This window comes from Malania oleifera, chromosome 1 (assembly GCF_029873635.1).
Source record: "Malania oleifera isolate guangnan ecotype guangnan chromosome 1, ASM2987363v1, whole genome shotgun sequence".
NCBI classification, from domain to species: domain Eukaryota; kingdom Viridiplantae; phylum Streptophyta; class Magnoliopsida; order Santalales; family Ximeniaceae; genus Malania; species Malania oleifera.
The window spans coordinates 115,953,009-116,025,097 of record NC_080417.1 but is presented as its reverse complement, the minus strand read 5'-3'; the positions used below and the strand labels follow the sequence as shown (position 1 = coordinate 116,025,097).

The window sequence follows — 72,089 nt, the reverse complement described above, 5'->3', positions numbered from 1 at the left end:
ACCTTCTTTAGAAACTACGTACCCCAGAAATGCAATCTATTCCAGCTAGAACTCACACTTCTTTAGCTTAGCATACAACCTCTTATCCCTAAGAATTTGCAATACTAGCCTCAATTAAACTTCATACTCTGCAGCACTCCTAGAATACACTAGGACATCATCAATAAATACCATGATGAACCGGTCTAGATACTCATGGAACACCCTATTCATCAAATCCATAAAGGCTACAGGTGCATTAGTCAAACCAAAAGGTATAACCATAAATTCAAAATGGTCATACAGGGTTCGAAATGCAGTTTTTGAAACGTCCTCTACTTTCACCTTCAGTTGGTGGTACACAGACCGTATGTCAATTTTGGAGAAGATTTGCGTACCCTAGAGTTGGTCAAACAAATCATCAATCCTAGGTAGCGGATATTTATTCTTTATCGTCGCCTTATTCAGTTCTCGGCAGTCGATGCACATCCTCATCGACCCATCCTTCTTTTTCACAAATAACACCGGTGCTCCCCAAGGGGAAACACTAGGTCGAATGTATCCCTTGTCCAACAATTCCTGAAGTTGTCCTTTCAACTCCCTCAATTCGGCTGGAGTCATACGATATAGAGCTTTTGATATCGGCGTCGTACCTGAAACTAACTCAATAGAAAATTCCACTTCACGGCTTGGAGGTAAACCTAGCAAGTCCTCCAGAAATACGTCAGGGAACTCGTACACTACAGCAATCATCTCCAATTCTCGTTCCTTTATTGGCGTGTCTTTCACAAATTCCAGATATCCTTGGAACCCCCTAAGAAGTAACCTCCTAGTTTGCATAGCAGAAAGGATTCGTGGTGTAGAACACACACATGATCCAAGGAACTGGAATTCCTATTTTCCTAGTGGTCTGAACAACACCTCTCTCATGTGGCAAACAATGCTAGCATAACTAGCAGACAACCAGTCCATCCCTAAAATGATATCAAAGCCAAACATATCATACACCACAAAGTCGACTGGTAATATTCTCCCCTGAATTTCTATCGGGAAGTTACAGATCACACTGCTACACCCGACAGCAGATCCAGACGGTGTAGCAACTACCAGTTCATAATCTAACAATTGCACCTCTATTCCACACAGTTTCACAAATCCACGGGAAATAAAAGAATGTGTTGCCCCAGAATCAACTAATATAACAACTTTATGAGAAAGCATGTAAATAATACCTGTGACAACATCACTCGCATTCTCAACATCGTCTGGAGTCAGAGAATACACCCTCGCCTGGGCCGTACCCCTTTGCTGACCACCACGCTGTGCCTGAGTGTTACCCTTGTATAGCTGCTGCGAGGTTCCACTATTCCTCTGCATCTAACAGTCTCTCATTTGATGTTCTTCTCTACTACACCACATACAGGCCCCCGTAGACAACCAACATTGCCCATGGTGTTTCTTACCACACAAAGAGCAACGTTGAACACGTGCAATGTTCTGGGATGTACCACCACTGTTCATCTTCCACTTACCTTGTCCTAGCCCAGACGAAGAATTGGGAGGCGATGGCCTCTTCTTCATGACCCGAACTTTTGTGTCCTCCATCAAACACTCTTATGCTACCGTGGCTTTATCCACCAACGTAGCAAAGTCCTGCAACTACAAGATCGTTGTTTGCTTATGGATCTCGCTCCTTAGACCCCTTTGAAACTTCTAGGCCTTCTTTGCTTCATCCGGTATCACGAATGGAGAAAATCGGGACAACTCTTTTAATTTGGCAGCATACTATTGCACTGTCAACGATTTCTGTGTCAGATTCATGAATTCTTCCATTTTCATGTTTCTATCTATGGCCGAAAAATAAAGTTCAAAGAAGAGCTCTTTGAATCGGACGCATGTCAAAGGTATTGGTATAGGTCGGTGCTCTTCCATTTGCTTTACAGACACCCACCACCTCTTAGCCTCCCCTACCAATTTGAATGTGGCAAAGGTGACTTTCTGCCTCTCAATGCAGTTCAACACGTTTAGGATCTTCCTGATCTCCTGGATCTAATTCTCAGCACAAACACTGCCCACAAAAGTCGAGGGCTTCAACCTGGTAAACTACTCGATGGAGCAACCCAACTCAGTCGTAGGACGATCCTGCCGCCTATTCATCTGCACTACCTCAACCATAAGCTATTGTGTGAAGTCACGCAACACATTGGTGGAATCATTACCGGCCTCAGGGCCAGCACCCTTACTACTATTGCCTCCCACGTTGGCAGTAATATCCCTAGATTCCATCTTAAAAATAATTATGAGAATCCATTAGAAATGTAATAGCCTAAAAATCGACTGATACTATCATGTCATAGACTCAGTTCCCTTACATCCACATCCTGAATATCGATGTACTCCATTAATTTAACATCATCATTCTAACTTAAGTTCTGCCCTTCCACTTGGAAACAACACCATCAATAGATTGCCATGATTTTCTGAACCCTTTGAATGATCCAAAAAAACATAGAAGTCTGCCAATGGATTTCATCTCCAGGTATACAAAACAAAACCCGAGGTCATATAAATGTCCTATACTCTGGTATATTCTAGACTATCAAAACTAGCCAATCCTAAGTTCTGTTCATATCCCTAACCAGGCAGTATGAATCAAATCATACTTCCGACTGGTTAAGGGCTCTGATACAAACTATAATGACTTGGCCCTTTATACGGACCCAGGTATCACTCACTCATACTACATACATGTACCTGTTCAAGATACGTAAACAACCCACCCTAACCAAGGACATACGGGTATAAATCATACATAATTTCGATGTAAATGTCGTAAAAAACCTTAAACATCCATTGGGATTTCTATTAGTCTTATACCAGAGCTTACTAATACATCCACAATTACATAAATCCAGACATATAATAAATCTTGTTATTACAATCCTCCATAAAAAAAAAAACTTTATGTAAGTTTAATACATTATTCATATGCTTACATAAGCTAAACCAAAAAATAGTCTCCCCAGGCCCTTTGGCTACTAGGACCGACGTACTAATGGATCTGAAAACAAAGGTTGTATAATAGGATGAGACACCTCTCAGTAAGGAAGAAAGTGTTACAACAGTGTGTGACTGCATATATGTATATTTTCATACAAACTCATACGTTTGAAACATTTGTTTATAATACTGTAACATATAACATTTATCTACACATCAAGTATTTCAATCATGCATATGATTATTAGAACACCTCCAGCTTGGTATGACAATTTGTCTGTTTACCTATGGCACGGGTTGTGCACTGATTGCCTCGACAGTGTCCTATTTGTGCAGAAAAAGCCAAGCATCTTTTATGATCCGACCGCCCCCTAATTTATTTTTACTAGCAACTTACTAACTCCTTGCAGTTCGACCATCTAACGTACCCACACTAATTTCTCATGTATGGTTGCATTGTACTGCCAGCATCGGTACCTAACCTTAGGAGTTTATTTCAACCCCCGAACTGGAGTATTTTTCAACCCCTTTTTCTGAAGTTTCTTTCAACTTCTTTTGGTCACAAGTTGTGGTTCCAGTATCATATATATAATTTATACCAAAATATAGTAACCTGTGCAATTCCAGTATTTTCACAAATTCAAATAATCACATTGGGTTCAAACCAGTGTCTATCCACTCAGTTTACCTCTTTTTGTTTACTAATATAGCTCGGTGTATCACCGGCCTCTATTTTTCATATACTCAGTATAACAAATTAGAACTCCGTTCCCATAATCTATATCAATAGTATAAAAAATTCATACATTTCCATTTCAACATATATCACACAAGTTTAGTCCAAAAATTCGCAAAATGACATAAATCTAGTAAACATCATTTAAAAGGAAGAGTAAAGGATTCGAGCATCTCCTATTACAATATAAATGCAAATAAGTGTTTTTCGTAAGATTTGGAGATCATACGCCAAAATCCTCATTTTTACTGAAACCGAAAAATCGTAAAATCGACATTTCTACTCGGTAGAATTTAGCAAATAAACAGTTAAATCATACATAATAATATAAACTAGTTTTTTAGCAGTTTAGTTTTCCAAAAATGTTGTTGTAATCAATTTCCCCTTACCTTAAACTCGAAACGAAACTTCATATGAAAACGATTCAAATCGACAACCCGAGATCTTGAAAACCTAAAAACCACAGAACATAACCGTACTATAACTTCGATTACTATCCAAATATCCAATGGAATTTAAGATTAGATCCTTACCTTGATTTTTGGGAAAACCCAAAAATCCTCAAATTAACGATCCAATTCACTAAAGTTGTAGAACTTTTTCCTCTGATCCCCACAAGGACTTCCGTTTTTTAAAAACAGGCGTCGAACGACGAAGAACCTTAGAAAGCGAGAGAGAGAGAGAGAGAGAGAGAGAGAGAGAGAGAGAGAGAGAGAGAGAGAGAGAAGTTTCGTTGGTAGAGAGAGAGAGTTTGGAAGCAAACTTAGCCCTTAAGAAAACAAAATGGAAATTTATAAGGCCTTTGACTAAGTCCAACTCGTCGACAAGGCGGCGTCTTCGTCGACGAATCCGCCACACAGCTCGTCAACGAGGCCATCCCTTTGTCGCTGAGTCCAAGTTTCCGATATTTCTCTGACTCACTCTATATTTGCTCGTCAATGAGGCTCTGAATGACTTCGTCGACGAACGTGATCCTTCGTCGATGAACCCAGCTTATTCAGGTTTGGGTCTCTACATTGATTAATAAAGGTTTAGAGAGAATTTTAGAGTTAATCAAAGTTGCTAATCAAAGCAAATGAAAAGGTATTTATAAATTTTTTGAAAATTATGACCGCTAGGGACACGCTGGGTATTTTTCAAATTATTTAATTAAAAGCTAATTACATTTAAACCCTAAAAAAATTTGGAACCCAAGAGGTTTCGGTCGAATATGTTTTAAGTTCGATCGACCCAATTGCCAAGTTCGGTTGACCGAGACCTTTTTGAACTAAAGGTTTGGTCGACTGAAACAAAACGATTTTGAACCGTTCGAGGTTCGGTCGACTAAGGCAGACTCACTTAACTATTTTCTAAGGTTTGATCGACCATGACCAGAATGAACTATAAGTTCGGTCGACCAAGTAACTCGGGTGTCAAACACGTGTTGGTTCGGTCAACCGAGGGAGGTGTGTTCAAAACAAAATGGTCGACCGAGCAAAGTCAACATATTGACTTTTGACCTATTCAGTCGATCGAGGCATTTATACTGCCAACTGTTCGGTCGATCGGGCTTGGTTCAGTCAACCGAGACATTTATACTACCAAGGATTCAGTCGATCGGACTTTTAAATTAAGCCCAAAAATCCAACGTCGGTTGACCTCTGCTTTTTTTTAAAAAAAAATTTGATCCTAAATTATTTCTAAACCTTTTGTATGATTTTAGTCTTTTAGGAAAAAGGTTTTTGGTGAAATGTGCTAGTCCCTAGGATCTATCTACAGTTGATTTGAGCATTCATCAATATTATGCAAATGCATGCATTATTACAGACTAAAGATAAAAAAAAAAAAAAAATTTAATGCAATACAATTACAAAACAAATGTCTTCATCTTTTCCTCTTTCTTCATGGGATACGCCAAACTATGAGTACGCTTTAAGTCCCGTCTTGACTTCCATTTTTCGATATCTTATGTTGTATTGAAATAAAAATATGTTCACACACTAAATGTACACATAAGATACTGGTGGTTTGTCAACATCAAAACAAGAATTGGACTAAAAAAGTCAACACTATCTAAGTTCAAATTCAACCGTCAAAATTTCATGCTTCTAAACGTATGTGTTAAATATGTGATAAATTGATTCCATATTTATTAATATTATATATATATATATATATATATATATATATATATATATATATATAAAGAGAGGAACTTATTTTCAATATATTTAAAATTATAAACATACGAACACATGGGAAGACAAATTCCTTGTATAATTTTTCGTTCTTTTGGGACAAATAATTTTGTGAATTAATTTCCTCCTATGAATGTTACAACTTTGCTCATATAATTTTCTCTCTTATCAATTTTCTTTAATGTCATTGGTTATAAAAAATATTCAATGATTAAAGTTTGAATTTTTTTTTTCGTTATATAAGTTTCATTGTGAACTTCTAACCGATTGAAAAAAAAAAACTACGAAAGTCTCTAAGAGTATAGATTTGGTACTTTGACTTTCGATTTTGATAGATTTGGATAAATTTCAATACAATTTTATAATACATATTACTCAAATCTAATATAAGTTAAAAACATAAGGTGCATGTGTTTTATATTTGAATCACACTTGAAGAGTTCAATGACATGTACATAGACAACAAGCAGAAAAGATTAATAACTTAATCAATTAAAATTTTAGCGGGGTACAAACATAAGTGGACTCAATTAAGTTTATAAAATTTTAAGAACATGATATTTATTTTGAGACTCGTGCACAATAGAATTGGTAATTGACATATATTAAATATTGAAATATACAAGTGGTATAAAAATATAAAGTGAATTTTACAAAATAAAATATGACATATGCAATAAACTAGACGAAAATAATAATTTACATGTATTTCTTTCCTTTCTATATACAAATTTCTCTCTATATATATTTCTCACTATAATCACAAATTCATATAATGTCATATGCTATGCATTTTTTAAAATAAATAAATCCTATATACCCCAAATCCCAATCTTATTTACTTTATCCTTATATATATAAACAGAACCTTAAGGTAACACTTCCCTTATCCTCAATTTTAGGGTAATTATTACTAAATTAAATTTGTCAATGCTTTAGTCTGTTTGGATCCAAGATTTTATTTAAGAAAATAAAAGTAAAAGAAAATAGGGAGAAATTTCATTTTCCATTATATATTCTTCTTTTTTTCAATTTCTTTGATAACCTAAAATGGAAATGTGGATTTCTTAGTATTTTTATTTCCTTTTCTTAATATTTTTCAAGTTTCAAATCAGGCCTTAGGGTGAAAATAAGAAGAGGATAGGCAAGGGCCTTGGCTCCCAATTTCCTTCTCTTGACACTCCAATTTTAACCAGGTTACCCCAAAGAAATCTAGCCAAATAAAACTTGGCTTCGAACCCTAAGCGAAACCTTTTGTTTTGAAATTTAGGCTCTGAGTACCCCGTAATTGAGTCCTTTGGTTTTAATTAGATAAATTCTCCAAACATTTTTAAAGAAATTTTGGGTCAAAACTGAGATTTGTTTGATGAGTCCTTGATTTTCCTTTTTAAGTCTTCAAGTCATAGTTGTTCATTCATCAAGTCCCTTTGATTCTAGTATAGTTTTGTTCATTTGCAAGATTAATTTCTAATTTCTGGAATAAAAAATAATAAAATAAAATAAAATATGAGAGTTAAGTCCTATAATATTCAACCCCTATTAGGTTAGTTTTCATTAATCATTAGTAAGATTCGAGATGAGTACTGCAATTGAACATTCTTAGAACTTGGAGTTTTATCAACATAAAAAAAAAAAAAAATAATTCAAACTTTTAAAATGAGTCTTAGGGTTGAAGTTGAGTTCATTTAATTTGAAGTTTTAAATCTAAGCCCAGGTACAGTTCATCGTCTTGTTCCGTAAATTCACCTCTCTTTATCAAATTTCCTACATAGGTCTGGAAGTCACCCAAATTTTTGAGTTTAGAATTTTAAATTTGAAATTTGGATTCTGTGCCTAGTAATTTTAAAGTCGGGGTTTTGTTTGGAATAAAGTTCATGTTTTATTGATCTTGGGCTCCCTGGGCCAAAATTGAAAAGTCAAAATTGTCAAGGGGGTGGGGGGGCACGTGCAATAGATGTGCACGCCAGAATAAAAGTAAAAGGCAGACTTACATTCCAAAAAAAGTACAAAAAACAGAAAATAACATTGCAAAGTACAGAATATACATAAGGAAATGTAAGTTACAGGGGAATAAAAAATGGTACAAAGTGATATTGCAGGAAAGAAAACCTGTGGGTACATACAGGTTGAGGTAACCAAAAGTATAGATAAAAATACTTAAGAAATTACAAACAAAGAACAAAAGACAATTCCATGCTTGCCATTTCTGCGCTGCCACCTGGATTACCCAATCCACCTAGGCAAAAAGGAAAGAATAAAATCAGTTTGTAGTAGAAAAGAAAATACAAAAACAAAATGAAAGATACCAAGCCCTCCTATCCTTGAAGGCCACATGGAAGAACCCTGAAAGCTCGCCACTCCTGTAATGCCACCTGGATCTTCTGAACCACCTGCGCACCAAAAGGAAATAGTTGGTTAGAAGGAATTTCAAAAATGGGAATGGAAATCCATGTGTGCAAGGAGGGGAGGACACCTGTAAAGTGATATTCCCTCTCTGACATTCCGTTATGGGGAAATTAGCACCAAACGGGCAGCCTAGTCTCCCTATAAATAGGGAGGTTCCCAGCACTATAGCGGGACACCAAGGGGAGAGCACAAAATTAATATGTGAAAATAGAGAGAGAAAGAGAGAGAGAGAGAGAGAGAGAGAGAGAGAGAGAGAGGGAGAGAGAGAGAGAGAGAGAGAGAGAGAGAGAGAGAGAGAGAGAACATATAGAAACCCTGCGGGAATTGGGAGAGAGAGAAAGTTAAAGAGCAAAAAGAGACTCTGCCAAAGCAAAGGACAGAAGTGAAGGGTGAGAATAGGTGAAAGCTCTGCATTACACGATGCGGAGAGAGAGAACACTCTGAAGAATTCAAAGCACAAAGAGCAAAGGAGGAGAAGCTGAGTGGAATTGCTGGGAACCAGACCTCGGAGTAGACAACTAGATTACGCAGACAGACACGGGGGAAAGGAGTAAAGAAGGAGGAGATAAAGTTTGAGGTAAAAACCTACTTCCCATTTCCTATTTGGGTTACATACCTAATTGAGATGTGCAGTGTATAAGTGTGAGCACAGGTGCCCCTAGTTTTGAATTCGGGTTCAGAATTAGGCTAAGCCGATTTTTTTAAAATCAAAAGAGGCCCTATTTTAAAATTTGAATTGGGCTGGCCCTGTTTTTAAAGTTATTTGGGCCCTATTTTTTAAAAGAGAGTAGATTGACCCAGAGCTTGTTTAAAACCAAGGCCTAACTCAATCTAAACATACCCCCCGGCCCACTTGAGTTTCAAACCTGAGCCCATTATAATTTGAAAACCCAAAGGCCCAAATTGAGTTTCAAAACCCAAAAGCCTACACGTGACTCGAGCACGTGACAAAGCCTACGTGGCTCACTCGAGGTTCCAGAGTCCACTTATCTCACCTGGGATGACTCGCACGAGTCAACCCCAATTTGACTCACACACTCATTGGGTTGACTTGCATGAGTCAACCTCAATTTTCACTCACCCACTAACTCACCCAGACCAAGACGAGGATAACTCGTCTTCACCCTCACAAATACAACCGAAACCCTAAAATAGAGCCATCATCAACACACAGATCAATACATCACACACATCACCAGTATTTTTCACAGTAAAAAACAAACGAAAAAGGAAGAAGAGAGAAGAGAAAACTGAATAAAAAAAAAAAACTTATCTTTCTGAGGATCCCTTTCTATTTCCATTGAACACGAGATCAATTTGGGAAGTCTTGGAGCTTCCCTGTTTGCTGATTACCAAGATCTTGGGCCTCATTTGGGCCTGCAAAAGAGAGAGTGGGAGAAACAAAAAGCAGGGAGAGTTGCAGAAAAGAGAGGAAGAGCAGGGAGAACGAGAGAGTGAGAGAATAGGGAGAGTAAGGAGATAGAAAAGGCTTCTGTTTGAGAGATAAGAGAAAGGGGAACAGAGAGGGTGAGAGAAGAGAGGAAGATGAGAGAAGAGAAAAGAGAGAAGAGAGAAGAGAGAGGGAGGGTATGCGAGAGAATGAGAAAGGCGAAAATGGGCAGAACGAAAAATTTGGGTTTAAATATCAAAAGCCTCGAGGCAATAAGATTCAACCACGTGGCTTTCCTTCACCCGTCCGATCAAATAAAACACATGACTCTTTCGTGTTCGTCCGTTTCCATTTCCCATCAACGGTCTAGATTTCGCCATATCAGTACTCAGGGTAGCCGTACGATCCTTGCAGATCAACAATGGCTTACATTGTCTCGTTTGAAGGAGCCATTATGAGTGCATGCACGTTTCTCCAATCATCAGGTGACATTTGGCAAATGCATCGCCATCACCATTAATGCGCTCACAAAGCCCGTGAGCTTCCTCCATAAGTCATCGGATCGTCTCCCCATCGAACGGACTAGATCATGCCACGATAGGAGATCTGCGTGGGTCAAGTCCTCAACCTCCCCTCCATGCATCAAAGATTGAAATCTTCCTTGTGTTAGATGGCATTAAATGGCGACCTACTCCTCCGCTCGCTCAGCGCCACGTGGCGATCCGCTTTCCCACACACGCAGGCATGACACATTTCCTCGAGGTCTGTTAGAAGCATTAAATGATAGTTCGCCCGCTCGTTGCCATGTGGCGATCCTGCTCCCTTGACCAAATCCTAACCTTTGATTGTTGCCCGCATCCATGTTCCAAGTCATGGCCGGCCATGTAGGTCTTCCCCAGCCCTCAGATCTTCTTCTCTGACGAACAGCTACGATCCACCCACGTCCTCAATCCGGGCCAATCCTCTAGCTTTCACTTATTGGACAACGCGTGGCGCCCCAGAACCAGCTTCAAACTGGTCTCCCCCACTCGTTGACCAGTTCCCAAAGACCGTTGACTCCTATGGCCCTGACCGGCCTTAAACCGTCTCTCCTAGATCGGTCAACGTTTGACCAAACTTGCCCCCTCCCCAAATTGGTTCTTACCGGTTTTTCTTTTATTTTATTTTAAATAATTTCTTTTAAGATTCAAATAAATCATAAAAAACTCATAAAATTCAAAAAAAAAAAAGCCAAAAAAAAATAGAAAAATAAGAGAAAAATCCCAAAAATATTTTTAGTCATTTTAGAAATAATTCCATCACACATAAATACTCTCACATGTACATCTACACTCACATGCACGTACATTCATACACACACACTTCAACACCCATACACGTACACCTTCATGCATGCATGTCCACACTCATGCATTCCAACACTCACACCACCACCTTCATGCATGCACATGCGTACACACCCGCACATGTGCATGCACATGCATACACACCCACACACGTGCATGCTTATGCATGTGCACACCCATGCACTCTACGCTCATGCACATGCATGCACACCCACACACGTACACATTCATGTATGAACACACCCATGCATTCAACACTCATTCACATGCACGTACATTCATGCATGTAGACAACACGTGCACATGCACACACACCCTAACCCTTTGGTCTTGACGAGACCCTAAACAAATTGACCTTTCTAGTTTTCTCCCCGAACCGGTTGGATCCTTTGAACCGCACTAAACCGAATCAATTTGTATTATCCTTACTTTAATAATTCTAAAATTCACCAAAATCCAAAAAAAATCATAAAATGTCTTAAAAATCACAAAAATTTAGAAAATTCCCAAAACATTTTCAAACTTTGACTTTCATGGTTTTTGTCTTAATTTTGTTTGTGCTATTTTGAAGTTTGGGAAAAAATATTTAAAAAATCTCAAAAATGCCTTCATACTTAGAAAAATCACAAAAGTGTTTTGAGGCCCCGAAAATTTCTTCCATCCGGAACAAACTCCAAAACCTCCCGGAATATTATTTTTTCACTTAGAAAATTCTATAAAAATTTCAAAACCCCCTGGGAGTGTACTTTGTACCCTACCTTCTCGATTTTCCAATCCCGATGATTTTAAAGGGAGGCATGAACTCTTCGAAGTACGATATGTCCCGATTATGAGGGAATACCTATATAGTATTTTCATTTTTTTGATTTTTGGAAAGGAGTGATCTTAAATGCTTGTTAAATTTGGTTTAAGGGATAATTTTCGATTAATCTGGTATCGTTCGTAAGAACGGGTGGGTAGGGGATGCAAATACCTTCCTCTCACTTAACCATATTCCCAAGCTCGACTCTAATGAAGCAGACCTATTCTACCCTTAATTTGGTAGTAATCAAGTCTTCTAACCACATTTCAAAAGGTTAGTGGCGACTCCATCACACCTTATTTTTCCAAAAAAATATCATTTCAAAAGTTACACACATTTTCCAGTTCACGTACCCCGGGGCAATACACACATGGTTGTGTTTCTGCCCCGCGCAAGAGGACGTCGCAACACCCTCTAATGTTTTATATTTTCAAAATATTCTAAAAAAGTAGAAAACATCATGTGGTGATCTTCTTAAATCCTAATACGTATTTTGTTTATACACATTGTTCCGATGTTGTCATCAGCTTACTTAATTTATTGCATTTTTATTCATTCTTTGTTTTTCATGTACGATAATTTAACCCACTCTATAATCAACCCACTCATATATTTAATCTTACTTTAAATATTTAAAAATTGTACTTCAACTTTATCTTTCTTTTATATTTGTCGCTATTAACATGAGTATCATACTTTAGCTTATGTTTTTTTTGACTATTTTTTACAACGATCATTCCAATCATATAGAACCTAACTTCATTCTTAAATGCATAGCTAGTAGCTATATGACTTAAAATACATTAAATATGATTATACTAAAACCACTAAGGTACACTTTAGCTTGAATATAAAACTATATCCTCAAATATGAAAACTATTATAAATTATCCTACATTTGTACATCTTGGATGTTGTACACATGAGTCAGCCTAAATAGCATATCATTTTTTGTTTAAAGAGCCTATAGCTAGCTAGTCAAGTATTATTATACTTGAAAATGTAGAGAGAGAGAGAGAGAGAGAGAGTGAGAGATTGCATATCTTCATCATAATGTTGTTGTATTCTCAAACATGCCTCTAGAGTTTTCATTTAGAATTGTAATGCAATATGTGTCAATATCATGGTATTACGCCGGTAAATTATCAAGGTTATGGATTCGATTCCTCCTTAAGACATTACGCCGGTGAATTATCAGGGGGCGTCAATATTGGGCGGGTGACTTTTACCCCTCGGGATTGGTGCCACACCATAGTATTTAAAGTGGCGCGATGATGGCTAAAGTTTCCGAATTATCAAATATATATATATGCATGGATGGTATATTGATGAAAAAATTAAAAAATTTAAACTTTTAATTACTAAATTTTATGTTCTATGAACTATGGTATATTTGAGTCTGGATATATATTTATTTCTACTTAAATGTAAGAACATGACTTTAATAATCACATGCAATGCTCATGTGTCTGCACAGTCATTGTATAACATCCTACACATATGCATTAATAGGAGGGAAGAGTTGGGAGATTAATTAAGAGAATTAATTGATTGGAAGATACATATATAATTAAGTGCACATGGGGTTGTTAGAATGAGAGAAATTAATTGAAAATAAAAATTTATATAACATGAGCAACGGTCAAATGAAAAATATCACATGGAGTGACGTCGTTTTGAATTTAAATTCTATTTCGATAGCGACTCGCAAATTTTTTAAAATGCTTTACTCCTAATTCATTTATATATAAACTATAGCATATTTGAGTCAATATTTTCTTACTTCAGACTTTTTGCATTTGCACATGTAATAAAATGCATGCGTGTTCTATGTACATAGGTAAAATAAGAAAGAGATTGAAAATTCTAAATCTCTAGCAAATTTCTTTTGCCTTCATTATGCATGCTTTAGCGATTTAATTTTAGAATATTGAAGTTAAATTAATATTTTAAACCTCGCTATAGCGTTTTCTCATCAATAAAGGAAATTTGTCGTATCAATTCCGTAATTATGATTTGCCCAGTGAATTACTAAGAATGCGTTAATAAGCAGACAGTAATGTTTTTATCGTCTGATTTCGTGTTGCCTAGATGAATAGAAGAGGCTTGCTCTAGTTGGAGTTTCGGATCATCAAATAAATAAATAAATAAATTTGTCATAAAGTGAGACTCCAAAACTAATCAAGCAAATAAATTTTGTACATCTTCATAATGTAGTTGCAATTTCCAAAATCGTCTCTAGTAATTATCACCATACAAACTTTTAAGTACTTCAAATTTCGCATTTGGACCCATATAAATGAATATCATGGGACTTAAGAAGATCTAATCAATTATTTTTCTAAAAATAATAAGAGGGATAACACATGTGAATTCATTAAAATTATGTTTAAAAACTTTCGCTAGTAATTTTTATGTTGTATTAATTAATCACAAATATCTTTCTGCTTCAATCTAATAACATGATATTATGCACGCAATACTAATGTGTTTATATGCATATGCAAACAATAGGAGGGAAGAGTAGGGAGAAAATATTTGAAAGACACGTATATATAATTAAGTGCGCATAATAGAGGTGTGCAAACAGTCGATTCTGCTAATTAACCAAATTTTTCAGTTAACACTAATCCTAACTGAACTGACAGAATTAGTTATTGTAACCGAATCGTATCCGACCGAGCAAACTTTTCAAGTAATTTGGTTAACCGAATTTGACCAAAGAAATTTAAAATTAATTACAAAAATAAAATATGATTGCAAATTTTGTTTCTAATTTAACAATTCCAGCTTAATTAATAAAAGAGTTTATTGATAAAAGAGATATTTTAAGATTAAACATTTAAGATTTAACATATATCATATATTAATATTACTAATTTATATTTAATTATTAATTAATTAGTAATTCGGTTAACCGAATTAAAGATTCCCCATACTCGAATCGCAAGCTAAATACCCAAAATTATCCAAATCCGAAATCGAACTAAACCGAACCAACCGAACTCGGTCGGTTAATTCGGTTAAACCTGAATTATGCTCACTCCTAGCACATAGGGTTGTTTGAATAAAATTTAAATAACATCACAACCTAATGTGAATATATATATATATATATATATATATATATATATATTTATGGAGGGATCTCTTTTGAATTTAAATTCCATTGTGATAGTGACATGCAAAATTTTGAAACTTTATACTAATATTTTAGATTTTCTATCAACTTTTTGCTAGTAATTTATATTTGAGTCAAGATTTTTTTCACTTTGAACTTTATGCACAAGCAATAAAATGTCTAAGCATGTATGCATAATCATGCAATATACATGTAATATGCATGTGTAAACAGGTGCACATGGGTCAAATGAAAGGGGAGAAAAAGAAAAAAGGTTAGAAAATTGAGGGACCCAAAAAAATTATGAAAGGATGTTTATTTTTGAATTCCGAACTACATATTTAGCCCGGCATTACGACTATTTTGTGTAAAAAATAATTTTCTAATGAGATATTTTAGGGCAAGTGGCTGAAAATTAAAACCTATCTATAAGTGGTACTAAAACATTAAATGATGAAATAGCTTTGATGATGGTGACTATGATATTTAAGTAGATTGTTATGCATGAAACTAGACGAGATTGTGATGTGAATCAAGAATGTTAATTGCATGAATTCATAAATTTAGCTTTCAAGTTTTCTTTTTCTTTTTTTTTTTTAGGAAGTCGCTCAAATAAATTTTAAAGTTATTGAGATATTATATATAAATTAAATCTATGAGCTATTTGGGGTTTGGTGGAGTTAATTTTTAGAAATTATATTTGCATTGTGTCTAAAATTTTTTGACATTTTATCCTAGATTGGATTAGTTGGTTGATGTGTTTACGAGAGGATGGGGGTGTGGGAGAAATTTGTACATAGAACCATGCGATTCTTCGAGAGTTGGGTTGTCAGGAGTTCACGAGAAAATACAAGAAAGGAGATTATATAAGTTTACGAGCCTCTTTTTGTCTTTTTGTGCTATCACATAAGCCCATAATGTTAGGAAGGTGATGCTCATACCATTTTCTAAAATTTCTATTTTAAAACCATGTTACTCTTAATGAGCTCGTGACCATCGGGTCAGTTCATGGGACAGTATAAGAAAATAAAATACATGAATTTGCAAACCTCTTTTCTCTTCTTTTGAGCTGTCATTGGGGTCCATAGTATTACGCGCATGAGCTCATATCCTAATGTTTTCTAAAATTTTCATTTCAAACCATGTTATTTTTTACGAGCTCGTATTTACGAACTCTTCTTTAATTCATTTATACCGCAATATTATGAGTACAAAGTCTCCATATTTTTAAAAATTTTCATTTACAATCATGTTATTCTTCTTTTCTCTCTCTCTCTCTCTCTCTTTTTTCATTGTCGCGTGGGCCCATAATATTGCGGAACTTAGGGCTCCACCATTTCGTTTCCCCCAATTAATAATTGTGGCGTCTCCCTATGATGCGGTGTCTGCCAAGAACCGTACGCACTGCGCAAACCCAATCCAAAGCCCAAAAGGAACCGGAAGGCACCTAAGAGCCCAATAGAGGGTAATGGGCCCCACCTTCTCTCTCGCGCGCGTGCGCCCCAATAACAGTATGCCCCGTGGTCAATAATATTACGTTGAGACCCCGTCTATTTTTAAAGTCGTGGGTAAAACCGTAAAAACACCCTACCCTTCCCTTCGCAAGACTTCCATTTCAAAAATATCACAAATTCTGAGGAGATATTTTAAAAATATCATAAATCTCTCCTTTTTTTTCTTTTCCTATAAGAGGGCAACATCTTTATTTATTTATTAATATGTCATCACTTTTGATGGAATAATACCGTGATTACAAGATAAGTAAAAGATAAATTATAAAAAGACCCTCTCAAAAACACCACCACCAACAACCAGTCAAATTAGGACAATAAAACTAAATTTAACTAACAAAAAAGATAAATGACATAAATATAACCAAAATCAAATCAAAATATACCAAACGAAACTCTAAAGTTAAACTAACGACAAACGGAAACGAGACTCCACCTATCCACTAGAATAATACCTTTTAGATAACGTGATAGAAGGTATTATTTTTCGTAAATTACATTATTTCTTCTTTCTCCTTCTTTAAAAAGAAAAATCAGCTGCACTATTGTCTTCCTTATATTGATGCATCACCATGACGTTCACTCAAGATATCATAAATTTATTATTTAATACATAAAAAATAATAAATTTAGATGTGGTATTTGTGAGATCTAATGTTTTAAATTTTAATAATTAGGATGTTTATACGAGACAGAGTTAATATAACATTTGTATTAATTTTTAGGATATTTATATTTTTATTAATTGTTTTTTAATAATATGATACAATTATAAAAATATTCAACTATTTTACTTATGAAACAAATGAAATAACATAATAATAACAAAAAATTAAATTCCATTGAAAACATATTTTGAAAGTTAGAAAAATAGAAATAAAAAATTATCGTTTATTTTATAGAAAAATGTCCAAACTATATAATTCTCTCAAAAGGTTAAAAAAAAAAATGCAAGTTGTATAATTGAGAATGAAATTTTAGACATTGTCGTGTTATTCATCATGTCTTCTAAAAGCAATAAAAAAAAAAATCACATGCTTTATTCTAAATCAACGAAAAAATACGAGGGTTTATTTAGTTGTAAACAATTTTTTTATGTTTAATTTTTAATTTTTAATTTTTTGAAAAACTTACTTATATAAATTTCAATTTATTATTTAGTTTTTAAATATTTTGTAAAAATTAAATATAAAAAATTTATTCACTTGTGGAGAATGGCGTTTTATTTTAATTTTTTGATTTCAAAATAATTTTAAAAAATATAATTTACTTTTAATCTTTTTAAAATTATATAAGCTGTTGTTTGATATTATGAAACTTAAATTTAATTTTGTTTGGATTATGAATAAACTCAATATGTAATTCAGATAAAATTGAAGTCGAAGATCTAATTTCATGCTTGCATTTATAAAGTAAAAAGTTAGAAAAGAAAGTAATAAAATATATTTTTAAATTTTTATATAAATTTTAAAAATTATTTTTAAAAAATATAAATGAAAAAGAATAATATTTCCACAAGTGGGTAGTGCCTCAACCCTTTTTTTTATTGATGTTTATTTATTTTTATACAAATATGATAAAAAAAAAATTAGCTAACATTTTTAAATTTTTTTCAAAAAAATAAATTCGTATTCCACAACTAAATAGACCCCTAACCCTATATTTCGAGGCATAGATTTCAAACTTTAAAATTGAATAACTGTAATCTTAGACAAAATATAGTACAAAATTATATTTAATTTTTTTCTTAAATACACAAATTTAAATGTAAGGTCCAAAAGTGATATTCAAAAGTACAAATTTTGCGTCTTCCCCTCGAATCCATACATATATTTCAATGAAAAATAATATAATTTTATATTGTGATGCAATGAAATTAAAAATAAAAAAAAAATACTGTCAAATTCAAGATAATTATTTTTTAAAATTTAATATTTTTAGAAAATTATGGATCATCAATGCCTTTTTATCCTAAAGTCATTATAATAATGCTTTGTGTTAATAATTTTGGGTGAGGGTCAGTGGGTCACCTCACCTCCTTCAATTTTCATGATGGACATTGGAAAAAGTAAGCGATAAGATAGATGAAGAGAACCGAACTGCTTCTCCTGTTCAGGGCTTTCTCCTTCATTAATCTTTTAATTATTAGTTTTGGGAGATTTTCTTTTTTCTTCTCTTACAAAAATAAAAAAGAGGAGTGGGAGTGGGGGCACAGTGAAAGAGACAAAATGTTGGCACACAGTACACTTCAAATATTTTAAAGATAAACAAAGAAGTTGTAATCATGTACTTTTTGAAGTACTACATTTTTTGGTAGCGACCCAATTGTATTAATGTATTATGTGAATTTTGTGTCTGGGCTACGTAGTTAAAAGCGACCTATCTTTCATTTTATATTGGTCGTACCATTCTTCCTAAAATTTCAACTTTTAAGATGTTAATAGGGGTGTGAGTGAGTCAAGTTTACTGATGAGCTACTTGAATTCGACTCATTCTTTAACTCGATTCTACTCGAGTATTTTATCGAGTCAAGTTCGAGCTCAATAGTGGTGCTCGAGTCGAGTTTCGAGTCTAATCAAACTTTTAAATATTTTTTTATATTATATATATCATATAATATATATTTTATGAATATATCTAATACTATATATACATTATATATATATGTGTGTGTGTGTGTGTGTGTGTGTGTGTGTTTAATCTTAATTTATAATCGAGTCAAATTCGAGTTTAATAATTATGAAATCGATCTAATTCCAATTGAACTTTGAGCTGAACATTTTCGAGTCGAGTCGAGCTCGAGTATTTTACTGTGTCAACTCAACTCGACTCGAATACACCCCGACATGAGAGTCTTAAATTTTAACTATTGAAAGGTAAATTGAGGCCAAGAGAAGCAGAAAAAAATGAAGTACTATACACATGTTGTTCAAAATAATTAACTAATTAATTATGGATAATAGCGAACAATAAATTCTTACCAATTAATTAATGTGGATAATAGCGAACAATAAATTCTTACCAATTATTGTTAAAAGTTTTTCAAATAATTAACAAGCTAGATTAACGTTAATAGCTAACAATAAATTCTAACTAATAAATGTTGACCATACAATTAAATTATTTTGGTATGTTTATGTATATCCTCAATTAAACTGTGTCATTATGTCCATTTATATCGAATTTGATGAGCCATTTTTAATCTATTCCATATTGACTTCGAAGTCTTGCTATTCATTTTGTAAGAAAAACAATTTTATATATAAAGAGAAGGGATTTACATATGCAGGCACATGAAACATGTGCTCAAGATTGGCACATGAAGCATGTGGTCGATTTTTTTATCTCTTGAAAAGATCTGAATTTAAATCATTGAAATGATATTCTATTTTGTCAATGGAGAGAGGTAAATTGCATAGTTAGCCATTGAAATTTGATCCCATTGCACATTCATTCTTAATATATTAATTTTAATATTTAACTTCCTTAAGTTACAAAAGGATCGACTGTGAAGGTATCATATTTAGGTTACATTATGTACGTAAGAAGACAACTTATTCATACCTAGATGAAATACTAAATGGCTTAAGTAATTTGAAATATTTGTTCTAATGGCATCAACATTGAGACATTCCCCTCCGACAAAAAGTAACAAATGATACAATCTAAGTTAGAAGAAGAAGAAGAAGGGAATAGTGGATGATAAATTTTGCAAGGATAAAGTAGAACTCCTTGATAATAGTTAGGTTGGCCTTAACTAAAAAAAATAACACGTATATGGTCGAGGGGCAATATACGTCACAAAAACGAGACTCTTCACATAAGAATAAAACTGTTCTTAAGCACTGATTAGGGTCAAAATGGAAAGATTGATAAGTATAAGGTATGATAATTTGATATAATAAAAGGTTTAGCGAGGCTCAATCAAGCATTAGTTGAGCCAAGCCAAAAGGACAAATGTGTCGAGGGATCGACTGGGCAAAAGCCATCAAGAACAAAACAATTAGATGGAGGTAGGCTAGCTAGTCTTGATCAATTGATTTAAACTAATAGAAGGAGATAGATCAGCGGGAAAGACAAGCCAACCTGAAATTACTAAGTAAACCAGGTAAAGATATATAGACATATCAGATGGAAAGGAAAGTATAATTAGGCCTTACCAAACCAAACCAAACCAACAAAGGCAAATAAGTCATATAGAGAGAATCTAACTTACACGGGCTAAACTTAATGGCAAGAAGAGTCATGTTTGATGAAGGTTAGGTCTTTTGATTCTCCTCAGATCAAGTCAATCATATTCACAAACAAATATCAACTTGTGTCCAATGATACACCTTCATAATTGATGAAACAATGACAGATGGAACATTATACATACTAAGCAAATAAAAATGATCATGAACAAATGTTAATTGCTATATTTATGTGAGTACTAGGGCACTAAATATGGTTCAAATCAATGCCCATTTTCAAAGATATATTCGGACTCATATCAACATAATATAGTGAGCAATACTTAAAATCAAGTACTTATATGAGACTAGTTGACATTCTTCCATCTACTCATATGCTAGATACTAACTAAAGCATATGACAGTCATTGTCTAAAACATATTCAACTGATTTTTTTTTTCCAGGTTTTTGGTGCATGTTTTCTCTTCTCATCAAAGCTATTCAAACTAAGCAAGCTTTAAACTCAAACTCTGCATCATCATTTTTTTTTTTAGCTTAGGAATGATTTCTAACAAATGGATAGTAAATGTTAGTGTCAAGAAACCAAGTAATTCTTAATTGAAACATCAAATTGGGTTTGCGTTTTTTATTTAAGAAATATAAAATTTTTCAATATATTTTTGCCCTAAAATATAACACTTGATTTATTTGTCCAATAAGGGCAAGTTAATATTGGATTATAGACTACAACCTATTGGAAAAAAATACTTCGCACCATTAACCAATTGCAGAAAAAAAAATATTTGAATGCCTCTTTCACTTAACTATTTGCCATTACTCGATGTCACTATTTATGTTGAGTGATGAGACAAATATAGCGAATTTTTATTCATTGAACAGAGTCGACAAATATAGCGAATTTTTATTCATTGAACAGAGTCGACCTCTTTCCTTTAAAAGGTTTTTTCTTACATGAATTATACTTTCTTTAAAAAATAATGAAAAGAATTTAAAGCATCTGATTCTACGACCACGATGACAATGACATTGATATAATTAAATCAAATTCTTAGCTTTACCCTATTTTTTTTATTAGTTTTTTGAAAGGTACAAAATGAAAATTTTAAATCCAGAACAACCCATTTTCCACCCAATCCTGCTATCCCTGGTCTGGATTCCAAATGCCCACATACAAACACATTTCACCCCCAGCATCTTTCCTCTCTTCCCCCAGTTGTGACGCATTCCCCAATTGTTTAAAGACGAAATAAGAAACTTTTCAGAGTATTTCCTCCCTGCCGCCTATGGAGGTCATTTTCCTGGAAAAAGAAATGGAATTTTGAAGAGAAAAGTGCCAAACAGCAACAACCAAACAAGTTTCATGATTGTGAATCTGAATTTTCAGAAAGAAAAAATAAAAGGGAAAATGGTTGATAGCTAGCTAGGGACCATACACACCCACCTACACTTCAATTAAATAAATAATTAGCATTTGCTGCTATGCTTATATATATATATTTAGAGAGAGAGAGAGAGAGAGAGAGAGAGAGAGTGGGTTAATTAAGCAATGGATATTTAATTAACTGTGAAGTGATGTGCATGCCACTTTGCTAGCTTCCCATGTTTTTCAATTCAAGTAATGCCATTAAGGGGACATTTCAGTACGGGCATGTACACTGCTTTGGGTTGAGTCACTTGACAATGCCCTCTCTCTCTCTCTCTCTCTCTCTCTCTCTCTTATATATATATATATATATATATATAATTCTAGCTACTTATAAGTTACATGCTATTTTTAATATAAATTTGCAAAAATAGATTGTCATTTTTGAAGCATTTATAATGGGCAAAAAATGCAAAATATAAAATTGTATTCGAATATTAATAAATAGTATTAAATTTTGTTTAAATTAATACAAATATTAGCTTGAACTTTTTTTCCTAAAGAAAAAGAGAAAAAAAAAAAAACGGCGTTACTATAAGAAGGTGGAGGGATTTGGTGTAAATAGAAAGGCAGTAATTAAGAAGAGGTTGGCCGCCGTGAAATCTTTAATACATCTAATCATCATCATCATTACTAGTAGTTTTAAATTTCTAGTTAATGAAACAAACGTGTGGCATTAAAGTTGTTTTCTACTAATTAATCCTCAGTTTTATCTACCTGGGAGGGAGTGATGCAGACTTCTTTTTTGCCCTTCACAAAAATTCACTCTCATTACTCATTAATTACCATGAACTACTTTTAGGTTAGCAATCAAACATAATTAGGGATTTTTTTTTTTTTTTTTTGAGAGAGTTTTTCTATATTCTCCCTTTTATTTTATCTTGTAATCACGGTATTCTTCCGCTAAAAGTGAGGGCATATTAATAAATAAATGGAGATGCCGCATCTTTCAATAAATAAATAAATAATTAGGGATTTTTAGTAAATGATAAACCATAATTTTGTTGCTAAATACGTTGAAAAGGTCAAAAAATTATTAAGTAAAATTATTGAACCATATTATCACGTTTTAGACTATTATTTATATATATATATTTTAATTTTGAATGATTTTAATACTTTTTTTTTTGTAAAAAAACAATTGTCTTAAATACATAAATTTAAATTAAATTCATTCAAATATAAGAGTATGCTTGATTATCTAAAATATGAAAAAATTAGGAGCTTCATCTCGAAATTTTTTTTTTCAAAAATATATTTACATATTTAATTTAATTATTAACTATATAATAATTGCTTGTTTAACTACTCCAATAGTTAGATTTCTTTATGTATATAGTTATTCTGAAAAATTTCCTACTTTGGTATAAAATGAATTTTACTTTCGAAAAAAAAATTGTTGTTTGAAGGATATATAACAGACAAGCACTGAATATTATTACGTATTTGGGATTGACTCGAAACTTTAATCTAAACAAGTCCTTCGTACCACAAAGATGACACCAAATTAAAGAATAAAAACATTATTTTTTTTCTTTAATGAAAACCACAAATTTATTGATAGTTCTCACCTATGGCGGAAGAAAACCGTGGTTACAAACATGTCACAAGAGATTCACAATTAAACTATCAAAGCCGCCACAGGCAGTAAAAACCAAAACTAACCTATCAAAACATATACCATTAACCAACTAAACCAAACTAAACATGCACATATGTAATTAAAACAAACAAATACAAACAAAAAACAAATAAACCTGCGAACTGATGTCAATTACCTCCAAAACAAAAACCTGAGGAAAACATAAAAGATCCAAATGATGACAATTAAAGACGAATGCTCAGAATACTCATCTTATCCATATGAATTAGACCTCTCATTTTACTCGACATCACATGTAAGAACTCGACCCGAGATAAATGTATTAAATAAATGAGAAAAAGAGAAGAAAAATTTAAAAGGTAAAAATCCGCAAGGCTCATCGATGAGGCTTCCTTGCTTGTCGATGAAGCCTATTGTTTAGTTTGGCGACGAGATTCAATAGCTCGTCAACGAGGAGATGTCGAGAGATTTTGGGAAATTCTGAAATCTCAGGCGCGTCGACGATGCCACCTTGGCGTCAACGAACTTCCTGCTGCGACTCGTTGACGAGGACGTCGTCTCATCGACGAGTTTGGCTGGGTCAACTTGTTTATAAATATCTTATTTCACTTGCTTAATGGTTAAGAAACCAAAAATCTCTCTCTCTCTCTCTCTCTCTCTCTCTCTCTAGGATTTTGGGTCGTCTATTGCCGAAATCAACGATCCGACGTTGCTACAGAAATCAACGATCCGAGGAGAATCTCTACGTTTATAGCGGATCGAAAATTCGTTTCGGGAATTTTTGGGTTTTGACCCAAAATTGAGGTAGGGTATGATTTCATTTTCGTTTTGGTAGATATGTAGAGAATAGTATTGTAAGGAAGTATTGTTCTTCAATTCGTTGTTTAGGTTTTGGTACCTCGGTTCGTAATTTTGGAGCCGTTAAGCTCGTATTTTGGTATTCGGGAAAATGTAAGGGGATCCTGTTATATCAGTTATTTTTTAAATCAAAATCCATAAACATATAGTTTACGATTGTATGTATGTTTTGGCTACTTATTTGGGAAAATCTATCAGGTGAAAATGCGTGATTTTCGGGTTACAGTTTTTTGAAAAATTAGAGGTTTTGGGTATCATCTTTATTTTTGTTGAAAAATCATATGTTGTATAAAACTGTAGTAACGAGATGACCGTACCTGTATTTGTATTAAACTGTATTCTCGAATTGAAAATGATATGATTGTTGTACACTCAAATAATTGTGGAATGGACTGTTGTATGTAAATTGTTCAAGATTTTGTAAAATAGTTGTGACGACTAACTACCATAAGCTGAGAGGTATAGGAACATGAGTTCCAAAATTGTTCTAGGTTTTGTGAAATTTGCCACATCTCGGCTAATTACTGTGGGAAAACGTCATGTCTCGGCTAAATACCGTGACTGAGAGTGTCCGACTCTATATCCGAGGGTGTGAAATATTGCCTGTTTGTTCTGGCTGGTCACCTATGGGTGTGAGTGGACACCATATTAGCAACGATATCGTTGTGGGGCTCCGGTTATTGTAGGGTATTGGGTGCTTAAGTGTGACGACACTGACCGTATGTTTGGGTATCATATGTACTGGAATTTGATTGTGAAAATAGTGGAACTGTATTATGTTATGTTTTATGTCGAAATAACACTTGTATGTCACACACTAATATAACATGTTTTCTTCCTTACTGAGAGGTGTCTCACCTCGAATATACAAAATATTTTTCAGATCCTTCGAGTAGCCGTCATCAGCATCCTAGAGTAACGGGAGCATGGGTATCGGTTAGCTACGTATAGTACTTAAGTAAGTACTAATTTTTATAACCATGTTAGCTTTGGTGCAACCCCAAGAGGGGGGATGAATTGGGTATTTAAAATTTATTGCCTAGGTTAACTGATTTTACCAACAGTGTAATACAGCCTAGGGTCAGTCTATGCAATCAACAAATAAACATACACGTGCAGTAAATGTAAAGTGTAGAAAAGTAAACAGTACACGCAATATGTTATCAAGGTTCGACCAAATTGTCTATATCTTCGCCTTGGCCACACTAGCATAAGGATTACCACTATAATACTCACTTAAATGGGTGAAGCGACACCTATACAAACTAGGTCAATTCAAGGGGTTGACCTTAACCAACACGCCTTAACAGAATGACGCACCTAGCTTTCCTAACCGGGTCTAAGCCAATCCGGAACTATTCCACATGGCTAGTTTCCGTCTTTAGGACCGCGCCTGGAATACAACCAATGTGTATAAAATGTGTACACGGAAATACGCTTCTAGAGAAACAAATATGTGCACCAATACAGCTCAATCAATATTGCAAACACGAATGATATGTAGTTATGCTTAATGCTCTAATGTGTGCTAAACACTCGATCAAGTATAGATTTTCAATTCAGATCTAGAGTGTATATTCAAGCAAGATTTGAAACACAATATGTGAATAACACAAAATCATATCAAGGTTTCAAATATGCTAAGCAAGTTAGATCAAACAAACTCAATAAGATATATCAATATACAAAGCACAATGGAGCTGTTTGAAAGACTAGCTTTTTAAAAAGGATTTTTGCACACCAAAATCTAGGTTTAGGTATCTTGCAATGGCAATGCAAGAACCACAACCCTCAAAGTTGTTCCACACAAGATTTATCAAATGAAATCGGTGAAAGAACTTTAATGCTAAACTCTCAAATAAAATCAGTCAAGCAAAAATACAAGTGAAAGTTCTAGCTAGTGAGATTAAGCACAATGGAGTTAGAAATACTCACAACACTTGAATGATCAAGGAAAGTGAAGTTTTGAAGTGTATGGGAGTAGTATAGGCTATAAAATGATTTTTAAATTTGAGAGAATTTTGGCCTTAATGATCTTACTAATCTCTTACTAATTAATCCAAATGAAGGGGTATAAATAAACTTTCCCAAAAATATGACCATTTAGGATACAAGTGGAATAATTATAAATTATTAATATTATTTAAATAAATTAACCCCGTTTGAAAAATATTAACTGCGGTAAAAATGAGAGGCAACCCGAGAGCATCGGTTGACCGAGATAAGTTCGGTTGATCGAAGTTCTTGAGGTTCGGTCGACCGGGACTAAAATGAACTGTGAGCTCAGTCGACCAGGCTTGTAAGTCCAAAACCTTTTTGCAAGGTTTGGTCAACCGGGACTAAAACGAATTGCATGTTCGGTCGACCGAACTTGTAAGTTCAAAGGCGATTTTCCCTTTTAGCGAGGTTCAGTTGACTGGGACTAAAATGAACTGACTCGGTCGGTCGACCAGACCGCTTAGTTTTCGCACATGGGAACTCGGTTGATCAGGGCGTTGCAATGCAATATAGGCACGGTCGACCAAGTGGTCAAAATGTTGGCTCCTGGGAAGTTTGGTCGACCGAGGTCAAATGAACTATATGAGTTCGGTCGACTAGGCTATGGTCAACCTGTTGACCCAACATCGGTTCAGTCAACTGGGCATTTTTGTACAAGGAAGTTCGATCGACCGAGTGTGCACATTTAGTGCATTTCGGTTCTATTTGATAATGCAAACACCCTATTCACTTAGTCATACACATGTGAGTGTCCTAGGGTCATTTCGAGGTATTTTTTATCATTTTAAAGACACTGAAAAAATTCGGTGTCGGTCGACTGAAGGGTGTTCCCTAAGGTCTTTCTAAAGTCTAATTAGGGTCGATTTAAGCATACTTACCTACCATCCATGATGCAAATTATTACAAACCATATGAGTGCACAGTTCATAATTAATTTACATTCCAGAATGAAGAAATGAAATAATGAATACAAATACACAACACAATTCTGCATTCTTCGGCACGAACACCGCACGCCATCATAATACGTCTTTTAGTCGGAAAACGCGTACAAGGTGAACCTGCATGCAAGTCTTAGTACAACCATCAGTACCAAGAGTATTTGTCATAATCAAAACTGGGTGTGACCAATTAGGTCAACAAACTAGGTTGTCATTGTTGGGTTTTGTAGACACCCGGGGTATGCACTGTATTTTGGAGCGTAGACTCATGATGTATATAGACTTTGGTTTGGTATGTTGTATGTTTTAGAAAGAACTTTTTTGCTGCATATTTGATGTGTACGTATGTGTATGTAATGTATATAGGGTTTATGTGTACCCCACGGGGTCGGACCCTCATTCAGTGTAGTATCATGTATGTTTTAATTGATACAGAGACATGTTAGATTACTAAATTCATACCTGGGGCCCATTTGCGGGTTCGGGGCGTGACATCACATCACCTACAAAATATTTTCTTGTGTTGCCTCGCTCGCCTTGATGAGTCAAGTAATATGTCACTTGATTATCTTCTCTAAATTGGTGTTTTATAGAGAACCTGAAGGCCTTGTAAATTCTCTTCTAAGACTTCTCAAAAGTTCCATAAGTACCAAAAAAGCAAATTCCAAATGTGATTTATCCCACCACCAATTTCGAGTCAACCTATTAATACATCTTTAGTAATTCATCTGACAAATCACATGTAAAGAATCAATCTTACTGTTTGCTCTTTTGCCCAACCCCTACACATACAAAAGCAAAGAAGAAGAAGAAGAAGAAGAAGAAGAAGAAGAAGAAGACATTTGTATGAGAGTAGGGGCGGCAAAATGGGTCGAAATCCGACGAGTGACTCATGACTCATGACTCATGACCCACCTATCTAAACCAAGTTTGAGTTTAATACAAATTATCCCATTTATAAATAGATTAATTTGAACTCAACTCTTTTTTCAAACAAGTTAGGCGGATTCGGATTGGATCATCTACTAGGTGATCCATTTAAAAAGAAAAATGTCATTTTATATGAAATATTTAAATATTTTTAAAATAAATAAATTATATTTTTTAAACAGATGACCTGTTTATTAAACGGACGGGTTTGAATTTACATAATAATCATCCGTTAATAAATGAATCAACCCGAATCCGAAATCTATTAACCCATTTTACCATCCGCATATGGAGGAGCCATTGAATTTAATTATATGTTGCCTGCATAAAATTGATCCAACCCTACGCAGCCAGATACATTAGCTAGGGAACACACTGATCATGACCTTCCTGCAAACAACAGCTACCAACCCTAGCAGCTAGCTGCAGCGTTGGTAAAACGATATGAAAACTATTATATTAGATAGATAGAAGTCAAAAGGGCAGATAGTACTCTTCAACAGCTACAATCCCTTCTATATCATTAGAGTACTTCCTGATCAATGTAATGGTCCCCCTCCACAATTACTTCTCCCCTGATTTTGATTGGTGGGAAATGAGAAATGATACCTTTATTTATGTTAACGATTTTTTAAAGTCTTAATTAGAGCATGATGATGATTATTAAGTATTTAGATCAACAATTAGAATGTAACTTTGATGGAATGGAAATTTACTTTTAATGGTGTTAGATGTCGAAAATGGAACACGACCTCCTACTATATTCACGGATAGCAGCATTCGCCTATAATTAAGAGGAAAAAAAAAACTTGTGAGATCCCCCAATGACCTCTTAAGAGCTTTAAAGATGAAATAATAGTTTTAAAGGGATAGTTGGTTAGATGTCTTTTCAAAGTCCAAACTTGAGAGAGTCATCCTTTTATGGATACAATACCCGATCAATTCAATATTCGTTCCATATTGAATTTAATAGTTATCAAGTTACATGAAAGGTAAAAAAAATCAATATGTCTGGATTGTTGCCAAGTTAGCAGTTGAACAAAGACAAGCTAGCCCACAAGCCGAGCAAGCTTTGCAAGCAAACCCAAGTTGAGGTGTCTTTTGCTGTGGCTAAATAGAATTTACGGTTCAATCGCACCCATGTAATTTTTAAGAACAAATCTCATCTCATCTATCATTTGTAATCATGACTTATTTGTAATTATAAGCAATGCTTGTATGTCAATTTATGCACATACTCACCTATCCATGTATGAGCAGAGCTCATCCATCGATTATGAGCATAACTCATATTTCATTTATAAGTAGAACTCATGCATTCATCATTTATCCGTGCTTGATTATTTTACCAAGTAGGCCTATTTGACCTTTTGTTCTTGATCATTCTATCCATTGTGACCTCGTACCCTTCAAGGGCTAAGCCACCTCTTTGTTGTTTTCCTGTAGATGATTTTGTAAAAGTGAACATTGTATTCTCACAATGTTAAAATTTTATTTGCATTTCACATTTTCAATAAAACAACTAAAATGAGCCACCGAAAATGTTTGTCTATTTAGTGGGCTTACTGAAAACTTTTTAATTGCAAAATTATTTGTAAATTGGGTATTTGGTGTAGCTTAAATGGTGATACCCAAAAGAATTTTAAATATTAATTTTTAAAATTGAACTGATAAATTGATTAAGAAGAGTTTGACTTTTGGTTTGATAATGCTTCTTGTATTTAAAAATCGATGTCTTCTTTGTTAGCTTTATTTAATTTTGTTATTCTGGTTTGGTTGGTTGCTAGTATTGTTTTCTGGGAGGGTTTTATTTTATTTTTATGTTATCTCCCTTTTGCTTATCTTGTATCCACGGTTTTCTTCCGCCAAAAGTGAGAGTTTATTAATAAATAATTGAAGGTACTGCCATTTTTTAGTAAAAAAAAAGATGTTTTTTACTCAAAGGCAGCCAAAAAAAATTAAAAAGACTAGAAACATAATTATTTTTGTCAAAAAAATGGTGGGAGTTGGATGTTTGAGACGTGTTCTTCTTTTTGTCCCATTAGACCTTGGGTTGAGTCATTCCTTGATTTTGGGGGGTCGATCAACCCCTCTCTCTCTCTCTCTCTCTCTCTCTCTCTCTCTCTCTCTCTCTCCGATTACAATGATCGTCTCAAGGAAAGCAAACTTCCCACAAATGACACTAAACTGTTGAGTAGATAATCAAATTTGATCTCCATATTCGTAGATAGTGACGATCACTTGCAATTATGGAAAAATGGAACTTATAAGACCTCAAATTGCCTCTGGGACTTCTCTAAAGCTCAAATTAGTGATGATGGAATAATCACATTATTAAAGGAGGAATTGTGAGATGCCTTTGCGTCTCTAAAGGCCAAAGAGTCTTCCTTTTACAAATAGAATATCCATTTAAATTTTATATCAAAGATGTTTTATGTTGGACAACGTCATATGAAGGATGTTATGACCCTTTGTTCCCTTCACACATTACTTAAAACTTACATCCCGTTACTCTTTTATTTTCTCCATTAAATGATATTCTATATGAGGACAAAATATGATGAAAAAGCTGATTTTTTTTTTTTTTTTGTAAATCAAATTCATTTTACTACCAAATTTTGTGTAATTTTACTTATAGTTATGATAATAATTGTTGGACACCTATATAATAATTAGGGCTACAAACAAGCTGAATAGAGCCGAGCTTTGCATTGCTCAGACTTGCTTATTAAATTTTTAATGAAACTAAAGTTCGAACCAATAGCTTAGACGGAGTTTTATTCAAACTTATTTATTATGCAAATGAATAAGTTCCCGAGCGCTTAATGGGTCGGGATGCCGAGATTCTCACAAGTAGTTTGATTCTTTTGGAACCTCTTATTTTGAGAGATGAGAGGTTTTGCTATGCAAAAGGGTGAAAGAGACTCTTAATTATTAATACTGCTTTAAAGTTTTTTCGCCCCTCAAGACTAGCATATATTACCCTTGAGCATTAGCTATACCACTAAATTGAAATTATGAAGGTCGTGTCAAACAATCTTGTGCAAAAATAGTCCATACTTTTAAACTCATTACAATCTATCAAATTAATTTGATCTTATTAAACTAATCTATAAATAATTCAAATTCAAGCCTATTAAATGAGCAATCTATAATCAAACTGTTTTAGGAGTCCAAAATAAGTCGAGCTTATTCATGTTTAGGCTGAGCTCGTTTATAACACGAGTCATACAATTCAGTTTGGAAATCATTTATATGCATAATGAAAGGGCCTAGACCAGCTGGTACCGGATGGAGCTTTTGCGCCCTACTTAGTCTGCAGTTGTGTGTGCGTGAGAGAGAGAGAGAGAGAGAGAGAGAGAGAGAGAGCAAAATATGAAAAACCAAAGGGCATGATGCAGATAAAAAAGCTGCTCTACAGGAGCCCTTGAATTTAATTATCATCTACGCAAGAAATTAAGGTTGACCCAGGTCGCCATACATAGGGATATAATAATTAATGATACACTGGCCTTCAATTCCAAACCCTAATTTTGGGGACTGTGGACATGGTGTGAGCAAAAGGTAAAACAGTATGAAAACGCTATTATTAGATAAAAGCCAAGCTGCGGAGACTGTTCGTTCAATCACTTATATGTTTTCATATTACTACAGTTCCTCATCAAGTAATGGTCCCCCTCCAATATTAATTATTCAGTATGCCAAGAATTAAATGAGAATGACGCTTTTATTTATTTATTTATTTATTTATTTATTTTCACACTGATGAAGATAAATATGTAGCTTAAGAACTAGAAATTAACTTGCCTACAAGAGGGCATCATGTAAAATTTTAATTTTTAAAAATGTAATTTAGTTTATAGTTGCTCGAATGCAAATATCTAAATTTTTATAGGATTTTCATTTTTATCGGACCATACATTTTAGATAAAGTGTTACATTCAATGCAAAATACTTCTCGAAACAATTCAAAATAATATCTTATCCAGTGCCGTAATAGGCCCTCCTGGAGGATCAGCATTAAGAAAAATTAAGTCCTCCCGAAAGATTAGTGTAGCCTTCCTATCAAACCTCCTAATCTAAAGAAATCATTTCAAATAGTGAGTTTCATGTGGGTCTCACTTAGTACGGTCCACATATAGTTTAGTTGAACCTACTATTTGGAGATATTTTAATAGGCAAAAAAGCCTGACCAGAGGATCACACTTGTCCTTCAAGAAAACCTAATTTTTTTCTCTCTCATGTGGAAATTGATTGAATTATGTTGCACTGATATTTGAACAAAGTACTATAAAAAACCCTAATTATGTTTAAACTTAGTTATGCAAAATTTTTACTAACCCAAGAGTACGATAAACCTCTTGGATGAGTAATTACTAATTAGTACATTATCTTTCATAATTTTTTTTTGAAAGAACAGATTATATATTAAAACCTGAAGCTTTAACAAAACATGAATCAAGGCTTCAGCCTACAGGCTAAGCTGAAACTATCAAACCAGAAAACAGATTAAGGATACCATATTTAACAAAACCCTTCAATGCCTTAAGAGCACACCTAGCAAATAGTGAGCCAATCCATTAAGTTTGTGCTTCAACTTTAATTTTTCCCTAGTGAGCAACAAATTAGACAACAATTTCCTAAAAAAACAAAGGAAAAACAATTTAACCATTGGCTTGCAACAAAAGTACAAAAATCATAATCATGCCCATTTTACTAAATAGAAAATGGTAGGTCCATTTAATTGAAAAAAAAAAAAAACCAATTTTAGTAGGTAACCAAAATACCAAATCCACTTTTTATTCAAGGGGGTCTTAGGAATAGGTAGTCTCTCAATAATACCACAAATGCCTTCTGAAAAATATAATAAAAGCTTGTTCCTATTATCTCCCAAGGTGAGAAATTTCCTTCACCTAATGACATCACACAAAGCTTTACCCTAACTATGGATTTCTTTGAAGATTGTTTTCCAGCCCCAAGAGCTAAGCTTGGACATTTAATATTCCAAATATGGGAGTGGGTTAAATAAAAGCCTTATGTTTTTTAGCACGAAGAGAATTTAGTTTGTCCAAGATGCAGCATACCCTTTTTCATATTTGAGTTCCAAATTTGGTGAAGTAATGGAATGAGAAACAAAATTGAGACTATGAGAAATGAGATTCCTAAAAGAATTGAAATCATCCATTTTGATCTTAGCATTTGATAATAATTTGCTTTGTTTTACAGATTGTAAGAAATAAAAGATAGTTTTGATTTGTGGAAATAAATAAGCAGAGGCAATTGGGATGCTCGAAAAACTTAAAATATTTCAAAATTATATCGTTTGTCATTCAAAAACCAAACGATTTCACAAACCTTTCTTAAGAGGCATATTTAGCTTCTTAAACAGAATCGTAGAATGGGTAAGTCTCCGTATTACATAAAGCTCTCATTTTTAATTATGTTATTATCATTAAGAATGTGATAAAGATCTCAATTTACATTTAGATGGAGTGCACCTCCTTATCACAGTTGTAAACTGGCTGGGATCCAATTGTTGGGACCCCTACCATTTTTATTCTAATTATCAAATACATAATTAGGTAAAATATAAATGACTTTTTATATTTCGTGATCTTTTAAAGTATTTTAAAGTCTAAACATATACTTCTAAACTTGTTATGATAAGGTAAAGAGTTATTGCATATATCATAGGTGCATCGATATTGCACTCCTTGAACATACTTTTAATGATTACAGTCAAAAAATCCAATAGGTACAATAATTGTAGCTTATTTTTTTTTTTTAATTTTTGGAATATTTTTATAAAAGTTAGAAAATAAAAAAAAAAATTAGTACATATCACTTATCAAAAGTTGTTTTATTTTCTATTTCTAATTTTTAAATTAATTAGATACGTGCAATCATATTTTCTAATTTTCTAAAGTTTGCATAGAAAATATCTTCTTTATTGTTTTATAAATTTATGATTTCTTATATAACTTGTAGAAAATTTTAAAAATAAAGTATGGTTTTTTTTTTTTTCAATTATTTAGAGATTCAGAAATTAAAAATAAAAAATATTTTTGCAACTAAACAAAACCTTTTGTTTCTATATTTTTAATACAAGTAAAAAAAGATTGAAAATTAAGATAATTTTTAATAAAATTTTTAAAAATAAAATAAATTTTTTTTTTTTTTTTCATAAATAAGGGAGTCCTAGGTAATTCATTTCTCTATGAAAGTGCAGATAACCAGATAGTAAAAATTTGTACTCTTGTGAGTTTGCTTTTGTTACTTACCTGCAGGCTGCAGGACACATTAAATAAATTTTTTTTTTCTCTCATTTAATGGATAACTACTATTCTAAATTATTTACTGGTTGTTATAATAAATGCAGAGTATTTTTTTTGTTTTTTAAAATTTTTGTAAATGGTGGATAATTTCTGCAGTAGGTTCTGAATAATAAACATGGATAATTAGATTGCAAATATTTTGATTTTTGAGCATTAAAGCAGAGCATAAGTAGGTGTGTAATGGTGGTTGGTCCTTTGTTCTTTGGGCAACATTAATTGCTTTATCTTCAAAAACTGGAATCCAACCACAAAAAATACCAAAAAAGAAAGAAAAGAAAAACAGAGAGAAACAGGGGAAAGACAGGCAGATATTTAATATTGAAAACAGAGGACCCCTCACCCCTTCTTCCCTCTCTTCATCATCTTCCCCTTCTTTCTTTTTATATAATTAAGCTTGGCTCTGGTGGAAGGAGACGTTTCCTCGTTTTTCAGCTGTTTGTAATCTTCTGACACACTTTCAAATACCATTTTTTTTCTCTCTCTCACACACACAAGCTTCTCCCCAACCTCTCTATCTCTCTCTCTCACATCCACACACACACACACATCTCTGTTTCTTTCTCTCTCTAAAAGGTTCTATATGTGTTCCTTATATGTATATATCCATAAGGCGAGTGGCTGCCTGCATCAAATGATTTGAAAAGGAAGGTCAAATCAATGAAGTTCCCCTGTTTTGATGCATCCGCAGGTACCTCACCCAAAAGCCATAAAAGAGAAAGATAGAGAAAGAAAGAGGGGGGAGGAGAGAGCGTCATCTGTACAAGCGAACTCACTGTTCATAATTTCTATCTGATGTGTGTCTTCCTCATCAATCCACATATATAATGTTATGAGTAAAGAGGAAATATATATACACACACATATATATGTGGTCATAAATGTATATGGGGTGTGTGGATAATGAGTGAGAGTAAAGATGGGCATCTTTTTCTCAGCCTTTTTAACCCATCTCTGTCTTTAAATATTTTTCCCCTTTTCAGTGCCAGAGAGTTGCAGAGATTTTAGTCTGACAAAGGGGGCTTAATTTTTAATTTCCACCCTCTTAACTGCAGAGTTTGATCAATCCATACATAAGATCATCTAATATATAAACAGGTACGTGGCTTCGGTTTTTGGGTTTCCATCTATCGCTTCTCTCCCTTCTCATATAACTCAATTTTCCATAATTGTATATGATCATCTGCTTGCTCTCTCTCTCTCTCTCTCTCTCTCTCTCTGTTCTTCTGATGGGCTTTGGGTCACTGTAAGTAAAATTCCCCATCCTTTGCAGAGCGGGCGATGATGAAGCACGTGCACACTCAGATTTCCATCACACTAGGTACAAATAATATTTTAACTAATACAATAATCTACCCTTTTCCCTCTCTCTCTCTCTCTCTCTCTCTCTCTCTGGGGTCTCTCTTTCCATCCCTATATACCTATATATAAACAGCAGAGCTAGATGTACTACACCCTTTTCTTCTTCTTCTTCTTCTTCTTCTTCTTGGCATGCTCTCCAAGCTGTTGAAGATGAAGAAGTAAGACATAATTTAAACATACATGATACATGGGATCTTCTCAGACCTAGAACTAGAAGAGATCAAAACTAGCTAATTAAGTAACCATGGCGATTCTCAGTTCTATGATACTGTACGTGTCTAGCTAGCTGTGTCATAAAACCCTCCTGCTGCTGCTATTTCATCTACTTGCAGATTCATTATTGTAGGTAGCTAGTTTGCTTCTTATATACCCATCTCATCTTGATTTTTCCAGGAATTCTCTGAAGAGACTGTGGCACTTGGCATAGAGTACCATCCCCCAGTTTTCACAATTATTGATACAGCGATCGAATGGGCTGAATCATCCACCTGCACCCCTCTTCAATTTTCATCCCGAAAGGTTTGTCTATATACCTAGCTATATATGTATATAATATATATGTCATGTAACTATCAGAGAGAGAGAGAGAGAGAGATAGAGAATTGGCTTAGATGTGAAGGTTCTAACGTAGTCCCTTTTCAGTGAAATAATCAGAATACATTAATTCAAAGCCGATGGCGACGTACTTCCATGGAAACTCTGAAATTCAAGGCGACGGATTACAGACCCTCATTCTGATGAACCCTGGATATGTCGGATACAACGATTCCCAGTCTCCCGCCGGCAATTTCGTCTTTCTCAACTCCACCGGCAACTCCCTCAACCCCCCTACCATTACCCACGCCCTGCCCTCTCACACCCAGCAGTTCGTGGGCGTCCCCGTTCCTTCCGCCGCCGCGTCGGCACCCCCTCACGATCCCAACTCTTCTTCCGTCCACGCCCAACACGAGATTTCCACCCTGCCCGGATTCCTCCCCCGCGCGCAATACAACATATGGAACTCAATCGACCCCACCGCCGCTGCGCGTGAGGTTCCACGCTCCCAGCAGGGGCTCTCTCTGAGCCTTTCTTCGCAGCAACCGGCTTATGGGTCGCCGGCGCCGGCTGTCCCTCCCGCTAGCAGCGGTGACAACATGCGAATTTCTGGCGGGTCGTCGTCGTCCGCGTCGGGAATCACGAACGGGGTTTCGGGTATGCAGAGTGTTTTGTTGAGCTCCAAGTATCTTAAGGCTGCGCAGCAGCTTCTTGACGAAGTGGTTAACGTCGGCGGCGGGATAAAGACTGAATCGACTAAGGGGGCTAATGGGCAGAATAGGATGATGGGAGAATCATCAGCGGCTGTGACTATCGGAGAAGGCCTTGTTGCCGGAGAAGCGATCGTGAAACGCAGCGCCGAGCTTACGACGGCAGAGAGACAGGAAATTCAGATGAAGAAAGCAAAGCTTGTTACCATGCTTGAAGAGGTATGTGAAATTTACATATTATTAACTGTTGAAGAAAAAATGAGTTGTTTTTAGCTAAGATTTATGTTTTAAGCAAAATCGCGGCTGGGTTCGGAGGAATTTGATCTGGGTTGGTCCGATCAGATCTCTACAAGAAACCCACCGGAGGAAATTGTTCAGAAGTTCAGTCAAGAGTCATTCTCACGGGTCTGGTCTCATCTTCCCTGTTTTCAGTTGACATTTTGGATGAATGATGATGAGTATTGTTAGTTTAATCAATGAAGATAACTGGACGAGTTAATTTTCATGGAAATTATTTTCCAAATCTCCGGATAGAATTAATTGACTGTGAAGATATGTCGAAGGGCCAAGCGCTCGTTTTTCTAATCTTTGTTTCCTGATTGTCACTTGCATTGACAATTTACCTGCAATGTCTTCAAATATTTGGTTCTTAGCTGCTCTGACTCTTGAATTCTGGTACTTAATCAAACTTAAGTAAGCTTAACGTTGTTTAATTTTCTAAAAGAGATTTCAAAGTACAGGAACAGGGCAGCAGAAAACTTTCGGTATCCTTGCAAGTATTTTTGAGTTGCAAAATTTGATGACAATTCTTATTTCATTTTTTGTTGTGTGATTTGAAGGTGGAGCAGAGATACAGACAATATCACCACCAAATGCAGATTGTGATTACTACATTTGAGCAAGTGGCAGGAATTGGGTCGGCAAAAACATACACTGCACTTGCTCTTCAAACAATCTCAAAGCAGTTCCGGTGCCTGAAAGATGCAATTTCCGGCCAAATTAGAGCTGCAAACAAGTCCTTGGGCGAAGAAGATTCCTTAGGAGGTAAATCTGAGGGTTCAAGACTCAAATTCGTCGATAATCAGCTCCGGCAACAGCGAGCTCTTCAGCAGCTGGGAATGATCCAACACAATGCTTGGAGACCCCAAAGAGGATTGCCCGAAAGATCGGTCTCGGTTCTTCGTGCCTGGCTCTTCGAACACTTCCTCCACCCGTAAGCACAATTCAATTTTTCTCACCACCCATTATGAATTCCTACTTAAAACTTCAAAACATTCGATGGGAAGCGTAAGAAAATCAAGTATAAATTTGATTTTTTTTTTTCTGTCAATTCATTCGATCCCTGTTAGTTTTCGGTTCGTCTCCTGCTGAAATTCTTGAATTTGGGTTGCAGATATCCCAAGGATTCAGACAAACACATGCTTGCAAAGCAAACAGGGCTTACCAGAAGCCAGGTACGCAATGAGTCCTCTGCATCTTCAACACTGTTTTTTTATTTTTAGTTTCTGCAACCCTCACTGTGGAATCTCTGCGAAATATGATACCCCCAGGTGTCTAATTGGTTCATTAATGCTCGAGTTCGACTCTGGAAGCCAATGGTGGAAGAAATGTACTTGGAGGAAATTAAGGAACACGAACACAACCAATCTGATGACAAGACCAGCAAAAGCGAACTCCAAGAGGACTCAACATCCAAATCCACTGCCCAGCAGGAGAAGAATCCTGTTACAGAAACCCAGAACAATGCTCCCCCGGTAATTTCCATGTCCGCAGCTTCAGCATCTCCCGCCGGCGGCGGCACCAGTCGAAGCCACTCCGGCTTCACCCTCACCGCCTCCTCGGGAAATGGAATTGAAGGAATCGCACAAGGAAGCCCCAAGAAACCCAGAAGCAGTACCGAAACTCTACAATCTCCGAACAGCGTTCCGTCCATGGACATGGACGTTAAGCCCAGCGAAGCAAATGTTGAACTGATGTCCATGAAATTTGGGGGCGAGAGACAGAGCAGAGATGAGTACTCGTTAATGTCGGCCCCTGCAAATTTCATCGGCGGATTTGGGTCATACCCAATTGGGGAAATCGGAAGGTTCGACACCGAGCAATTCCATCCAAGGTTTTCCGGCAACGCAGTTTCCCTCACTCTGGGCCTCCCTCACTGCGAGAATTTGTCCTTATCGGGAGCCCATCATAATTTTCTCCCAAATCAGAACATCCAGTTGGGAAGAAGGGTAGAAATCGGAGAACCAGACGAGTTTGGGAACATGAGCATGGGAATGAGCATGGCGACGCCGGCGCACTCTACCGCCGCCTATGATAGCATCAGCATTCAGAACCGGAAGAGGTTCGCGGCGCAGTTGCTGCCGGACTTTGTCGCCTGAGAATAAATCGAGACAATGCAGAAGGTATAAAGGAGGAGGAGGAAGAAGAGATTCAGTTAGTATAGGTTTTTATACATTGCAGAGAACCATTTGAGTTCTTAAGACAGCTTAGAATTTGAGAATATATGGTTGAAGATTGTATATTATTTTTGTAGTTGTATTAAGAAGATGATAGATGGATTGATGTCATAGTATTTAAAAAAAAAAAACCAAAAATTAGTAATCTGGATATACCAATATAGATTGATTTGGAGTGAATTGGAGTTTGCATTTTCTTTCTGTCCATTGAGATTGGAAAATTGGAAATGCCTCATAGCTAGATCGTTTGGTAGCCAAGAAAATCCTCACAATTCCTATCCAAATCCACCTTGACAAGGATTGCCCTGATCTGATTTCTGCAGTCTTTATTTTGGCATTCTAAAATGAAAATTAGCTGTGTGGGTGCACGTGATTTTTCTTGCCATGTATTTAAACTTAGATTTTGGGATTTAGGTCCACAAAATCGGCTCCAAATTGATCACAATCCGGCCAAGAAGAAGATTATTGTTTGCATTTACGTTTGTCAATGTCTAGGAATAAACAATTTCTCTCTATATGCTTAAGCGGCTTAAACACCACTACTACCCACTTACATGCATTGCATCTTCTATTCTATTTCTTTCTTTTTTCATTTTAAACTTTCTATGTATGCATGGTAGATGGGAACAACCAAAAAGCTTTGTATTTTCCCCTCTCTCTATACTTAGATGGAGCAACGTGCATTAGCAGGGTTAATTAATCAAGAAATGTTTGCCCACTAGATTTTATTGTTCTACTTTCTATTGTGAAAAATGTGATTATAATTATACTTTATAATTACATTATTTAAGATATGGACATTTACCTTTCCATAGAAAAGTGAGTTAAGCATCTGAAAGGTTGTGACTATGAAACCTGTAAGATAAATATTAGGATTCTAGAAATAATCTACATTGCCTAAATTGTCACATGACACATGACACATGCCAATTGCCCCGTCAATGATTATGAATGCAATCTAGTCAAATAAAAAAAAAAAAAAAGTATAACTCAACAAAAAAATGACATTTTAATATTAAGAAAATATTATTTTTCTTAGACTGTAATCATCAAAGTTTTCTTTTTTTCTTTTTTAAAAGAATTGCTTTGTCAAAATTGAGTTACCAAAAGCTAATTTAGCCAATAATATGCAAAAAAAGAAGAAGATAAAGATAAAAGATAATAATTTGTTGATTCCACTATATCATCAGCATATTTACTATCATCATATTTTCTTAAAATTATGAATTGCATAACTTTCTATTTTAATATAGTGTATTAAATGTAATTTAGTACTTAAACACGCAATAATGTGCGTCTCTAAGCACGGTCCAATCCTATTTTTATATTTTTTGAATTGACAAGCCTGATAGTTCATCTTTCATCCTAAATCTTTTTTGAATAACACTGATAATCTATCTTTCATCCCAAATCTTTTCTGGTCCCTCTATAAAGTTAAAATATGAACACAAGACCTCCAATATGAAAATCTTGTGACCCAATTGCATTGAATTAAAAGAAATTAACTTAAATTTTTTGGGGGGGGGGGGGGGGGGCATCATATTTTATAAAGCATATCCCGTTGAAAATGATGCCTAGGAGTCTATAGCATATGGGAAATTTTTAAAAAGGGTGGAAGGTTACCAAATAAAATATTTTATTCTTAGTTTTTTTAGGCAAAAATGATAAAAGAAACGTGTATGGATAGGAGGAGGACAAGAAGCTAGCTAAAAAATATCTAGGCATTGAATGATTGTGGAAGAGAGAAAAAAGAGAAGGGGGGAGAAGGAAGTTAGTTTATTATTATAAAAATATAAAACCTACATAAAGAAGAAAGTCTAGCTCTGTCTTTAAAATATAATATAATTTTTAAATTGCCCGCCTTGTATACGAAATAAAAAAGATAGTTTTTTTTTTTTTTTTTTTAAAGCTTGTGGGCGAATTTTATATGGTTATTTGGAAGGTGATTCAAATCCAGGGCGAGGGTAAACGTAGGCTAGTACCTTATCTTAGAGTAGAGTTAATGATGATATTATAGGGCGAGGGGCCTCTTAATTTCTTTAATTATCTCCTAATCTAATAGGCAAGTCTAGTGGGCAAATGATTAATAATATTATTAATTAATAATTAGTAAATTGTCCCATCATTCCCACTCTTCAAGCTAACCTACTACCAGGCCCAACTCACCCCCAAAAAAAAAACAAGAGGTTCATGCAGCTTTTGGAGTCAACCAAGTGAGGTCCATAAGCAAGGCCCTGACAATGCCATTTGTGAGGCCCATTAGCCCACTAACCGGTTCGGGCAGTGTGTGTGTGCACCTTCATGGGCCCAAACCCAAGCTTCATGTATTGGGTTTCAGCTAGAAAAGACATGGGCTAAGCCCAACCAGGCCCAATGTGCTGCATCCTCAAATAGGTCAAAATGAGGACCTATGAGTTCTCTGACATTTTAGTGCTAAAAGAATTGAATCAGATAAACAAACAGAAACATTTCAGTGATAAGGAGGCTAGGAAATCGAGCCTGCACAATACTGCAAATGCCTATGCATTTGTGGACAAAGTTCATCATAATATTTGAATGATAAATAATATATAATAGCTCAGAAAGTCAAAGTTGGCCTAAAAAATGGAAGTAATCTGGTATAATGATCCATCTCAGTACATGGTTGAGCATCTACACTGAATCAGGCTGTAAATGCCTACAACAAAATTTACAATGAAGACCTAGAAACAAGGAGCTAAAATAAGGACCAATGATTTACAGCCCTACCTCCCCCAGCCCCCTCCACACCCCCAGTGGAAAAGAAAAAAAGACCAAAAATATATATGTATCAAAAACGAGAGAAAGAATAAAAGGCATGCACACAACAAAAATTAACCTTGTAGTAAAAATATTTTTAACCATGCATCTTGCCGATGAATAGGGAATCGGATATTAGGAAAAAGGGCAAAATAACTGGAAAAAATTTATCATGAGGGGGTCATAGCTTGTTGGCCATACCATGGTTGTCACTCAGACATATCAGTCTTCTCTTAGCAACCTTCGACCGGTAGCACCAAACCTCAAATGCCTCTGTCAAGTCTGGGTAGCGGATATGTTCATTTTGCAGCCACTCAGTCAAAATCTCTGCCTGGTCACCTGAAGGCAAGGCTAGAATTATTGACACGAATGAGGATTCCAAGGATTGCCAAACTTCACCATCTATTTTAAGCTCCAAAACATCATCACCATTAGCTGAGACAGAATCAATCAAGGGCTTCATAATTCTAATGAATGGAAGCCAGATCTTTACCATGTGAAGCCTTTTGGCCGTTGGCAAAATTACAGTTCCATACCCTATTGCCTCTAAAGCCTTTGCTGCTACCTCAACAACTTTCAACTTCACCTCAAGCATTTCAATTGGATTCGCTTGCTCAGCAACCCTCAATACCTTTTCTGATGCATCCAACCAACTGTGAACAAATTCTCTCATTATTTCCAATTTAGCCAATATCTGACAAGCCCACGACACATCGGATAAATAAGACTGAAATATTTGCATTTTGCCTGCCTCAGAAACGAATTCTGTGGGCTCACATAACAGTGTTTCTAATAAACTGTTAAATCTTTCCAGCAGCTTCCTCACACATTCTTTTACCTTAGATTTTATATTGTCATCAGCTGTTAGCAGAGGGGCATCATCATCTTCAGTAAGCATGTATTCGAGTTGCTCTTGAGCTGAGGATTTTAGATCATGCATGGTTGGAGGAGGTGAGGATGTGGCAAATTGGATGGCTGAGAGAAAAATTTGCACTATAGAACCTGGATTCACAGGTTGGAGACGGGCGAGAATTGGCTCAACTTGTGATCCCATGTTCGGTATGACTCTTAAAATCTCCTCCTCTTCAGGCTCCTCCCAAGGGACTGCTTCCAAGTAGTTTACACAGGCAGTAATGATCTGACGGCAACCAAGCTCAACAGCAACTAGAAGAATGTTAAGGGCATTTCTGACACCATGCCACATATCAGCTAATGAGTCATCAACAACTACATAAAGGAGGCGTAGAACAGTGACATGGTAGTCAAAGTCTGTTGCATTGCAGTAAACCTCAACACAGCTGCGAGAATCAATAATCTGACATGTGGGCCAATCCTCAGAGAGACGATCCGCAAAATACTTGCTCTTCTCTATAAGGATGTGTGAGTGACAGTAAAGCCAATCATCCCGGCCATCCTGCGTTCGTAATCTCACAACAACGTCGCTGGTTGATCGATCACCAATCCTGCTCGAAGAATTCATTTCTTTACCCTAAAAAGAGAGCATACACCGGGGTAAACATACCGTACTAACTAACTACTATACAATACTTTAGAAATAAACCACAAGTCAAAAAGGTTTCTAATGTAATCAATGGGACATTAACTTGGAAACTTCAATTGCAGTTGAAGTTGAAAACGAAATGCAGTTCATAAGAATATAATGTGTGGCTAGATCCCATGCTCAAAAGGAGTATATGGTGCTAAACCACATCAGTACACATCAATTAGAGTGCCTTTGTGAGAAACATTCATGTAAGAAAAGAATCAAGAGAAAATATTGTTTCAGCATCAAATCTTATGAAACAGTTGCAACAGCAAATAAAGATGACTGTTAAAGCATGGAGAAAAAGGATAAAAGCCAAACTTACATGAGATTCCATTGAAGCAATGAGTAGTAATGAACATATCATCTATGCATTATGGCACCTGTGAAACAAACAAAAAAAGGTACATGGAAACTGAGAAAGAAGAAATACTTATAAACATAAGACTACTAGTAGAATGGTAAGTATTAACAAAATTGCAAGACTCATTCAGGCCGTGCAGTTTGTGGAAGGTTAGCCTTTTGTATCTGAGCAATGAATTCAACAGAAACCAGGACTCGCTAGGACCCGTTTGATAACTGGCATGCCCAAAAAAAAGGAAACTGAATGAATTTAGTTGTTCCTCTTTTTAATGCATTTGACAACACACATCAAACACATCCGCATTGCTCTGAAGACTAAAATATTAAGTCAGAGAGGGTCGTCCGAAGACTGAAGACTGAAAGTTTATTTGTTCATTTGTACGAATACTGAATGTTCTTTGTTTTATCAAATGGCTCTCAAGTCAGATGAGAAGGAAATAGGTGACACCAAGAATTATAAACAAGAGCTGTGGCACCTTCTGTCTTACAGTATACAAAATTACCTTGAAAGCTATAAAATTAACAAAAAAACTATTTCTTAAAATATTTTTTTTCAAAAAACAAACAATAGAAAAAGGTAATTGAGCTCCCATTTCACCACCTAATCAAGCGGCACTGCCACTGCTGAATAAGACTTTCAAAGCATTTGATAGGTAATGGGTCTCTTTTGGGTACAATTCACAAGCACATGGACAGCATGAACAAGCACACAGAATTGGGCTAAAAGTAACCTTGATTAATCAAATGGGCAAAGGGAAATCAAGCTATTGCATGAAGGGATGCATAGTATCACGCATACTGGGAATACCCAGACCTTTCATTGCCTTCTGGGCGTCCTTCATCCCCAATCTTCTGTTCATGTGTGCGCCACTGTGAAACCTAAGTTCAGAGGACTAATACAAACGAAAATTCAAAAAGGGAAAACGTAGAAAATCTTTACCTTCTCACTTTCGTCTGTTTGCGGACTTGAAGTTCGTCGTAATTCCAGTCTGCAATTTCACATCAACAGGGCGACTCTTTCGCTCGCTCGCTCGCTCATCTCTCCCCCCACTCTCTCAACTCTCACCGTCGCTGGAACGGGAAGGTGTACCTGAACTAGCGGTGGGACCTCTTGTATCTCTCGTGCGCTAATTGACCCAACCGGGAAAGGGTCGGTTAACTCCGTTTGATTAATTCGGTGATTTTAGTTAAAAAATTTAAAACTTTATAGTTATTTATTTGTCAATTTAACAATAAAAGTTTCTTAATCCCTCCATCAAACTAATCAGATTACTAATACACATAATTAGTAGTATAAGTGAATCAACTTTATTCACAAGTTGCTCTGCCTTGACCTGCTGTATGATCAGATTGAATTCAATTCAACTTAAGCTTGAGTTTAACTCGAACTACTTTAAGTAAGTTTACAAATTGAATTCAAGTTTTGTGATACCACTCACAAGCATAATTTAGTCTAATTAAACTTCTGTAGATTTGTTATTTCTATATTATTATATAAGTCATATTATATATATTTTATACATATTTAGTGTATATTATTTTATATTATTTTTATATTAATTTATAATTGAATCGGGTTTAATCAAGTTGAAATTAATTTTTAACAACTTGTAATCAAATCAAATTTGAGTTCAACAATTTTTTGATTAATTGATTTCGAGTTGAATTGAGTTGAGTTTGAGTATGCTATTGTTTCGATTTTACTTAATTCGAATACACTCTTGATATAATACTAATTATATATGTGGCAGCCATAAAATTCAAAAAAAAAAAGAAAAAATCTTTTTAGCTAACCATGCATGATTTTCAATATGTGTTCAATAAATATAATAAGAAAAAGTTGAACAAAATAGAATTGAATTTATTACTTGATTTTAACTTTTTTTTTTTAATTTAGTTTTCATTTATTTTATTCTATTTTTTCCAAAATTTGAGCCTCATCATCTGTCCTCAATCCTCTCTCTCTCTCTTACACTTTCAACAACATATTTTACTAAATAAGTTTTTTAAAACTTATTTTTATGATCAAGGTCATTTTGAAAAATAAATTTTCCATCACATAGGTTTGGAAACTAGTTCAAGTTTCTCGAATTGAATGTATGTTTGGAAGATTAAAGAATCAAGTTTTAATCATCCTTTCAATCTTTATAGTGTGTTTTGATATGTTGTACAGATTTTACTAAATAGGTTTTTCGAAACTTGGTTCTATGATTGATCTCAAAAACAATTTCCTCCCACAATATTATGAAAAATATTTCTACATGGCAAAGGTGGGGTCTAGGCTAGTATAATATGCTACTAGCATCTCTAACTTTTTTTTTTTTTCAATAACAGTGGGATTCCATGAGCCATTTGGACCCCCTGGTGCAGCACTAACCCCCCGAAGTGATGCCCCCCCAGAGTGCGGCCCTCATGTAAAGACGGATGCAGTTTACAGTTTCTTCATCTTCAGGTTGGACATTCGTTCAATTCTTCATTTTAGGACACATGTTGGGATCGATCCCCAACCGTGAGCAAGCTAGGCGATCACAAGTGCATGAACTGGGACTCGAAACCCTTGTTAGCACTTACCACTGCTCCATGCCTCTAGGGGCTAGCAGCTCTAACTTTTGGTGCATCAATAAGTGTTCAATCTTATAATATGATGTTGGAGTATTATTTCATTGGTCCTTACATCAAATGCGTGCATTTTTTTTTTGAATATTTTTATATAATAAAAACTATTATACTTGAAAAAGTATTGTAAGGTGTGAATATAGTAACACAAATCTTATATTATTCTTATTTGGGTATTATAGAAGAATATTGTTTTTCATATTTTATTGCAAAGATTTAGTCGTACCTTATAAATTAGTTGACTTCACGTTAATTTAAATATTATTTTACATACTTAAGAATTAACAGTTAATTATATATTTTAATTTATAAAGAATGAAATTTAAAATTTTAATTTATCTTTTTTTAGCAATATGTTCGATAACTTATTGAATTTAAAAATATTAAACTATGTTTATTTACTTTATGATGTGTTAAGTCATTGATTTTTTTTTTTTATGAAAATTACATCTAACAAATATTTTGTAACATTATAAATATTAGATATTTTTATGATTTGTTAGTAATTTTTTTTTCAAAAATTTTGAAATAATAATGTAATTTTTTTATTATGTTGATGTCAATAGGTTGATCCAAAATGATTAGACTAGATAGACCAGTTAATTTAAGAACCAGTTAGGTCTTCAATTTGAGTCCCTTAATTAGTTTTCAAAAAATTATGTTGACCAATTTTTTCAATTTCATTTATTAAGATGGTGTCATTTTAAAAATATCATTTTAGTATGGCTATAATTCATTTTTTTTTTTTACATATATGTTAGCTTTGGTGTATTCCCAAGAGGGGGGTGAATTGGGTATTTAAAAATTTCTCTCATAGGTTCAATTTAATCAGCAACAGTATTACACAAACTTAAGGTCTTTCTATTTAATCATAAACCCAATTAACACATGTACAACATATAATGAATTAAACATAATACATACATGTGCTGAAAATGAAGGTGCGAAAAATAAACTGCGAAAATATAAAGTACACGCATGATATGTTATTGAGGTTCGACCAATATTGCTTACGTCCCCACCTCTAGTTCGCAAGCTCAAAGATTTCACTAATGCTCACTTAATGGGTGGAGCGGCACCGATTACAACTAGGTCAAATTAACACAGAGTTGACCTCAACCTTTACAAATTCTTCTTACGGGGCGGAGAAAGCTCTAGGTCAAATTCACAGGGTTGACCCCAACTTGATCCTTACGGGTTAGATCAAATCCCCTCAGGCCACGTCTGGATTACAACCAATAAACTTTTTGTACAAACAAAAGTGCTTCTATCACAAGCAGATTTGTACCACAATTCAGTACAATATAATTAATGCACATCAACAAGATATGAACTATAAGCTCTGTGCAATGTGTTTAACTACACTCTTACAAATGTCAATATGCAATAACCTCAAAGAGTATGCAAATAATCTACATTTGAAACTAACAATTAATGTTAATCAATCACAGTAAGTGTTTCAAAGAGTTGCAATAAGGATGTACAAAAATCTCTTAAATGATTTTCTCAAAATGTAGCTCAAGGGATGTTTGAAATAAAGGCTTGTGAAAAATATTTGCACAATCAAAAACACAAGCCAAGTGAATCTTGCAATGGCGGTGCAAAGACCCACTAGCTATAAGGTTTTCCCACACAAAGAATATTAGTTAATCTAAGGAAAAACCTTTGGCTAAACTCTCAAACAAAATCAACAAACAATCAAAGTAATAAGAGTAATAGTTTTGTAGGATCTCTCAAGATATACTCACTCAAAAAGATTTGGCAAGGGAGTGATAAAAAGATGAGTATATGGGATGTGTATGAAGAAAGAGATTTCAAAAAATTCAGAGAAAATTTTCTTAATCAAACTCCATAATCTTGTGTTAATCTTGCAAATGAGGCCCTATATATAGACATGAGCTAAAATATGACCATTAAGGACTCATAGGGCATTTTTAGAATTGTTTAAAAGCCAATTAGAAAAAACAACCACGTTTAAACAATTTTAACTTTAGTAAAAAATAAACAACTCGAGAGTTTTCGGGTAGCTGAACTTTGGTTCGGTCGCCTGAATAGACTCAGTTAAAAAAGCAATTTTTGAACGTTCGGGGTGCCCAAATGTATGTTCGGTTTGTTGAACCGAGGCGATTTCCAAAAGGTCCATGATTTGGTCACCTGTCCTTAAGTTCGGTAGCTTGAACTTGTTAATTCGGTCGCCCGAGGGTAAAATGAACTGTAGGTTCGAGCGCCCGGGAACGATGGAAAAGTACATAGTATTGGTTCTGTTGACCGAGGACGATATGTTCATATTTGGTTCGATCGCCCGAAACCAAGTCAATCCGCTGATTTCTCAGCCGTTTGAGCACCCAAAGTGTTTTGAACACAACGGGTTCGGTTGCCCGACCTCTCACAGTTTTGCCTATTAAGTTCAATTTTAATTCAATTGTTTCTCCCGATAATATATGTGATATGAGGATTATTTTGTGCATTTGTATAGGGACCTAAGGTCTTTCTAAGGTCTATGAGGACTATTGAAAAATTCGGCGTTGGTCGACCAAAGGGTGATCCCTAAGGTCTTGAGCTTACCAGTTCCTACATGCATGACATGTAGAGATTATTACAGACCTTTTCCGATATTTACTATTACAGACCAATTAAAAATGAATGCAAATACAATAGAAAAATAAGTCTTCATTCTTTCGATTCTTCAGACGTCATAAATGAAGCTTGATCTTCATAGTCCGTACGACTTGCTTAAGTTCCTACCAATAGTGCGTGTTAAAGATAAACCTGTTCAAGAAGGTCAGTGCACAGATGAGAAACATTGGTTTTGTTATAATTAAAACGAGATCAGACTCTTAGAGTCAACAATATACTTAACGGTTAACTGATGGTCAACTAATGGAATGTTCATTTTGTCAATAAAATGAAAGCTCAAAGGACATTTTAGTAGCTTTTTAAAAATACAGGAGATAAAGTATCATATTCCGAAAACTTAGGGGGTGTTGTTGGATTTTACTCTATATTAATTAGTAGGTATTTTACACTATTGTTTTACCTTTAATTATTATGTCCCATTAGTTGACTTGTTTTTTATATGATAATTATTCACCAGTTTATTAGGTGAAGTTATTTCCATAATAATGAACTTCCTTTTACACATAATTATTTTCCTTTACAATCCTCCTCCTAACTTACAAAAAACTATGATTTAAATAATTTTTCATAATCACTATATTTTAGGGTCTAGTTAGCATATGAATGATATAAAATGATATGTAAGGGTTCATTGATTAGAAAGATTATTATTTTGTTATTATCATTATTACTATTATTAATTGCTTTTATTAATATTTCATAATGTTTCAAATCCTTCCAACACTTATAATGAAGCTCTAAAATTTCTTAATTTAAGACTGCTATTTTTTTTTTAATTTCACAATTTACATTCTATGACGCCATTTTTATTTATTGAAGCATTCTTTCTTAGATATATTGCTATTTTTTTAGGATCTTAAATATTTTTTTAATCATTTTTAATTTTCATATCTTTCTTTGTTTTGGGTTTAAATATTTTCATAATTGATGATTTCCATCACTATTCGTAATTAATTAGTTGTTTGGTTGGTCATTTATTATCGCAATAATTGATAGTAGTATTATTATTTTTGCAATGATTATGGTTATGATTTATGTCAAATTTTGCTTCTTCATGAGTTGTAACAACATTTGCAAGTCGCCTATGATTATTCAAATCAAGCAAGTTCGTTATAACACATATTTTTTTCTTATTATCATTTTATTGATATTGTTCTATCTTTATCTTTTTCTTGATCATTCATATTCTTTTTTGATTTGCTATATCCATTTTTATTCTTGATTTGTGCTTGCTTTATTCATTTTCCTATTGATTACTTTCAATTTTTTCTTTTAGTTTTTTAATTTTTAATTTTTTTTTAAAAAAAGCTCTCCTACTTCTCTAGCCTCCATTTGCTTTGAGATCACCCAAAAACTTTATGCTATCCTATCGTCATTCTCTAAATGTTATTTTTATCTACTCTTTCTTCGTATTTTTTTTCATTATTTGTTGTCATCTCTTTTTATTATCTTTTATTCTTCTTATTATTTATTTCTACTTCTTCTTTTGATTTTATCATTTTTTGATTAATGTGTTATATATATATATATATATATATATATATATATATATAATCTTATTATAATATAATTTTACTTATCTTGTTTTCCTATCTATACCTTTCTAACACTTTGTGCCTAATTAAGTTGTTTTTGGTGCATTTAAAAAATAAATAACACAAAAGAGAAAAAACAAAATTACAAAGACCAGACATACACCAAAGCAGCTCCAAGCTTCTCACTTTGTGAAAGTGCATCGAGTGAGAAGCTTGAAGCTACTTTGTGTATTGAAAGAAAGGGACAAAATATTTAATGGTTCTTTTTTTTTTATTCATATTAATTGAATGAAGGGTTATCCCTGTTTTAATTATTTCTCACTGAGCTAAAGTAAGTGGCAGGGGTGCATTTACAAGATATGAACATTTAGTGTACTTGTTTTGCTTAGATATGAGTTTCTTCTCTCTCTCTCTCTCTCTCTCTCTCTCTCTCTCTCTCTCTCTCTCTCTCTCTCTCTTTGGTGAGTTTTTTTTGTGAGATTATTTAAGATTTACTATTGATCTTCTTTAGTGACGAAAGTATTAGTAACATAGTAAAAATCGTCATAAATAATGTGCCACTAGTGATGAAAATAAAATTTATTACTAATAGTTAAGACATTAGTGACGAAACTACTAATTGTCACGAAAATGTATTATTAGTGATGATTTTTTTATTTTGTCAATAATACTTTCATCACTAAAAGTATAGTTTCCGCTCCAACTATTGCACGAAAATATTAGCAACGGTTTATCGACTATTAGTGACAATTCTCAACTATCATCAATAGTCGTGTTTTAGTGATAGTTTTAAAAATCGTCACTAATAGTTGTGTTTTAGTGATGATTTTTGGAACCGTCACTAAAACGTTTGCCCAGAAAACCCTTTGTACTTCGTTTCTTCATGCAGAATTCCCAAAAATCCCGAGGCAAAAGCAAAAAAACTCCCGGCCCGATTCCCTCTGCCTTGTGCATAATACCCTCCTTCCCGAGTTACTGGAGCTCGCCTGCAAGTTGTCGGAGGCCGCTTTGCAAGTTGCCGGAGTCCGCTGCAAGCCACCACCCCCCTACAAGTTAGATTTGAGCTAAACATAGTAAGGAATTATATTAAGTTTTGTCCATATTCAATTCAAATTCAATGCCAAAAACATGTATAGTTTATTGCCTTTCTAAAGTTTTAGCCACAGGGATATTGTAGTTTTTCACATTGCATTGAAAGTATGGTAGCAAATCTAAGAAGAGATGCCATTTTCTTTATACAAATATTTATTATAGGCTTAAAATATATATAAAAAAAACAAAATGTAAAATATAAGTGGCACATGCTCTCTATAACTATCTTAGCTCGTTTTACTTAGTGACATGTGATGGTTGTATGACTTGCACATCAAATAATCAAAATGTCATTAGAAATCATAAGTCCAAATTACAAATTACAAACCTTAGCAATCCAAGTTAAGCTTCCATCAATCTTATCCCTGATTCACTCTATTGATATATAGATAGATAACTATTTTTAAAGTGTCGCAATATTTGTGGGCCAATCCAAAAAAAGGATGGGTCAAATTGGGTTGGAGTTTTGGTCTTGGCGTTTTGAGTTTGAATTAGTTTGAGTTAAGCTGGGTTTGGGTAAATTAGAATTGGGCTAGGGCTAGTTGGAATTAATTATCTTAGGTTTAAGTTAGGTTATGCAGAGACCCGAATAGTTATCGTAATTTAATAACAGAAGGAGGAGAGGAAAGAAGAATTAACGAAGGAATTAAATAGGGTCTCGTCGACGAATGCAGGGGATTCATCAACGAGCACACATGAGGGGCTCATTGACGGGGACATGTCTCGTCGATGAGAAGATACCGAGAGGATATATCGCAGTTCTGAATTTCTTCGATGAGGAGTAAGCATTCGTTGACGAATTTCCTTCTTGACCTCGTCGACAAAGGCTAGTGTATAAATAAGCCTAAACTTCATTTTGGTTGAAATTCACGCACAAATTTCTCTCTCTCTCTCTCTCTCTCTCTCTCTCTCTACTATTTGTCTTTCTCATCCTCTCTCTAAGTTTTCGGGCTGAATTCTTGCCGGTTTGACTATCCGAGGCCACCACGACACTCGTGAGGAAGTTCTCTTCAAGTTTATTAGAGTGGATTATTGATGGGGCTACTTTGGATTTCATCCCAAATTCAAAGTAAGACTTGTTATTCAATATTTGGCCTTACCATAGTTATAAGAAATGTAGTACACAGAGAAATACTGAAGTTTTGTTTTAGGAGATGTTGTTTTCAAGGTGTTGAGCGGGGAACCCTGCGGGTGTAGGACCAGACACATTAGGGGCTTTTCAATAATTAGGTAAGAGAAATATGCTATGCTAGGAAATTTTAGCAAAGTTATCAGATATGTAATGCATGTTTATATATATAAGTTTATTATCCAGTTTTCCAGAATATGAATTTAATTTGTGTGGCCTGAGTAGATATTTTCCTGATATAAAATTTATATGGTTTTTCCCAAAATATCATAATTTACAGTATATACAGATATAGACAGATATTTATCAAACAAATATTATAGATGTTTTTCTAGAATAGTATGTTACAGTAATTATAGCATGCCATGTTTCCTAAAGCCATAACACTTAGATTTACAAATTATACAGTCAGTTATTACAGTCAGATATACAGTTATAACAGTCAGCTATTACAGATATGTTATACAGATGTTACAGTATATACAATTTAGATTTACAGTGTTATGGTTATTTTGGAAACATGATGAAAACAGTAGAAATATTATAGTAGTATATGTAAGATTTAATACTATATATATATATATATATATATATATATATATATATATATATATAGTATTAGATCTCTGATGAAATAGTTCAATCAGATTCAGTTAGCAGAGCACAGTACCGTTGCTATTTTCAGATCAAAGTGCAACCACATATCTCAGATAGTATGTGGATTCCGTCAACCGTGCTCAGAGAGCTTGTAGTCTCCCCAGAACTCTAGGTTAAGGGGGGCCAATTTGATGAGGTAGTTTTTTCAATTCTGTGCTTAGGAGTGGATGCAGTTTGGTCGGACTGAGGAAGGGTAGAGTATAGTGATTACTTGGTGGGCCAACTAGAGTTAAGTCCTGCCTAAGGGCCATACAACCCTGTCATGAGTGGTCAAATCATGACATACAGATTTCCAGGGAAAAGTATCAATTATGTATATGTATACAGATTTACAGCATTTACTGATTATAATATGATATTAGCAGTATGAATGGTAGAAAACTCAGATGATACCGTTATGTTTTAAATTACAACAAATGCAAGTTATACTTTATATTAATTTACCAGATGATACATTTTTGGATAATATTATAGTATTCATGCAACTCGGTCGCCACACACTAGTAATAGCATATTTCCACTTACTAAGCGTCGACTCACCACATTACTTTAACATTTTTCAGGTGATCCAGCTAAGCAAGCAGATCAGACTCGCAGATAGAGTGACCTTTTTATTTGCCCCGTTGATAGGGTAAGTGTATTTTGAGGTTTATGTTTTGAGTAGGTGGTATCGGTGGGAAATGTAAGGAAGTACCTATGGTTTTGAAACACTGGATTCTGGTATTGTATTTATATATATGGATGTATGACTTTATGTTTTCTACTGCATAGGTGTGTGTATTATCTACAGGAATACCTAAGTACCCATTTGGGGCCTGCGATGCTATAGCAAGGGTATTAGAGTAATTTATCTATCTATAAAAAAATGGTGTAATTTTTGGGTCGTTATAGTTTGGTATCAGAGCGTAGGTTGATAGGTTCTGTAGACTCTACAGTATAGCGGAAAACAATACTAGAATTTAGAAATAGAATCTTAAGAAGAGTGGAATAGGGTATCAGTGAAATTGATGTTGGGAAATTAGGATGAGAATTTGGGGTTTCGTTCTGTGGTTTGGGGGTAGAATTTTGGGATGGTTTCTGTGATTTTCCTGGGGTGACGATTCCAGGAAAACTATAGTAAACTAACGATGATTTCTATTTTCTTATGGTAGGACTCGATCTTAAATTAATAATGAGAGGTTAGGGGTATTTTAGTTAGTATACTATTGTAGGATTCAGATACTTAAAATAATTTGGTAATATTGTAGGATGGATCCAAGAGGTTGTAGTGCTCACGTTAGTGGTGATGACGGAGTTGGGCCTTTTGGTGCAGGCGGCAGGGACTCAAATGCTGTGCTATATAGTGTGGCTCACCAAGTTATGACTGAGATTGCTTGGAGCTCCAGGGAGCTGTGAGGTCCCTCTCCAGCTCAGGGATGTACGATAGAGAAATTTATGAAGATGAACCTGCTAGCATTTTCAGGGGCGGCTGATCTTGCAGTTGTGGAGAATTGGGTGCAGGAGATAGAGAAGATTTTGATGGTGCTTCATTACACTGATGAGCAAAGGGTCCTTTATGCTATGTACAAGTTGGCAGGGGAGGCCGAGAGATGGTGGACAACCACTAGACTACTGGAGGAGCAGAGAGTAATTCCAATGCCAATAACCTAGGCTCGATTCAGGGACATATTCTTTGATAGATACTATCCTACCTTGGTTAGAGAGGCTAGGGTACAGGAGTTTCTGAGCCTCTCCCAAGGTTCGATGACAATCCAGCAGTACGCGGTGAAATTTATCGAATTATCGCGTTTCTGCCCTTATATTGTTCTAGATGAAGTAAAGAAGGCTAAGATGTTTAAGAGGAACTTGAGGCGAGATATTAATAGATAGGTGGCAGTACTGAGGATACAAAACTTCTCACGGCTGGTTGACAGGGCCATAATAGTAGAGAAGAGTTTGTCAAGAGAGACTGAGATACAGAACCAGAAGAAGAGGACCGCATTCTCGAGTTTTCAGGTGGGGTCTAGCCAAGGCCCTTGGAGAGGAGGTAGGTCTGGTGGGGGTCAGAGGCAGATGGTAGAGCACAGTGGATTTCAAAGTGGACATCCTTTTACCACTTGCCCTAGATGTGGAAGGAGATATCCAGGTGAGTGCCAACTAGGGGAGAATGTTTGCTACCGTTGTGGGAGACTCGGTTACATGGCTCAAACATGCCAGATGTTGTCGAATTATGCACCATCTCCCAGACCGAATCGGGGTGGTCATCAGGCGCCTCGTGGAGGTCAGTAGAGGAACACGGTGCCGGCGAGGGTGTATGCGTTGACGCCGAGACTGTTGGAGACGTCATCACACGTACCCTTATTGCTTGTTCATATAAAGCTGTTGTTTTATTTGATACAGGTGCTACCCATTCTTTTATTTCATTGGTGTATGCTTAGTTGATGGGGGTACGAGGCACGGTTGTTGGATGTTGGGTTGGCTATAGCTACGCCGATTGGATTAGTGGTGAGATGTAGAAGAATACTCAGAGACTTTCCCGTGACCATTTAGGGAAAAGTACTCCCAGCTGATCTTATGATATTAGACATATAGGGATTTGATATAATTTTGGGTATGGATTGGTTGGTAGTTAATCATGCAAGTATCGATTGCCATTTGAAAGAAGTGATTTTCAGACCTCTAGGTGAGCAAGAATACAAATTTCTTGGTTCATGTGTATGTTCTTCGCCACAGCTGGTGTCAGCTATTCAGGTGAAGAAAATGATACAAGATGGTTGCCAGAGATTTGTTGCCTACATAAAAGAATTGCTAAAAGAAGAACTGAAACAAGTCCATATTCTTGTGGTCAAAGAATTTTTAGATGTGTTTCTAGAAGAATAACCTAGTTTGCCACCAAATTGTGAAGTTGAATTTATTGTGGATCTTTTACCGGGGTTAGCACCAGTATCTAAAGCACCTTATCGAATATCTCCAACCGAGTTAAAAGAACTAAAAAATCAATTGTAGGAGTTGTTGGTTAAAGGATTTATCAGACCTAGTGTGTCGCCCTGGGGAGCACCAGTTCTATTCGTAAAGAAGAAGGATGAGACCATGAGGATGTGTATAGATTACAGTGAGATAAATAAACTGACAATTAATAATAAGTATCCTCTTCCTAGGATTAACGACTTGTTTGATCAGCTTCAGGGGACCCAGGTCTATTCTAAAATTGACTTTCGGTTGGGTTATTATCAGGTGAAGGTTAGGGAAGAAGACATTTCAAAGATGGCGTTTCGAACGAGATATGGGCATTACGAGTTCTTAGTGATGCCATTTGAGTTAACTAACGCACCAACAATATTTATGGATTTGATGAACCGGGTGTTCCATCAATACTTGGACTAGTTTGTTGTAGTATTCATAGATGATATACTAGTTTACTCGAGGAGTTTTGAGGAGCACGAGCATCATTTGAGACTGGTATTGCAAACACTAAGAGAGAGAAAGCTATACGCGAAATTCAAGAATTGTGAGTTCTGGCTGAGGCTGGTTTCTTTTCTTAGCCATATGATCTCTGAGGCAGGTGTATGATGTATCGGTTGATTCAAGTAAGATAGAGGCAGTAGTGAATTGGGTAAGACCAGGAAATGTCTAGGAGGTTAGGAGTTTTCTGGGATTGGAAAGCTATTACCGATGCTTCATAGATAGTTTCTCCACTTTATCAGGTCCACTGACGTGACTTACGAGAAAGAATATGAAATTTGAATGGACTGATGACTGTGAGCAGAGTTTTCAGGCATTGAAGTAGAGGTTGGTCACTGCCCCAGTGTTGGCTATTCTATCAAAGGAGGACGGGTTTGTAATATATAGTGATGCATCGTTGAAGGGTCTTGGATGTGTGTTAATGCAATATGGAAGAGTCATAGCCTATGCATCTAGAAAGCTTAAAGAATATGAAAAGAACTACCCTGTGCATGATTTAGAATTAGCTGCGGTGGTTTATGCTTTAAAAATCTAAAGGCATTATCTATATGGTGGAAAGTGCGAAATCTTCACAGATCACAAAAGCTTAAAATATTTATTTACCCAGAAAGAGTTGAATATGAGGCAAAGAAGGTGTTTAGAACTCATTAAAGATTATGATTACACTATTAGTTACCACCCAGGGAAAGCAAATGTGGTAGCCGATGCTCTGAACAGGAAATCGGTGAGACAAGTACTAACAACTATGGAGATTCAGCACCCGATCCTGATGGATTTGGATAGACTTGGCGTAGAGTTAGTAGAGGATAATCTTTAGGAATTTATTGCCAGTGTAGCCTACACTATATGAAAAGATTAAGGTCGCTTAAGGTGATGATGCAGAATTAGCAGAGGTAATAGCCAGAATACAGGATGGTCAAGGAGAGGAGTTCAGTATCTCTGATGACAGAGCTCTGAGGTTTCGCACCAAATTGTGTGTACCTATAGATGTTGATATTAAAAGAACGATTTTAGAAGAGGCTCACATATCACTATACATAGTCCATCTCGACAGTACTAAAATGTATAGGGATCTGCGGGAGTATTTTTGGTAGAGTGGAATGAAAAGGGAAATTGCCGAGTTTGTATAGCAGTGTTTGACGTGCCAGTAGGTTAAGGCTGAGCACTAGAGATTGGAAGGTCAGTTGCAGCCACTCTTTATTCTATAGTGGAAATGGGATCACGTTTCTATTGATTTTATTACTGGGTTACCATTAGTGTGATAGGGATTGAATGCTATTTGGGTGGTCACTGATCATCTGACGAAGACCGCTCATTTCATCCCGATTAAATTCAGTTATTCTATGGATAAATTGAAAGAAATATACGTTCAATAAATAGTTCGTTTCCATGGTGTACCGGTATCCATAGTCTTAGACTGAGATCCTCGGTTTACTTCACAATTTTGGAAAAGCTTTTAGGAGGCTATGGGTACACAGTTAGCATTCAACACTTTTTTTCACCCTCAGATGGATGGTCAGATTGAGAGGACAATCTAGACATTGGAAGATATGCTTCGGGTGTGCATGTTAGATTTTGGGGGTAGCTGGACCTAGTTTATGCTGCTAGTTGAGTTTGCTTACAATAACAGTTATCAGGCTAGTATCAGCATGGCACCTTACGAGACACTGTATGGTAGAAGGTGTCGTTCTCCTCTTTTCTAGGATGAGATAGGAAAGAGCCGAGTTTTGGGTCCAGAGATAGTACAGCTGGCGTATGATAAGGTCTAACTAATTAAAGAAAGAATCAGTACTGCGCAGAGTCAGTAGAAAAGCTATGTAGACACTCGTCGCCGGGAGTTAGAATTTGATGTGGGGGATCAGGTATTCTTGAAGGTAGCTCCTTTGAGAGGGGTTATGAGATTTGGGAAAAAGGGCAAGCTGAGCCCTAGGTTTGTTGGCCCTTTTGAGATATTAAGAGAGTGGGGTCAGTTGCCTACAGGAGAGCTCTGCCACCAGCTTTGTCCAGGATACACGACATATTCCATGTTTCCATATTGAGGAAATACGTCCTAGACCCATCCCACATAATCAATTATGCAGAAATAGAGCTTAAGGATTCATTAGCCTATGAGGAAGCACCAATACAGATTTTAGACCGGAAGACTCAAGCATTGCGCACTTAAGAAATTTAGTTGGTGAAATTTTTGTGGAGAAGTCATGCTATAGAGGAAGCTTAGTGGGAGCTCGAGGAACAGATAGACAGAAATATCCACAGTTATTTCAAGAGATCTAGTCATAACTAGAGAAGTGTAAGTAATTATATAGTATTTCTTTTGCAGGTACATGTAATAGTTTAGTCACTGAATATTCTTTTAGTTTTGGGGGAATTTTATTTTATATATGTAATCTCTCAGAACTTGGAATGTAACCAAGATATTCCTCTGCCATAAGTGAGGGTAAGTAATAAAATAAGTAGACAATTTTCTTCAGAGAATAGTGTATAGTACAAATAGTAAATTTAGAGGACGAAATTTTATAAGAAGGGGAGAATGTAGAGTCTCGAATAATTATCATAATTTAATAACATAAGGAGGAGAGGAAAGAAGAATTAAAGAAGGAATTAAACCAGGTCTCGTTGATGAACACAGGGGATTTGTCGACGAGCACACATGAGGGGCTCGTTGACGGGGAAATGTCTCGTCGATAAGAAGATATCGAGAGGATATATTGCAGTTCTGAATTTCTTTGACGAGAAGTAAGCATTCGTCGATGAATTTCCTTCTTGAACTCGTCAACGAAGTGACGTGACTCGTCGACGAAGGCTAGTGTATAAATAAGCCCAAACTTCATTTTTGGCTGAAATTCACGCACAAATTCCTCTCTCTCTCTCTCTCTCCCCCCTCTCTCTCTCTCTCTCTCTCTCTCTCTCTCTCTTGTTCGTCTCTCCCATCTTCTCTCTAAGTTTTTAGGCCAGATTCTTGTCGATTCGACGATTTGAGGCCACCATGACACTTCTAGGGAAGTTCTCTTCAAGTCTACTGGAGTGGATCGTTGGTGGGGCTGCTTTGGATTTCATCCCAAATTCAAAGTAAGACTTGTTATTCAATATTTGGCCTTACCATAATTATAAGAAATGTAGTACACAGAGAAATACTGAAGTTTTGTTTTGGGGGGATGTTATATTCAGGGTGTTGAGCGGGGAACCCTACGGGTGTAGGACCAGACACAGTAGGGGCTTTTCAATAATTAGGTAAGGGAAATATGTTATGCTAGGAAATTTTAGCAAAGTTATCAAATATGTAATGCATGTTTATATATATAAGTTTATTATCCAGTTTTCTAGAATATGAATTTAATTTGTGTGGCCTGAGTAGATATTTTCCTGATATAGAATTTATATGGTTTTTCCCAGAATATCATAATTTACGGTATATACAGATATAGACAGATATTTATCAGACAAATATTGTAGATGTTTTTCTAGAATAGTATGTTATAGTAATTATAGCATGCTATGTTTCCTAAAGCCATAACACTCAGATTTACAGATTATACCGTTGGTTATTATAGTTAGATATACAGTTATAACAGTCAGCTATTACAGATATATTATACAGATGTTACAGTATATACAATTCATATTTATAGTGTTATGATTATTTTGGAAACATGATGAAAACAGTAGAAATATTATAGTAGTATATCTACATATACATTATCAGATCCCTGATGAAATAGTTCAGACAAATTTAGTTAGCAGAGCACGGTACCGTTTCTATTTTCAAATCAAAGTGCAACCACATATCTTAGATAGTTTGTGGATTCCGTCAACTGCGCTCGGAGAGCTTGTAGTCTCCTTAGGACTCTGGGTTGAGGGGGCCTGGTCTGACAAGGTAGTTTTTCCAGCTCCGTGCTTAGGAGTGGATGTAGTTTGGCCAGACTGAGGAGGGATAGAGTATAGTGACTTACTTGGTAGGCCAACCAGAGTTAAGTCCAGCCTACGGACTGCACAACCCTGTCATGAGGGGTCAAATCATGACATACATATTTCCAGGGAAAAGTATCAACTATGTATATGTATACAAATTTACAGCATTTACTGATTATAATATGATATTAGCAGTATGAATGGTAGAAAACTCAGATGATACCGTTATGTTTTAAATTACAACAAATGCAAGTTATACTTTATATTTATTTACTAGTTGATACATTTTTGGATAATATTATAGTATTCATGCAACTCGGTCGCCACACACTAGTAATAGCATATTTCCACTTACTAAGCGTCGACTCACCACATTACTTTAACATTTTTTAGGTGATCCAGCTAAGCAAGCAGATCAGACTCGCAGATAGAGTGACCTTTTTATTTGCCCCGTTGATTGGGTAAGTGTATTTTGAGGTTTATGTTTTGAGTAGGTGGTATCGGTGGGAAATGTAAGGAAGTACCTATGGTTTTGAAACACTGGATTCTGGTATTGTATTTATATATATGGATGTATGACTTTATGTTTTCTACTGCATAGGTGTGTGTATTATCTACAGGAATACCTCAGTGCCCATCTGGGGTCTGAGATGCTATAGCAGGGGTATTAGAGTAATTTATCTATCTATAAAAAAATGGTGTAATTTTTGGGTCGTTACAGGTTAGGTCTCGTGTGGGCTTTAGGCCTTAGTGGGCTTAGGATTGGGTTGAGGTGGGTTTAGGTTTGGGCTGGGTTGGTTAGTTGGGCTAAGGCTTATTAGGCTTTAATTTAGTTGGGCCTAAGGCGGAGGTTTTGGTTTTAGGCTAGGATTTTTTGTTTTAATAATTAGGTTTAGGCTGATTAGGCCTTGGATAAGGGTAGATTTAGGATTAGGTCAGGATAGGTTGACTCAGGTTAGGGTTAGGATGATTCAAGTTCAAGTCAGGTTAACCCGAGTATTCGGATCTAGTTGACCTAAATTTTAGGTCATTTAATTTGGGTTTTGGTAGGGTTTTGCTAGGTATTTTTGGTTTTGGTTGAGGGATTTGAGGGCTCTAGTTTTATTTTTTATTTTTTTTATTTTAGGACTTTAGGATTGAATGAAGGGTTAGGGCAGTATTTAAAAACACTATTAAATGAGCAATTTCAAACCATTCTTTGTTAAACCAAATTGTAGTTTTCAAATAGTCATTTCCATTTCAAAACGCTGCTCCTTTATTTGATCACAAATTTGTCTCAATCGTGCAATGAACCCTAATTTTCAATCATTCTACAACATTTCTCAATCACACACCCAAAAAAAATTATATATTTATCAAAATGAGAGAGAATTAGGGTCTGTGATACTTATCTTTTAGACTATTCTCTCGTCCTTCTTCTCTGCCTTTGCATACCAATTAGTAGAGCCCTCTTTTTCAGCCAAGCTCTTCCTTTCAAATTCTCTCGCTTGATCTCTTCACTCTTTGAATGCTCTCTCTCTTGCTCCCTTTAAATAACTTGTGCCAAAGTCCCCCTCCAAAAGTCCCTTGAATTTAATCCCTAGTCTCTACCTCTAAGCAATGCTAATATGGGAACTAGCACCAAGGAAAGACAAGATATGGCTGGCCATTAGGACCAACCATATGGGTAAATAACGTATAGGGAATAGCAAGTCATTACTATTCATGGGGAACAAATGTGTGGGAATAGTTGCAATTTCCAACTAAAGGCCCAATTATGGGCCTTTGACTGCCCTTAGCCCAAATTGGGCTTTTGTGATGACCTGAAAATTTCATTCAAAATTCTCTGATATCATCTATAGAGACTTGAATATTAGATATTACAATAATCATTGCTAAAAACAACGGAAGTCCTCAAATGCTAATTACCATAGTACTAATTATCCTAATACAACAATATCATTTCCAATATCACAATACACCCCTTAAATGTTAAATACATCAAAAATCATAATTTAATAAGAATCTATTCTAAATAAAACCTTTTGTCCCACCCACACTTCCACTGCGCTACTCTAATTACTATTTTGCTCCTCATGGCATCTGAAAAATATTGGATAATCATGGGATGAGACACCTCTCAGTAAGACGGAATATGTTAGCCTTGTTGGCTACAATATCATATTTAATGTGTTTTGATGATATTAATATATTTGTATTGTTCCTAGTGTTTTTCTATCTTTGCAGATCTTTTTTAGTACAGGTACTCATTTATGGAGTACTGGATCAAAGGCAAAGATCGGATTGAGTAGTCGTCAAGTAGGAACGATCATACGGACACGTACTCGGAAAGTCCTAAGCACAACCGAAAGCTTAAATTGTAGAATTATTTGTAATAAGGGTTGTGTGTGTGTAAGGAACTTTTTGTGACTCTTGCATTTTGTTTCTGCATGATTTATGAGCAAGAGTTGAGCAATGCACATGCACACTAGGACACATGAGTTTATAGGATTGCACTAAAGTCATAAACACAAACTCACCTTTCATGGTTTTCAAAGTTAAACTTAAAGAATTTGTTAAATGAATCATAAACTCAAACATGGTTTTCAAAGGGACAAGTTTTTAACATCTTGGTTCTACAAACATTTTCACACTTGGTCCCAAATGTGTCAAAACGAGTCTTATGTCCAAAAGCTTCAAAGAAGTCAAGTATTTTTCATAACAAGACATAATGGCATATAAGATATCAACTGAGCTTTCAAATGGGTTTTATTAACAAGATATCTTATAATCAAAGGAAAATTCACTTGGACAAGTTTTGAACTTCATTAGACTTAATATCTTTCTCATTTTTTGTCCAAAAAATGTTTTAAGTGTTAAAAGGTTTTTTGAATAAGGAAAAAGTAGTGTGTGAGTTTCAGCTCCAGAACACTCATCGACGAATACAGGGGATTTTTCAACTGGTGTGAGAAGGGGACTCATCGAAGTACACAGGGTACTCATTGACGTAGAGATCCCGAGAGCACTTGAAATTGCAGAGGTGACTCGTTGACGAATACAGGGGATTCGTTGAATGATGTGTGAAGGTCACTCGTCGACGTATACAAGGGAATGTTGACGAAGAGATACCGAGACCCACCTGAGACTTGCAGAGAAGTCTCATCGATGAGAACAGGCACTCGTCGACGAATATGTGTGTGGGGCTTGTCAACATATATATGGACTCATTGAAAAGCGGTCTCGAGCCCAACGTCCTAACAGGTAGAAAACGACTAGTTTTTGTTGGGGATTGCTCCCAACGGCTAGTTAACAACTATTAGGGGCTTTGACCTACAATAAGTAAAAGTTCCTAAACTTGTTTAGGAGGGTTTTTGATTATTGTTGATCATATTTGTGAGAAATATCTTTAAATTCAAAAACCTAGCACATTGCACCTTGCATATAGTTCATATTCACAAAGTGCTTAAACTCTCTTGTCCTCTAAATCTTGTTTGAATCATTTCTTGAGAGAGTTGTGTGAGGTTTGAGTTATAAATCATATTTGCTCATTGTAAGGAGCATTCTTTGTAATTTTCCATGTTCTTGTGAAAGGTTCTCTGTGAACCGAATCGATAAAGGCTCTTTGTAAGCGGTATGAGCGATTATAGTGGATTGTAGAATCCTTGGCTTGGTGCTAAGGCATGGATGTAGGCTGGGTGCCAAACCACGTTAAAAACTAGGTGTTAAGCTTCTCTCTCCCTACTCTTTATTGTTTATCTTGTGCATGATTTAAATTCCATATATTGTGATATAATTTCTTGAATCTTGCCAAGTATTTTGTTTTGTGGAGAGAATTTTTAAATACACAAAAAGAGTCATTCACCCCCCCTCTGACTCTATTGTGTATCCACTGCAGGGCGTATATCAGAGCTGAACGCTTGCTTTTAACGAAATAAAATCTAGAGTGTAAAGATCTTGGAGTATGCGTATGAAGCACCCATAACCCGAGGTTAATCTGTAGATCATCCTCCACAGTTCAACAGGGGTAACTACCCATCGTGGAAAAATCGTATGACAATCTTCATTCAATCTTATGATTTAAAAATGTGGAGAGTGGTCACCGAGGGAAACTACGAATTCAATGAAGAAGGTGAACCAAAACAAATGGAGGAATTGACAGATGCCAAATCAAGGTTAGCACAACTCAATTTCAAAACAAAAAAATTCCTTTATTGTGCTATTTGTGATGAGGAGTACAATTGCATTTGTGGATGTGACACCGCAAAGGAAATTTGGGACAAACTCCAAGTAATGTATGAAGGTACGTCACAAGTCAAATAGTCTAAAATTTATATGTTAGTTAAAAAATATAAAATGTTCAAAATGGAAGAGGGTGAATCAATTGCTTCCATGTTTACATGATTCACACACATAACAAATGGCTTGAAAGCACTTAGTAGAACAGTTTCTATAGAGGATAATGTTCAAAAAGTTCTTCGATCTTTACCTGAGTCATGGCATGCAAAATCCACTGCCATTGAGGAGGAAAAGGATCTAACCAAAGTCACACTTGATGAGCTTATTGGGTCACTTATGACTTATGAACTTCAGAAAAATATGACTTTGGATCCTAAAAAGCCTAGGAAGGATAAATGCCTTGCTTTTAAATAATCTAGTCCAAATTCCAAAGAAATTCTAGAAGTTGATGAAAATAATAAGAATGTCATGGAATCACTCAAAAGTGACATACAAAAATTCCTTGTAGGTAAACAAAACTTTAGGAATTAAGAAATAAGCAAGAATGAGAAAGAAGCACATCAATGCTTCATGGCTAACGAACAAGAAGAAGAAAGAACAAGCTCAAAAGATGATGATGATACTCCTTATTATGATGAACTAGTAGATAGTTGTGCTAAATTGTATGATGAATTAGTATTAGCAAAAATAAAGAGCAAAAATGTTGAGAAAGAGCTTGCTATGGTAACTTAAGGAATCCTCATTAAAAGAAGAAAATGAAACATTAGAAGTCAAAATGGAAAGGAAAAGAATCTTGCCTTTGTTCCATCTTAAAAGCGAATACTTCTCTTAAAAAGGAAAATGAGGAGCTTTTAGAAAAGGCTCAAAAAGACCATGGATCTCTTCAAATTGAGCTAAAAAATTTGAAAAATCAAATTGAAAATGTCTTGAAAGAAAATGCTATCTTGAAAAAGAAAAATAAAGATCATGGCAAAGTCATAAGAGGTAAAGAAGATTCAAATAAATTCTTAGGAGTTACAAGGAACAACTTCTCCAAAAAGAATTTGAAAACCTCTTATATGTCACAAGGGTATGCCTCAACAAGCAAAAATAATGCATATAAGTCAAGACCCTTACATGAAAATAAAATTTGTTTATATTGTGAAAGAAGGGGTCGAATACAATATTTTTGCCCTTATAGAGGAAATAGAGGTAAAGAAAGAAAAATGGAATATGTTGTAAAGAAAACCAACCCCTTTGGACCCAAGGAGGAATGGGTACTGAAAGGAAACACATGAGCTCTTTGAATTGTTTCCTTAGGACCTAGGATTAGGAATTAGGTTTAGGACCTTAGGTAGATTCAAACCACACCTAGGTGAAATGAATAAGTGTTGAAAAAGTAAATTGTCTTTATGATAAAATAAAAACACTTATTTTTGGTTTGTGCTCAAAATACGAAAATTCCAGTTTTCTCTTTTTAATTTGTATTAAATTATTTTGCTGGAAATATCTTGAGAATCATGCCAATATTAATGAGTTCATTTGATTAAAACCAATACACATCTTTAATTGTTTCTATCTTGAAAATTGTTTAACCTCCCTTCGAGATATTGGCTATGACTTTATGGGATGAAATAGCATGTGCTCCAAACTTGGTATTTGGAAAAAACTTTGTTTCCTCTTGTGGATTTCTAAGGTTTTGATATTTTGATTCAAAAGCATGGTATGATGCATTTTGATGATTTATGCTCTTGCTTGGATATATAGTAGAATTCTTAAAAATATAGAATAACATATCCCATACATGGACTTGAGCTTTAGTAAAAACTAATCATAACAACTTTTGGAAAATTTGCATTGAATGATTGATCTACATCATAGGGTAAAATTCTTAGAAATCATCATTTAGTTGTTTGGAAGAAAGCCATTCTAGGTCTTCTGATATTATGGTTTAGCAATTTTTTTTTTTGGCATATGTGTTTAGCACACACTCACATCACCACCATGAAATCTTAGATTAAGGAGGAGAAATCATTTTTAGGTAAAATGAATTGTGCCTATCTTTTTAATGATGATCAAAGGGGGAGATGATTGTTTGGTGTCCTCTAGGATAAGAGAGTATTGTGTGGTGTTATGTGAGGGGGAGTAGAATGCATATGATTGAATGAAAGTTCAAATTGCTTACTTGTTTTATTTTGAGTGAACTTTCTATCTTGTGAAAAGCATGTTTAAAGCTCTAATGGATATGAAAAATATAGTTAAATCCTTTTACGCCTTTTATGCATATAGTAGGAGGGAACAAAACTTTGATTTATTTAAAAATATGCAAAATTTGAGGGGGAGCTTTAAAATATACCCCATAGGAGAACACCAATGGTTTTCCTTCATCAAAAAGGGAGAGAATGTTAGCCTTATAGGCTACGTGAGCTTAATTGTCATGTTTTGATGATAACAACCCATTAGTGGTTCTAGGTTAACTTATCTTTGCATGATAAGCTATGTTAAGTATAAATACAAATGCAAAAATTAAGTAGATTGTTAAAAGATTAGACATCATCAATAATGGGGAGAATGTTAGCCTTGTTGGCTACCATATCATATTTAATTTGTTTTGATGATATTAGCCTATTTGTATTGTTCCTAGTGTTTTCCTATCTTTGCAGATCTTGTTTAGTATAGGTACTCATTCATGGAGTATTGGATCGAAGGCAAAGATCAGACCGAGTAGTCGTCAAGCAGGAACGATCATACGGACACATACTCGGAAGGACCTAAGCACAACCAAAAGCTTAAATTGTAGAATTATTTGTAATAAGGGTTGTGCGTGTTAGGAACTTTTTGTAACTCTTGTGTTTTGTTTCTGCATGATTTTTGAGAAAAAGTTGAGCAATGCTCATGCATATTAGGACACATGAGTTTATAGGATTGCACTAAAGTCATAAACACAAACTCACCTTTCATGGTTTTTAAAGTAAAACTTAAAGAGTTTGTTAAATATGTTGGGAAGTGATCTATGAGCAACAATCACACAAGCAAAAATATGCAACCAATACATGACCAGATTTATGTGGTTCGGTCCACTGTGACCTCATCCACGAAAGCACTCACAATCTACTATAATCGGGAGAATAATACAAGGAGGAGGAGGAGGCTACTGCCTTTAACTCCACTTTCTCTCTCTCTCTCTCTCTCTCTCTCTCTCTCTCTCTCTCTCAACAAAGATTCACTCTGCCTCACACAACACTCTGTTCCTCACACAACACACCACTCCTCACTACACTGCACACCTCTCTACAACAATACAACTCACAGCACATACAACTCATAACTCTCTGCTGCACACACACACAACCACGCAACTCACCAAACTTGCCATACACAATTACACACACACATATATATACACATATGGGAGGGGAATAGTCAAACATAGTGGCTGCAAATTCAACATGGAAGGCAGTTTTTTGGTGGCTGTTAGTTTCCAGCGTCAACTATTGCTGCTGGGTGGTGTGGCTGCCAACTCCAATACGAGCCACACCCTAACAATCTCCACCTTGGCACATATCAACTCTTATTGGCCTTATAAGGTTTAAAATCTTATTTTGATGATAACAAATAAGATGAACTTAACATATTTGTTAAAGTGATGATATTTCAGAATTGCTTATAGGAGTTCGAAAGCTCGAAAGCTATCCCAAGTATAGGAGTTCTGTCGTGTAATATTAAGCCCAAGGGCTAGATCGTTTCCTCAGGGAATGCGTTTAATCTCAGATTTAACGTTCTTCCAATCAAAATTAAATTGCACTGAACTCGGTTCAGATTCGGAGTTTTTCAGAGTTGTTCAATTTTACTTTTGACGAATTAGATGGCAAGTAATTTAAAAAAATCCTAAAACTAACATGTACTAAATAAAAGAAACAAGAATAGAAATCCTAATTTACTTAAAGAAACATTGGGACACACACTAATTAAAAATGGAAACTACAAATAAGGAATTAAAACACGCTAGAATGGAAACTCTAATCTACCTAAGGAAACATCGACACACGCACTAATTAAAGATGGTAACCTAGAACATGGAATTAAAAACACACAATGGAAACTAGATTAGACACACACTAAAAAAAAAACCAAACCTACTAAAAATCGAACCTTTAGCACAATTAAGAGATCAAATCAAGACTCACAATTTAAATGTAAACATGAACTCAACGGAAATTTAAAAGACATAAACAATAACGGAACACAATAAAAACACAACCTTTACTAATCATAGACCCTAACTAAATCGAATTTCGACAAAAAAAAAATATCTGAATTTAATTAAGAATGCTAAATTAAAATAACTATCAATTAGATAAACAAAGAGATTAATTTAACAATAATGAAATACTCAACATTACTCAACTTAAACAAAAAGAAAGAAAACTCCAATAACATTAAAAAAACTAAAATTTCTTCAATATTCCAAGATTCAAAGAAAAGTAAATAAAAGAAAGAAAGAAAAGAAAAGAGAGAGAGAGAAACAAATCCACGGAGCCGTGAAGTTGCTGCTGTGCTTGGGAAGTTGCTGCTGCGCTTTGGTGGTCCTGCTATGGAGTCGGCTAGTGTTCTGCTGTGCTTGGGGACTGCTGAAGATGGTGGAGGAGGCTGGCTGTACTGCAAGAGGGCAGAGGAGGCCAAGAGAAACAGAGGAAAGGGGGAGAGTGAGGGAGGAAAGACAAAGGGAAGGAAGAGAGACAAGGGGAGAGAAGCAGAATTGAAAAGAACAAAAAAAACAAACTAAAGAAGAAGAAGAAGAAGAAGGAGAAGGAGAAGAGGAGAATGGGGAGCCATGGGGGCTGCCTACCTAGGGGTAAGAAATAGAGGAGCTTAAATAGGAGGCATTGGGTGCCCTAGACCCGGATGGAAAGGATTGACCCGGATGGGAAAGGGTTGACCCGTCAACTTGATTTTTTTCATTTTTTTCATTCTCTATTCATCACAAATTCTGCTCTTATGTAGCCCGTATCTCACAAAACTCAAAACACAAAAGTTGTAGATAATCCTTTTATATTTCTCCAGAAATTTGAATCGTCTCAATCAGAGCTCGGACAGAAAAGTTATGCATGAAATACGAACAGGTATCGGTTTTGGTTCCCGGGAATTTTCCTGCGACAAAAAATTACCAAAACTTCATAAATTGTGCAATAAAGTTCAAGAATGATGATTTTGGCACATTATTAAAATATTGGACAATTTTGGACATTTAATTAAAAATATAAACCGTAAAGCCCGAGTTAAACGCCCAATTACGCAGTTTTGACGCGTAATCACGCAAAGTTCAAAAGCTTTAATAGTTATAAAGGATCAAGACCATTAAAGCTATATTCATACTTAAAGAGATCCAAAGGAAGCTCAAAGAAACAAAAAAATGATCAAATGATGAGGAATCTAAAGCTGACTCAAGCTAAAGTCCAAGGAAACTCAAAGTGACCATATCATGGAAGACTTCAAGCTTAGAGTGTAGGGCTTTAGGATATGCAATGTAAGTACTTCATATTAAATTACCATGAGAAAATATTTTGAAGCTCATTAGGGGTATTATGGACTTAGAGACCGTATTTTTAAAACCCCGAAAATTTTTTTATAAAGTAATTTAAGTAAGATAGCAAGTTGTGTTTGAAAACAAATATGAAAATCATATTTTTGTCTGTCCAGACGTCTGAAGTGAAGACGACTGAAGGTTCACTTCAGACGTCTGAAGAATTTCCTCAGACGACTAAAAATTTTATTTAGATGGCTGAAGAATTTACTGAATAGATTCTGAAGAGGTAGTATACCTTCAGACGTCTGAACTGGATCCTCAGACGACTAAAGTGTCACCTCAAATGTTTGAACAGGATCTTCAGACAGCTAACCCTGTATTAGTTCAAATTCTTCAGAGTTTTTGAATTGTTCAGACTACTGAACCCAAAGGCCCAGACGACTGAACACTGTTAATGACTATAAAATTTAAATTGTTTGAATTTAAAAATAAGTTTCTTGTGCCCCAAATTTTATGGAAACTTGTGAAATACTCCAAGTAATCTTGGGCAACACGAAATACCTTTATTAACCTATAAATACATGTGTTTGGAAGATCAAATTAACCAAGAAATTGAAAACTCTCATAAAAGTTGAAAGCTTTCTAAATTCTCTCTTGCTCTCACTCTTGCTGATTTGATTTGCTGAGAATCCCTGAAGTACTGATCATCCTTCTCTAGTGTTCTGAGTTCTTAATTCTCATCTAAAGGAGATATTGGTGAAATCACTCTTGAGCTTCAATCTAAATTCTTTTGATACTTTACATTGAAGTATATAATGCTGAACTTGTACTGACCTACTCTTGTTTGAGAGTGTTTCTT

At 35.1% G+C, this 72,089-nt stretch overlaps 2 protein-coding genes across 7 annotated transcripts; one reads left to right on the top strand and one right to left on the bottom strand.

The window, feature by feature from the left end:
• Nucleotides 1-34,931: 34,931 nt before the first annotated feature.
• On the top strand, nt 34,932-39,989 carry LOC131161789 (BEL1-like homeodomain protein 1). 4 transcript variants are annotated; one of them, XM_058117780.1, is made up of 8 exons: nt 34,932-35,438; nt 35,731-35,845; nt 36,021-36,068; nt 36,503-36,628; nt 36,752-37,572; nt 38,193-38,566; nt 38,747-38,807; nt 38,904-39,989. In XM_058117780.1, exons 5-8 carry the CDS (start codon nt 36,784-36,786, stop codon nt 39,729-39,731), a joined length of 2,052 nt encoding a protein of 683 aa, XP_057973763.1. In that variant the 5' UTR covers nt 34,932-35,438; nt 35,731-35,845; nt 36,021-36,068; nt 36,503-36,628; nt 36,752-36,783; the 3' UTR covers nt 39,732-39,989. The 4 variants fall into 4 exon arrangements, with proteins under 4 accessions (XP_057973763.1, XP_057973754.1, XP_057973746.1 ...); XM_058117763.1 differs by having other exon boundaries at nt 35,050-35,188; XM_058117755.1 differs by lacking the exon at nt 36,021-36,068 and having other exon boundaries at nt 35,127-35,438.
• Nucleotides 39,990-42,401: 2,412 nt separating this feature from the next.
• On the bottom strand, nt 42,402-45,626 carry LOC131161769 (BTB/POZ domain-containing protein At3g05675). 3 transcript variants are annotated; one of them, XM_058117745.1, is made up of 4 exons: nt 45,434-45,578; nt 45,225-45,363; nt 44,456-44,513; nt 42,402-44,076 (listed from the first exon to the last, which is right to left on the bottom strand). In XM_058117745.1, exons 3-4 carry the CDS (start codon nt 44,495-44,497, stop codon nt 42,769-42,771), a joined length of 1,350 nt encoding a protein of 449 aa, XP_057973728.1. In that variant the 5' UTR covers nt 44,498-44,513; nt 45,225-45,363; nt 45,434-45,578; the 3' UTR covers nt 42,402-42,768. The 3 variants fall into 3 exon arrangements, with proteins under 3 accessions (XP_057973728.1, XP_057973712.1, XP_057973721.1); XM_058117729.1 differs by having other exon boundaries at nt 45,308-45,363; XM_058117738.1 differs by lacking the exon at nt 45,225-45,363 and having other exon boundaries at nt 45,434-45,626.
• Nucleotides 45,627-72,089: the final 26,463 nt, after the last annotated feature.

Coding starts and splice junctions, on each gene's coding strand:
- LOC131161789 (XM_058117780.1), top strand. CDS start 36,784: ATGGCGACGTACTTCCATGGAAACTCTGAAATTCAAGGCGACGGATTA. Junction 37,573..38,192: donor TTGTTACCATGCTTGAAGAG/GTATGTGAAATT, acceptor TGTGATTTGAAG/GTGGAGCAGAGATACAGACA. Junction 38,567..38,746: donor TTCGAACACTTCCTCCACCC/GTAAGCACAATT, acceptor TTTGGGTTGCAG/ATATCCCAAGGATTCAGACA.
- LOC131161769 (XM_058117738.1), bottom strand. CDS start 44,497: ATGATATGTTCATTACTACTCATTGCTTCAATGGAATCTCAT. Junction 44,077..44,455: donor TTGCTTCAATGGAATCTCAT/GTAAGTTTGGCT, acceptor CTCTCTTTTTAG/GGTAAAGAAATGAATTCTTC.